At 47.2% G+C, this 72,089-nt stretch overlaps 1 protein-coding gene across 1 annotated transcript; it reads left to right on the top strand.

The window, feature by feature from the left end:
* Positions 1-22,119: 22,119 nt before the first annotated feature.
* LOC137340373 (solute carrier family 2, facilitated glucose transporter member 5-like) lies at positions 22,120-51,409 on the top strand (the record flags this gene model as incomplete). The annotated part of the gene is made up of 12 exons (XM_068002792.1): positions 22,120-22,159; positions 22,796-22,902; positions 26,368-26,528; positions 27,413-27,537; positions 29,172-29,317; positions 30,634-30,766; positions 32,132-32,325; positions 33,726-33,836; positions 41,957-42,058; positions 45,941-46,010; positions 49,622-49,749; positions 51,158-51,409. Coding segments are annotated over 12 exons (1,569 nt in total), but the record flags the coding sequence as incomplete, so codon positions are not given.
* Between the last annotated feature and the right edge of the window lie 20,680 nt (positions 51,410-72,089).

The following is a 72,089-nucleotide window of genomic DNA, read 5'->3' on the forward strand; positions in this document are numbered from 1 at the left end:
CAGAATGAGAGAGAGTGTATTACACACAGTATAAGAGAGAGGGTGTGTTACACACAGTAAAAGAAAGACAGTGTGTTACACACATTATCAGAGAGAGTGTGTGTTACACACAGAATAAGAGAGAGAGTGTATTACACACAGTATAAGAGAGAGGGTGTGTTACACACAGTAAAAGAAAGACAGTGTGTTACACACATTATCAGAGAGAGTGTGTGTTACACACAGAATAAGAGAGAGAGTGTGTTACACGCATTATCCGAGAGAGAGTTTGTTGCACACAGAATAAGAGAGTGTGTTACACACAGAATAAGAAAGAGTGTGAGTTACACACAGTATAAGAGAGAGTGTGTTGCACACAGTATAAGAGAGAGAGTGCATTACACACAGTACAAGAGAGTGAGTGCATGACACACAGTATAATTGAGAGAGTGTGTTACACTCAGTATAAGAGAGAGAGTGTGTTACACACAGTAAAAGAGATAGAGTGTGTTACACACAGTATGACAGAGTGTGTTACACACATAATAAGAGAGAGAGTGTATTACACACATTATCAGAGAGAGTATGTGTTGCACACAGAATAAGAGAGAGTGTGTTGCACACAGAATAAGAGAGAGAGTGTGTTACACACATTATCAGAGAGAGAGTTTGTTACACACAGAATAAGAGAGAGAGTGTGTTACACACAGGAGAAGAGAAAGAGTGTGTTACAAACAGTATAAGAGGGAGAGTGTATTACTCACAGTATAAGAGAGTGTGTGTTACACACAGAATAAGAGAGAGAGTGTGTTACACACAGAATAAGAGAGAGTGTGTTACACGCATTATCCGAGAGAGAGTTTGTTGCACACAGGATAGAGAGAGAGTGTGTTACAAACAGAATCAGAGAGAGAGTGTGAAATACGAAGAATAAGATAGAATGTCTACTACACACAGTATAAGAGAGAGAGTGTGTTACACACAGAAAAAGAGAGAGAGTGTGTTACACACAGGAGAAGAGAGAGTGTATTACAAACAGTATAAGAGAGAGAGTGTATTACTCACAGTATGAGAGAGAGTGTATTACACATATCATTAGAGAGAGAATGTGTTACACACAGAATAAGAGAGTGTCTTACACACATTATATGAGAGAGTGTTTGTTGCAAACAGAATAAGAGAGAGAGTGTGTTACACGCAGAATAAGAGAGAGAGTGTGTTACACACAGAATAAGAAAGAGTGTGAGTTACACACAGAATAAGAGAGAGAGTGTGTTACACGCAGAATAAGAAAGAGTGTGAGTTACACACAGAATAAGAGAGAGAGTGTGTTGCACACAGAATAAGAGAGAGAGTGTGTTTTGCACAGAATAAGAGAGAGAGTGTGTTACACACAAAATAAGAGTGTGAGTTACACACAGGATGAGAGAGAGAGTGTGTTACACACAGAATAAGAGAGAGTGTATTGCACACATTATAAACGAGAGAGTACGTTACACACAGAATAAGAGACAGAGTGTGTTACACACAGTATAAGAGAGAGTGTGTTGCACACAGTATAAGAGAGAGTGTGTTGCACACAGTATAAGAGAGAGAGTGCATTACACACAGTATAAGAGAGAGAGTGTGTTACACACAGTATAAGAGAGAGTGTGTAACACACAGAATAAGAGAGAGAGTGTGTTACACACAGAATAAGAAAGCGTGTGAGTTACACACAGAATAATAGAGAGTGTGTTACACACAGTATAAGAAAGAGAGTGTGTTGCACACAGAATAAGAGAGAGAGTGTGTTTTGCACAGAATAAGAGAGAGAGTGTGTTTTGCACAGAATAAGAGAGAGATTGTTTTGCACACAGAATAAGAGAGAGAGTGTGTTTTGCACAGAATAAGAGAGAGAGTGTGTTGCACACAAAGTAAGAGTGTGAGTTACACACAGGATAAGAGAGAGAGTGTGTTACACACAGAATAAGAGAGAGAGTGTGTTACACACAGTAAAAGAGATAGAATGTGTTACACACATTATAAACCAGAGAGTGTGTTACACACAGTATAAGAGATAGAGTGTGTTACACACAGTATGAGAGAGAGTGTATTACACACAGTATAAGAGAGAGAGTGTGTTACACACAGAATAAGGGTGAGAGAGTGTTACACACAGTATAAGAGAGAGAGTGTGTTACACACAGAATAAGGGTGAGAGAGTGTTACACACAGTATAAGAGAGAGAGTGTGTTACACATGGTGTGAGAGAGAACGGTATTGCACACAGAATAAGAGAGAGTGAGTTACACACAGAATAAGGGAGAGAGTGTGTTACACACAGCATAAGAGAAAGTGCATTACACACAGTACAAGAGAGACAGTGTATTACACACAGTGTGAGAGAGAGTGTGTTGCACACAGTAAATGAGAGAGAGTGTGACACACAATATAAGAGAGTGTGTTACACACAGAATAAGGGAGAGAGAGTGTTACACACAGTATAAGAGAGAGAGTGTGTTACACACAGTGTGAGAGAGAGCGTGTTTTACACACAGAATAAGAGAGAGAGAGTGTTACACACAGTGTGAGAGAGAACGTGTTTTACACACAGAATAAGAGAGAGAGTGTATTGCACACAGTATAAGAGAGCGAGTGTGTTGCACAGAGAATAAGAGAGAGAGTGTGTTACACACAGGATAGAGAGAGCGTATTACACACAGTATAAGAGAGAGCGTATTACACACAGTATAAGAGAGAGTGTATTGCAAACAGTATAAGGGAGAGAGTGTGTTGCACACAGTATAAGAGAGAGTGTGTTACACACAGTTTCAGAGAGAGTGTATTACACACAGAATAAGAGAGTGTGTTGCACACAGTATAAGAGAGAGAGTGTATTACACACAATATAAGAGAGAGAGTGTGTTACACACAGTTTAAGAGAGAGAGTGCATTACACACAGAATAAGAGAGAATTATTATTGCACACAGTATAAGAGAGAGAGTGTATAACACACAGTATAAGAGAGAGTGAGTTACAGACAGAATATGAGAGTGTGTTACACACAGAATAAGAGAGAGGGTGTGTTAAACACAGAATCAGAGAGAGATTGTATTACACACATTATCAGAGAGTGTGTTACACACAGAATAAGTGAGAGTGTGTTACACACAGAATAACAGAGAGAGTGTGTTACACACAGTATAAGAGAGAGAGTGTATTACACGCAGAGTAAGAGAGAGAGTTATTTACACACAGAATAAGAGATTGTATTACACAGAGAATAGGAGAGAGAGTGTATTACACACAGTATAAGAGAGAGAGTGTATTACACACATTATAAGAACATAAGAACATAAGAAATAGGAGCAGGAGTAGGCCAATCGGCCCCTCGAGCCTGCTCTGCCATTCAATAAGATCATGGCTGATCTGATCCTAACCTCAAATCTAAATTCATGTCCAATTTCCTGCCCGCTCCCCGTAACCCCTAATTCCCTTTACTTCTCGGAAACTGTCGATTTCTGTTTTAAATTTATTTAATGATGTAGCTTCCACAGCTTCCTGGGGCAGCAAATTCCACAGACCTACTACCCTCTGAGTGAAGAAGTTTCTCCTCATCTCAGTTTTGAAAGAGCAGCCCCTTATTCTAAGATTATGCCCCCTAGTTCTAGTTTCACCCATCCTTGGGAACATCCTTACCGCATCCACCCGATCAAGCCCCTTCACAATCTTATATGTTTCAATAAGATCGCCTCTCATTCTTCTGAACTCCAATGAGTAGAGTCCCAATCTACTCAACCTCTCCTCATATGTCCGCCCCCTCATCCCTGGGATTAACCGAGTGAACCTTCTTTGTACTGCCTCGAGAGCAAGTATGTCTTTTCTCAAGTCTGGAGACCAAAACTGTATGCAGTATTCCAGGTGCGGTCTCACCAATACCTTATATAACTGCAGCAATACCTCCCTGTTTTTATATTCTATCCCCCTAGCAATAAAAGCCAACATTCCGTTGGCCTTCTTGATCACCTGCTGCACCTGCATACTAACTTTTTGATTTTCTTGCACTAGGACCCCCAGATCCCTTTGTACTGCAGTACTTTCCAGTTTCTCGCCTTTAAGATAATAACTTGCTCTCTGATTTTTCCTGCCAAAGTGCATAACCTCACATTATAAACGAGAGAGTGTGTTACACACAGTATAAGAGATAGAGCGTATTACACACGGTATAAGAGAGAGTTTATTACACACAGTATAAGAGAGTGTATTACACACATTATCACAGAGAGAGTGTGTTACACACAGAATGAGAGAGAGTGTGTTACACACAGAATAAGAGAGAGATTGTATTACACACATTATCAGAGAGAGAGTGTGTTACACACAGAATAAGAGAGAGTGCGTTACACACAGAATAAGAGAGAGAATGTTTTACACACAGAACAAAATAGAGAGTGTGTTACGCACAGTATAAGAGAGTGTATTACACACATTATCACAGAGAGAGTGTGTTACACACAGAATGAGAGAGAGTGTGTTACACACAGAATAAGAGAGAGATTGTATTACACACATTATCAGAGAGAGAGTGTGTTACACACAGAATAAGAGAGAGTGCGTTACACACAGAATAAGAGAGAGAATGTTTTACACACAGAACAAAATAGAGAGTGTGTTACGCACAGTATAAGAGAGTGTTTTACACACAGTATAAGAGAGAGAGTGTATTACACACAGTATAAGAGATGATGTGGAGATGCCGGTGATGGACTGGGGTTGACAATTGTAAACAATTTTACAACACCAAGTTATAGTCCAACGATTTTATTTGAAATCTACAAGCTTTCGGAGGCTTCCTCCTTTTACCTGAGGAAGGAGGAAGCCTCCGAAAGCTTGTAGATTTCAAATAAAATCGTTGGACTATAACTTGGTGTTGTAAAATTGTTTGCAACAGTATAAGAGAGAGAGTGTATTACACACAGAAAAAGAGAGAGAGTGTTGCACACAGAGTAAGAGAGAGTGTGTTACACACAGTATAAGAGAGAGAGTGTGTTACACACAGTATAAAAGAGAGAGTGTGTTACGCACAGTATAAGAGAGAGTGTTTGTTACACACAGAATAAGAGAGTGTATTACACACAGAATAAGAGAGAGAGTGAGTTGCACACAGTTTTAGAGAGAGTCTTTTACACGCAGTATAAGATAGAGTGTGTTACACACATTATAAGAGAGAGAGTGTGTTCCACACAGTGCAAAAGAGAGAGTGTGTTTCACACAGTATAAGAGAAAGTGTTTGTTACACACAGTATAAGAGAGAGTGTGTTGCACACAGAATAAGAGAGAGAGTGAGTTGCACACAGTTTTAGAGAGAGTGTTTTTTCACACAGTATAAGAGCCTATCCTTGATCGCTGACTATTTTCGCTGCTTGTGCATGAGGTGTTATACGAGGAAGTGTCCTGTTTTGGTCAGATTAGTCAGGCAGTCTTCGGCAGGTATCCACCACAAAATGAGTTAAACGGTTATTCAACTTTATTGAAGTGTTTTCCAATTGTTGTCCTTTGCTCAACACAATGACAATCGATAGTTAATTCAGTGCAAAGTCATGGTTGTTTCACTTGCCCAATACAAGGTCAGGCCATATATGATACCGAGCTATTCCAGCTCCACCTCCAACAGAGACGGTGCTCCTTCAAAAAATATTTCCTTGAATTGAGACCGTCCTTTCCTAATGCTAAGTAACGGCTTGAGTGACATCTGCTGCAGCCCTTTAAACTGCCTGTGCAGCTCAGCCCAGCAATGTGACAAAGCCCCAGACTGTGTGCGAACCATTTTCTCTCCATCTCTTTTCCTGAACAGTCAGATTTAACATGACTTCAGGGATGGTTACCCGGAGGGAGAAGAAGCCTCTCTATCTTTCGGATCATTTGACCTCCTGTGCTTAATGTTGCTTTTCCTTGTGCCCCTGGGGTAAATCTACATAATGTGAGTTTATTTTTGCAGCTCACTGCCGTGACCCGAAAGGACCAACTCAAAAGCCCAAACCACCTAAACTCTAAAAAAATCCCAAATTACAGTTTACATAGAAACATAAAAACATAGAAAATAGGAGCAGGAGTAGGCCATTCGGCCCTTCGAGCCTGCTCCGCCATTCAATATGATCATGGCTGATCCTCTCTCTCAATACCATATTCCCGCTCTCTCCCCATACCCCTTGATGCCTTTTGTGTCTAGAAATCTATCTCGCTCCTTATATATATTCAGTGACTTGGCCTCCACAGCCTTCTGTGGTAGAGAATTCCATAGGTTCACCACCCTCTGAGTGAAGAAATTTCTCCTCATCTCAGACGTAAATGTCCTACTCCGTATCCTGAGACTGTGACCCCTTGTTCTGGACCCCCCAGCCAGGGGAAACATCCTCCCTGCATCCAGTCTGTCTAGCCCTGGCAGAATTTTATATGTTTCAATGATTCTTCTAAACTCGTGTGAATACAGGCCGAGTCGACCCAATCTCTCCTCATACGACAGTCCTGCCATCCCGGGAATCAGTCTGGTGAACCTTCGTTGCACTCCCTCTATGGCAAGTATATCCTTTCTTAGGTAAGGAGACCAAAACTGCACACAATACTCCAGGTGTAGTCTCATCAAGGCCCTGTATAACTGCAGTAAGACATCCTTGCTCCTGTACTCAAATCCTCTTGCTATGAAGGCCAACATACCATTTGCCTTCCTGACTGCTTGCTGCACCTGCATGTTTACTTTCAGTGACTGGTGTACAAGGACATCCATGTGTGTAATGCTATGCAAACTACTAAAGGGAATCACCCACCCAAGTACTTATAGTAACATAGGAACAGGAGGAGGCCATTCAGCCCCTCGAGCCTGTTCCACCATTCAATTAGATCACGGCTGATCTGTAACTTAAACTCCATTTACCTGCCTTGGTTCCATAACCCTTAATACCCTCACCCAACAAAAATTTATCCATCTCAGTTTTGATATTTTCAATTGTATTGTGTTTTTAATTAATCCCAGAAAGTAAAGGAACGAAAAGTTTTGTAGAAACCTCAGGTTTTCCATTATCGAGATCAATTTCAGCAGCGAAGCAAAACAGGGCTGGTTTTGAGACTAATTAGGTGGAGCAGGATTAATGAAGCTTTTGGACTAAAAGTGGAAGGGTTAGCTGAAATAAATAGCGAGAAAATAATATCAGAGGAGAAAGAGAACGAATAAGATAAAAACACAGCTTGTAGGAGAGGCAAGAGCTATCACAGAATTAAATGAGAAAACCAGGAGAAAGAATAAGGGTTAATGGTGTAAAATATTGCAGTCAGGATTGAGTGGTGTGTGTGTGTGTGAATACACAAAGCACTCGAAACAAAATTGGAGAGTTAGAAGCATTAATAACTATGCAGGGATATGATATCATAGTTGTAATGGAGATATAGCTCAGGATTGGACAAGACTGGGAACTTAATATTCCTGATATTTTCAAGAGAGATAGGGAGGGGGAAAGGGACGTGATAAGACTAGTGAAAGGTTCTATTACTGCGTTAGAATAGAAGGATGGCCTGCAGAGTGTGTTGAGACAGAATCCATGTGGATAGAGTTAGAAATAGGAAGGGTAAAGGTACAATTCTCAATGTGCAAACAGTGGCGATTAGATAGAGGGGAAGATCTGCCGAGAGTTCAGAGAGATACACAAGATTGGCCCAACCAGTCTATGCCGGTGTTTATGCTCCACACGAGCCATCTCCCACCTTACTTCATCTCCCCCTATCAGCATATCCTTCTATTCCTTTCTCCCTCATGTGTTTATCTAGCTTCCCCTTAAATGTATCTATAATATTTGCCTCAACTACTCCTTGTGGGAGCGAGTTCCACATTCTCACCACTCTCTGGGTAAAGAAGTTTCTCCTGAATTCCCTATTGGATTTATTATTGACGATCTTATATTTATAACTCCTAGTTTTGGACTCTCCCACAAGTGGAAACATCTTCTCTACGTCTATCCTATTAGGTGACCCCTCAGCCTTCTCTTTTCTATAGAAAAGAGCCCCAGCCTTTCCCTAGCCACCGACTCCATCTCTCTCCCTGGCCACTGTCTGAGGTTGAACCAGTTCGTTCACAACCATGGCGTCCTATTTGACCCTGAGATGAGTTTCCGACTCTATATCCGCTCCATCACCAAGACCGCCTACTTCCACCTCCGTAACATCGCCCGTCTCCACCCCTGCCTCAGCTCATCTGCTGCTGAAACCCTCATCCGTGCCTTTATTACCTCCAGATTTGACTATTCCAATGCTCTCCTGGCCGGCCTCCCATCTTGCACTCTCCAAATACCTGAGCTCATCCAAAGCTCTGCTGCCCCATATCCTAACTCACACCAAGTCCCGTTCACCCATCACCCCCTGTGCTCACTGACCTACATTGGCTCCCGGTCCGGGAACGCCTCGATTTTAAAATTTTTATCCTTGTTTTCAAATCCCTCCATGGCCCTCGCCCCTCCCTATCTCTGTAACCTCCTCCAGCCCTACAACTCTCCGAGATTTCTGCGCTCCTCCAATTCTTGCCTCCTGCTCATCCCCGATTTTAATCGCTCCACCATTGGCGGCCGTGCCTTCAGCTGCCTGGGTCCTAAGCTCTGGAATTCCCTCCCTAAACCTCTCCACCTCTCTCTCCTCCTTTAAAACGCTCCTTAAAACCTACCTCTTTGATTAAACTTTTGGTCATTTGTCCTACTATCTCCTTATGTGGCTCGGTCTCAAATTTTGTATGATAATCGTTCCTGTGAAATACCTTGGGACGTTTAACTACGTTAAAGGCACTATATAAATGCACGCTGTTGTTGTTGTTGTTGTTGTTGTTGTTGTTGTTGTTGTTGTGCTTATAACTTCTCAGTTCTGGTATCATCCTTGTGAATCTTTTTGCACCTTCTCCAGTGTCTCTCTATCCTTTTTGTAATATAGAGACCAGAATGGTTCACAATACTCCAAGTGTGGTCTAACCAAAGTTCTATACAAATTTAACATAACTTCTCTGCTTTTCAATTCTATTCTTCTTCAGATGGACCCCAGTGCTTGGTTTGCGTTTTTAATGGCTTTGCTACTTTTAATGATTTGTGTATCCGCACCCCCAGATCCCTTTGCACCTCTACCCCAAAATAGGAGGATTGGACAACTTTAACACTGAAAACCCTGTAGGAAATATTTACATAGGAGAAGGCGTGAAAACATATCGATTTTAATAATATATACTCGTAGATCTCCCAAGGCATTGCTCGTGGTGAGTTGGAGGAGATGCTGTTTTATAAGAATGAGGTGATAACATCAATCAGGGCCACTGATTGGCAGTGGCTGAATCGGTCATTTTTGTTAAATGGTATGCTGGGATTTTTATTGGTGCATTGGGGATTCAGTTTGCCAACTCGATCCATTAGTCTGTGAACCCTGTCATGAAGTGGCGTTCTTTTATATATGTATTTTCCTTTACTATGTATTATGACTTCCCAGTTCAGAAGGTGAGGATACACAGTGAAATGGTTACATCAGTGTACAGGTGGAGGTAGATACCTGGGGCAGAATTTTCCATGGTCCTGTGCCACTGGAGAGGCTTATCAGAATATCACGGTCGCAATGCTCATGATTTTCTGTCCATGAAATGTCAATGGGTGGAAAATCAGTGGCACCGGACCATGAGAAATTCTGGTCCTGATATCGCTCCCTCTCTCAGCTTAATACACTTTCTAAAGTTTATAAAACACTAAACAAAAGCTGGACAGGTGTGTAATCAGCACAGTCTGTCATCTTACTCTCTCTCACTCACTCACAGACACATACACAACCTCTCTGGTTATTTTTAAAACTCAATATAAACTTTAGCTGAACAAAGCTTTAGAATTTTTTCTTTAAAGAATTTTGTACAGAAACTGCCAGAAGCTGAAAATAATTATTCCAGCTGACTGATGTATCCTGGGAATCTGGTCTGACTGCACATGCTCAGACTGCACAATCTGCCTTCAATTTACAGAGTTACAACTCTGGGCAAAAAATATCAACTCCAAGTCCAGGCTTTTGGGAGAGGCTGAGGACTTCAAGCAAAAACTTTAATGGCGGCATTAAAGGATTTTAAAGACAATCCAGTGGATAAATAAAATCGTGTTATTGTGAAATATGTAATTATTTGATTTTTAAAATTTTAATGCTATATTTTGGATATAGAAATTTCAGTTAGTGAGAGATAAAAGATGACATTTTTTAATCAAAGTATTTAAATTGACACATGGGGGAAGGAAATACAGCGTGAGTTACTGGCGTGACAGGCAGTTGTTACAGGTCAGTGCTGTCATTAACATTGGCATTCCCATTAGAGTGCCACCTAGCGGTGTTACAGGGGATCATTACAGGTCCGTCACAGACACATTTTAAGGTTGGAAATCCCATTAGAAATGTTTACATTAAATCTTACAATGCAAAATTGTAACATAGAAAGTTAAGGTTGGTTTGAAAGGGTGCACGCCATGAGCAAGCTTTTTTAATAATAGAAGATAAATTGCTTTAAAGTGTCCCTTTAAATTGACGCAGTACAAATAAATAAATCGGCCACCAACTTGCAGATACTGTCTCAGGACAACTGCAGCCTGTTGCTGCTGTCTGACTGGATCTCACCCGGATTGACTCCGATTTAATTTGCTGTAATTGAGCAATGTGTGGTCAGATGCTCGGGATAATAAGAGGCAGCATTTCCATTCCCTTGAATTAAGTTTGGAGTCTGTGAAGTTTCACACAACAGCTGCAGGAAAGTCTGATGGGCCTCCGGTAAATTAGTTTACCCTCCTTGCTAAAATGCAAAAAAAAAACTCGTTTCAATAAGTTTCCTTATTTTCCTGTCGTGCTGATTCTCCTCATGTGACACATCCTCGCCAACACTCCCAGTGCTCATCTCTGCCTTTCCACCTCCCGTCTCAGTTTAGCTGTCGGTACTGAATGATCTTCCGCAGTGGTTGGAACTGTTGAAACTTCTCGGCTGTGATCATGGTGGAGGAAGCTTATCTCTCCGACGCCAGCAATGGAAAAATCACCGGGGTAAGACGTACCTGGAGAAATAAATCACTTTGTTTGTTCAAATTATATTTTAAATGGAAAAATAGATCTCAAGTTTTTGGACAAATTTGTATCAGATCATTTTGCCTTTACTTTAAAGTTGTTCAATTTATTTTAACAGGGTCAATTTAAAATATAATAACGCTTTGCAAACATAAGAATAGTTAGAGTCGAGTGACAGGCAACTTTTTGCTGTTGTGTGTCGCAACACTTAAGCAGGAAATAGAATCCACTTTCAGAGTCCTAAATTGGCTCACTTTGGTTTTGTCCCACACCAGAGACTTGAGCTCAGAATCCAGGCTGACACTCCAGTGCAGTACTGAGGGAGTGCTGCACTGTCAGATAAGTTCCTATCTGTTTGTTCAGGTGGATGTTACAGATCGCATGATCCTATTCAAAGAACAGCAGAATTTCTCCCCATGTCCTGGGCCAACATTTCTCCCTCAATCAACAGCGCCAAAAAACAGATTAACTGGCTCTTCATCTCACTGCTGCCAATGGGATCTTGCTCTGTGCAAAATGGCTGCTGTGTTTGCCTGCATAACAGTTGCTGCATATTAAACTAACCCATTGTATGATGTGGAGATGCCGGTGATGGACTGGGGTTGACAATTGTAAACAATTTTACAACACCAAGTTATAGTCCAGCAATTTTATTTTAAATTCACAAGCTTTCGGAGGCTTCCTCCTTCGTCAGGTGATTTTCACATCGTTCACCTGACGAAGGAGGAAGCCTCCGAAAGCTTGTGAATTTAAAATAAAATTGCTGGACTATAACTTGGTGTTGTAAAATTGTTTACAACCCATTGTATGTGAAGAGCTTTGAAATGCTTATGAGCGATGGTGATAAGATGCTGTACAAATAAATCTGGTCTCTGTTCACAAACTTTGTTTTTGGTTGTTTCAAATTTTAATTGGGTTCTCCCCTTTGAACAACAAAAATGACTGACCTGTTCGGGGGAGGGACGACTGCCTGCTTTGATAATATTTGCCTGTTATAATTTTTGTGCTGGGTATTTGTTTGGCCTCACCATCCTCAGTAAAAGTATGTTTTTGTTTGCTTTAGATATCTGAGAGAAGGACAGTGTCACAGAAGGAATGTAGCATTCTGGGTTGACTTGTATTGCATGAATGGAATCTTGTTCATTTATATTTCTGTAATGCTGAATTCAACATTAACCAGCAGATATAAAACCAGACTGATTGCCCTAATGTTTGGAATGTTTATTAGTAAATAAAGAGGGGTTCACCGTGCATAATACAAGCATCTTATGGCACTGTGTTCAAATGCTTTCTCTGTGAATACTAAATAGCCAGGCGTTAGCTCTTTCAATGCACCCAGCAGGGGGGCTCAGCTAAACAGACATTAAGCTTCCTCTGGTAATAAAGCAAGGCGGAGGCATTTCAATCAGTCTAGTGACTTTGATGCTTCGTTGTGCCCACCCTGGCCTACCCTCACCAAATAGTCTTAAGCGGCTCATTTTTCCATTGAATTGTTCTTTCTTTCCTTCACTCTTTCTTTGACCTCTCTTTTCTCACCCTTCCCCCCTCGACCCACTCCCCCCTCGACCCACTCCCCCCTCGACCCTTTTATGCCCCCCACTCTCTGACACTAGAATGGGTCGGCAAACCCATGCAGTTGTACCAGGAAAGATGAAAGTTGGTTGGACCCGGAGTCATCAGTAGAGATGCATCTTTGTTACTTTCATGGAATGAAGACTGGTAGGAAATTGATGGATTACACAGTTAAAACTATATTCTGTCTATTGCTGTATTTTATGTAAAATAAACCAATTTTGCTCTACAATTGAGTGTTGTCTCACTGGAGTGCTTTTCAATCAAGTCTCCCATAAGGACAAGAGAACGTACATGGCTGGACTGCAAGACTACTGCAGCCTTTATATACATTAACGATGTTATGTTATGATCCCTGAGTCACACTATTGTTTAACTAAATTCTGGACACTAAAGGTGCGCTCGAGATCATAGGGGACATGGGCTCCATTTACTCAAAGAACCAGAAATGCTGAACCGAGGAGAATACCTGGTGCAGATCTGAAAACCGGTAACAACGAGATTAGTGGAGCTTTATATTCTGCTAAAATTATTTTAGCATTTTCTTTGTTCATTTGACAATGAAATTAATGCTGGGGATTGAAATATTTTACAATTCAACCACCCAATGGCAGCATTAAGTAAATCCAGGTTAGATACAGAGTAAAGCTCCCTCTACACTGTCCCATCAAACACTCCCAGGGCAGGTACAGCACGGGTTAGATACAGAGTAAAGCTCCCTCTACACTGTCCCATCAAACACTCCCAGGGCAGGTACAGCACGGGTTAGATACAGAGTAAAGCTCCCTCTACACCGTCCCATCAAACACTCCCAGGGCAGGTACAGCATGGGTTAGATACAAAGTAAAGCTCCCTCTACACTGTCCCATCAAATACTCCCAGTTAATGACTGTTCTGACCCTGCACTCCCTTGAACTGGGTTGAAACGGTTCCAAGTTCATGTCTCCGAGAGTTCTCTGTCCATCAGTTTGTGTTTCTGGGTTTACCTTTTTCGTATTGAAGGTTTAAGTAGTTGAAAAAGCAGAATGGAGATAGAGTTTTTGTGATGAACACTATTTGCAGTCTGTAAAAGACTAGATAGGTCCTTTCTAAGGATTAAATTTGTGTATAAATGGGAGGGATCAGGAAATGGCAGATGTGTTAAGTGAATTCATCACATCCCGTCAGGCTGGCTGTGGAATCTGAGAACATCTGTGTAGGTCAATAAAGCATCTGTCACACGAGAAAGTGAAAGCAGTAAATGACTACAGGGAAGCTGGACCAGATTGGATACACCCTAGAATCCCTCCCGGAAAGGAGGGAGGTAATAGCTGAAACTCTGATTAATATTTCGTGGAGCCTCGTCACCACCTGAGGGCCAGAGAGCGGCTCATGTAATCACAATATGCAACTAATAGGAGTGAGGCATGAATCTGGAGATTACTGATCAGTTAGTCAAACATCTGTAGTGAGGAGGGTGATGGAGTGAGGCATCAACCTTCCTCTGTCTCTACTTCCTTCTTTTACTGGCAATTCTGCTGGGCTGCAGTTCCTTCCTGCCCAGTAGTACCTCATCATATGGACATTCTTCAAACCTCAGCCTGCAGATGTGAATGTCAACCAGCTATTGAACTGTTCATAGGAACAGGAGTAGGCCATTCAGCCCCTCCAGCCTGTTCCGCCATTCAATTATGAAATATGCGTGTAGCTTTTACATTTCTCAACAACAGCAACGACAACGACTTGCATTTATACGGCGCCTTTAATGCAGTAAAACGACCCAAGGTGCTTCACAGGAACGATTATCAAACACAATTTGACACCGAGCCACATAAGGAGATATTAGGACAGGTGATCAAAAGCTTGGTCAGAGAGGTAGGTTTTAAGGAGCTTCTTAAAGGAGGAGAGAGAGGCGGAGAGGTTTACATAAGAACATAAGAAACAGGAGCAGGAGTAGGCCAATCGGCCCCTCGAGCCTGCTCCGGCATTCAATAAGATCATGGCTGATCTGATCCTAACCTCAAATCTAAATTCATGTCCAATTTCCTGCCTGCTCCCCATAACCCCTAATTCCCTTTACTTCTAGGAAACTGTCGATTTCTGTTTTAAATTTATTTAATGATGTAGCTTCCACAGCTTCCTGGGGCAGCAAATTCCACAGACCTACTACCCTCTGAGTGAAGAAGTTTCTCCTCATCTCAGTTTTGAAAGAGCAGCCCCTTATTCTAAGATTATGCCCCCTAGTTCTAGTTTCACCCATCCTTGGGAACATCCTTACCGCATCCACCCGATCAAGCCCCTTCACAATCTTATATGTTTCAATAAGATCGCCTCTCATTCTTCTGAACTCCAATGAGTAGAGTCCCAATCTACTCAATCTCTCCTCATATGTCCACCCCCTCATCCCCGGGATTAACCGAGTGAACCTTCTTTGTACTGCCTCGAGAGCAAGTATGTCTTTTCTTAAGTATGGAGACCAAAACTGTATGCAGTATTCCAGGTGCAGTCTCACCAATACCTTATATAACTGCAGCAATACCTCCCTGTTTTTATATTCTATCCCCCTAGCAATAAAAGCCAACATTCCGTTGGCCTTCTTGATCACCTGCTGCACCTGCCTACTAACTTTTTGATTTTCTTGCACTAGAACCCCCAGATCCCTTTGTACTGCAGTACTTTCCAGTTTCTCGCCATTAAGATAATAACTTGCTCTCTGATTTTTCCTGCCAAAGTGCATAACCTCACATTTTCCAATATTGTATTGCATCTGCCAAATCTCCGCCCACTCACCCAGCCTGTCTATATCTCCTTGTAGGTTTTTATGTCCTCCTCACTCTCTACTTTCCCTCCCATCTTTGTATCATCTGCAAACTTTGATATGTTACACCCGGTCCCCTCCTCCAAATCGTTAATATAGATTGTAAAGAGTTGGGGACCCAGCACTGACCCCTGCGGAACACCACTGGCTACTGGTTGCCAGTCCGAGAATGAACCATTTATCCCAACTCTCTGCTTCCTGTTAGATAACCAATCCTCCACCCGTGCCAGAATATTACCCCCAATCCAGTGATTCTTTATCTTGAGCAATAATCTTTTATGTGGCACCTTGTCGAATGCCTTCTGGAAGTCTAAATACACTACGTCCACTGGTTCCCCTTTATCCACCCTGTACGTTATGTCCTCAAAGAACTCAAGCAAATTTGTCAGACATGACTTCCCCTTCATAAAGCCATGCTGACTTTGTCCTATTAAATTATGTTTATCCAAATTTTCCGCTACTGTCTCCTTAATAATAGACTCCAAAATTTTACCCACCACAGATGTTAGGCTAACTGGTCTATAATTTCCAGCCTTCTGCCTACTACCCTTTTTAAATAAGGGTGTTACATTGGCAGTTTTCCAATCTGCCGGGACCTTTGCCGAGTCCAGAGAATTTTGGAAAATTATTACCAAAGCATCCACAATCCCTACTGCCACTTCCCTCAAGACCCTAGGATGTAAGCCATCAGGTCCAGGGGATTTATCCGCCTTGAGTCCCATTAATTTACTGAGTACCAATTCCTTAATGATTTTAATCATATTTAGCTCCTCCCCCCCCCCTAGAGCCCCCTATTTGTCCAGTGTTGGGATATTCTTAGTGTCCTCTACCGTAAAGACTGAAACAAAATATTTGTTCAGCATTTTTGCCATCTCCATGTTTCCCACCATTAATTTCCCGGTCTCATCCTCGAAAGGACCTACGTTTGCCTTCGACACCCTTTTTCTTTTTATATTAGGGAGGGAATTCCAGAGCTTAAGGCCCAGGCAGCTGAAGGCACGGCCGCCAATGGTGGAGCGATTAAAATTGGGCTGCAATGAGCCAGAATTTTTTTAAATATTCGTTCATGGGATGTGGGCGTCGCTGGCGAGGCCGGCATTTATTGCCCATCCCTAATTGCCCTTGAGAAGGTGGTGGTGAGCCGCTCTCTTGAACTGCTGCAGTCCGTGTGGTGACGGTTCTCCCACAGTGCTGTTAGGCAGGGTGTTCCAGGATTTTAACCCAGCGACAATGAAGGAACGGCGGGTGGAGGGGAACGTGCAGGTGGTGTTGTTCCCATGTGCCTGCTGCTCTTTCCTTCTAGGTGGTAGAGGTCGCGAGTTTGGGAGGTGCTGTCGAAGAAGCCTTGGCGAGTTGCTGCAGTGCATCCTGTGGATGGTACACACTGCAGCCACAGTGCACCGGTGGTGAAGGGAGTGAATGTTTAGGGTGGTGGATGGGGTGCCAATCAAGCGGGCTGCTTTGTCCTGGATGGTGTCGAGCTTCTTGAGTGTTGTTGGAACTGCACTCATCCAGGCAAGTGGAGAGTATTCCATCACACTCCTGACTTGTGCCTTGTAGATGGTGGAAAGGCTTTGGGGAGTCAGGAGGTGAGTCAAACACCGCAGAATACCCAGCCTCTGACCTGCTCTTGTAGCCACAGTATTTATGAGTTTCTGGTCAATGGTGACCCCCAGGATGTTGATGGTGGGGGATTCGGTGATGGTAATGCCATTGAATGTCAAGGGGAGGTGGTTAGACTCTGTCTTGTTGGAGATGGTCATTGCCTGGCACTTGTCTGGCGCAAATGTTACTTGCCACTTATCAACCCAAGCCTGGATGTTGTCCGGGTCTTGCTGCATGCGGGCTCGGACTGCTTCATTATCTGAGGGGTTGCGAATGGAACTGAACACTGTGCAGTCATCAGCGAACATCCCCATTTCTGACCTTATGATGGAGGGAAGGTCATTGATGAAGCAGCTGAAGATGGTTGGGCCTAGGACACTGCCCTGAGGAACTCCTGCAGCAATGTCCTGGGGCTGAGATGATTGGCCTCCAACAACCACTACCATCTTCCTTTGTGCGAGGTATGACTCCAGCCACTGGAAAGTTTTCCCCTGATTCCCATTGACTTCAATTTTACTAGGGCTCCTTGGTGCCACACTTGGTCAAATGCTGCCTTGATGTCAAGGGCAGTCACTCTAACCTCACCTCTGGAATTCAGCTCTTTTGTCCATGTTTGGACCAAGGCTGTAATGAGGTCTGGAGCTGATTGGTCCTGGCAGAACCCAAACTGAGCATCGGTGAGCAGGTTATTGGTGAGTAAGTGCCGCTTGATAGCACTGTCGTCGACACCTCCCATCACTTTGCTGATGATTGAGAGTGGACTGATGGGGCGGCAATTGGCCGGATTGGATTTGTCCTGCTTTTTGTGGACAGGACATACCTGGGCAATTTTCCACATTGTCGGGTAGATGCCAGTGTTGTAGTTGTACTGGAACAGCTTGGCTAGAGGCGCAGCTAGTTCTGGAACACAAGTCTTCAGCACTACAGCCAGGATGTTGTCGGGGCTCATAGCCTTTGTTGTATCCAGTGCACTCAGCCATTTCTTGATATCATGTGGAGTGAATCGAATTGGCTGAAGACTGGCTTCTGTGATGGTGGGGATATCGGGAGGAGGCCGAGATGGATCATCCACTCGGCACTTCTGGCTGAAGATGGTGACGAATTTGAGGAGCGTGGAGGTCTCGGAGGGTTGGAGGGCTGGAGGAGGTTACAGAGATAGGGAGGAGAGAGGCCATGGAGGGATTGAAAACAAGGATGAGAATTTTAAATTCGAGGCAATCCCAGACTGGGAGCTACTGTAGGTCAGCGAGCACAGGGGTGATGGGTGAACGGGACTTGGTGCGAGTTAGGATACGGGCAACAGAGTTTTGGATGAGCTCAAGTTTATGGAGGGTGGAAGATGGGAGGCCAGTCAGGAGAGCATCGGAATAGTTGAGTCTGGAGCTAGCAAAGGCATGGACGAGGATTTCAGCAGCAGATGAACTGAGGCAGGGGCGGAGACGGGAGATGTTACGGAGGTAGAATTAGGCATTCTTGGTGATGGAGCGGATAAACTACAGAGAACATGAATAATGGGTAATTTAACAATATTTCTGTGGATTGATGTGGATGAAGATGACTCTGGTTCTCAAATCTCTTTGCTTTCCACTGTCTCAGGCTCCTTTTCTCCCTTTTCCCCGAGGTCACCAGTCGATTCTAATTAAGCTGATTCCAGGCAGTAATCAGGTAGTTCTCACCCTGCTGTGGGAGACCAACTTCAGCCTTTCATTGGAGAAAGTAAATGTACACAATTCCCTGCTGCACAACTTCTTTAAACAACATGTTGAACCTGTGGATGAGAGAGAAAGGAATAGAAGGATGTCCTGATAGGGTGAGATGAAGTAGGGAGGGAGGAGGCTCGTGTGGAACATAAACACCAGGATAGACCAGTTGGGACTGTTTCTATGCTGTAAATTCTATGTAATTGTTCTACTCTGGTCTCCTAAAAATAAATTCTTTCATGCGCTAAGCTCTAGAGTTCCCTCCCTAAACCTCTCCACCTCTCTCTCCTCCTTTAAGACGCTCCTTAAAACCTACCTCTTTGACCAAGCTTTTGATCACCTGTCCTAATGTCTCCTTATGTGGCTCGGTGTCATGTGATTTACGCTCCAGTGAGGCGCCTTGGGACTTTTTACGACGTTAAAGGCGCGATATAAATGCAAGTTGTTGACCAGATGAAGCGTGTTGAGATTGGAGGTGCTTTCAAAGGACCCACCCACCATCACGGTGAGTCCGGATTGCATGTATTGGAGTGAGGCCACCAGGGGTCTGTTGTCTGTTGTCACAGCTCCCGTTGAGAAGAGGAGCCTGCGGGGTGGTTGAAGTGAGGACATTTCACCTCTCCCAGATGCAGGTGGGAGTGGATGGTGAAGGACCATCTCTCGCGTGGTCCTGACGCGCATGGCTTCCCTCCGCAGATCCAAACCTTCTGTACGCAACCGGCCAGAGGCTTCCCATTGGGATACCCATTGGCGCCAGTAAATGGGATCTTGGGGGGGGGGGGGGGGAGTGGGCAACAAAATGACCATTAATGGCAACTGGCACAAAGGGGCAGTATTGGCCACTGAATACCTTCTGTTATCACCCTTGAACGGCCTTTTTTAAGGTTTTTTAAGGTTCTGCCCCCTTGTTCTGGACTCCGCCCAAACCAGAGGAAATAGTTTCTCTCCATCTACCCTACCAAATCCTTTAATCATCTTAAACATCTCAATTAGATCACCCCTTAATCTTCGATACTCGAGGGAATACAAGCCCAGTCTCTGCGACCTGGCCTCATAATTTAACCCTTTTAGCCCCGGTATCATTCGGGTGAATCTGCGCTGCGCCCCCTCCAAGGCCAATATATCCTTCCTGAGGGGCGGGGCCCAGAACTGAACGTAGTATTCAGATGGGGTCTAACTTTATATAAACTGTAACATTACTTCCTCCCCTTTGTATTCCAGCTCTCTCGAGATAAAGGCCAACGTTCCATTAGCCGTTTAAATTATTTTTTGTACCCGCCCACTAGCTTTCAGAGACTGCACATGCTGGGAAGGTGTCCTTTAATGTCCTGTGTTCAGGAGTGCCAGGACTTGTGATTCCACATCTGTTGGTCATTTCTGGAGTTGTCCCAGTGCAGAAATACACAGGGACATTTACAAAAAGCTGAACACAGTCACAAAACCAATTCTTTCAGAGAGCTGGCTCAGGCATGATGGGCCGAATGGCCTCCTTCTGTGCTGTATGATTCTATGATTCTATGCATCCTCTGGGACATGGGGAGAGTCCGCTTATACGATCGTAAGCCGGGTCTGCTCTTATATAAACACACACACGCACACACTCTGCCCGATTTAAATTCCAGCCCTCACTCCCCCCCCTGCCCCCTTGTACAGTCCGGTTTTTACCCCTTTCACCCCCAGTGTTTTGAGCTCTCCTGATTGGCTGGGGGGGAGGGCGGATTTTCAATGTCTTGTACGGATTGGGAATGAGTTTTGTGAATGAGTGGATGTGTCACTAACACCAGGACTCTAAAACTAGACAGACTTTGTATTCTCATTGATCACCTTCCAGCTCGAGATTGAAACTTTCTCTTTCTCTTTCTGCCCCTGTTTGTTTCTTCTTGTTGTTCTTTGTCAATCTGTCTCTCTTTTTTACACCTTCATTCTTTCTCTTTTTCACTTGTGTCTTTTTTTCTTTCGTTTTCTCCATCACTCACGGTCTCTCCCCATTTCTCACTCTTACTGCGTCTGTCTCTCACTCTGTCTCTTTATTTCTCTCTCTCTCTCTCTCTCTCTCTCTTCCCCCCCTCCATTTTTCTGTGTGTTACTCTTTCTCTCACTCTCTTCCTCTCTCTCTCTCACTCCCTATTTCTCTCTCTTTCTGTATGTGTGTCCCTCTTTCTCTGTCTCCCTCCCTAGTTCTCTCTTTCTGTCTCTCTCTCTCTTTCTCTCACTGTTTCACTCCCTTTTTCTCTCTCGTTCTGTCTGTCTCTCTCTCTCTCTCCCTGTCTCACTCCCTATTTCTCTCTCTCTCTCTGTCTCACTCTCTCTCTCTCTCTCTGTCTCACTCCCTATTTCTCTCTCCCTGTTTCACTCCTTATTTCTCTCTTTCTGTCCCTATTTCTCTCTCTCTCTCCCTCCCTGTCTCACTCCCTATTTCTCTCTCTCTCTCTCTCTCCCTGTCTCACTCCCTATTTCTCTCTCTCTCTCTCTCTCTCTCTCTCTGTCTCACTCCCTATTTCTCTCTCTCTCTCTGTCTCACTCCCTATTTCTCTCTCTCTCTCTCTCTCTCTCTCACTCCCTATTTCTCTCTCTCTCTCTCTCACTCCCTATTTCTCTCTTTCTGTGTCTCTCTCTCTCCTTCTGTCACTAGCTGCCTCCCTATTTCTCTCTCTCAATGTGTGTCTCGCCTTCTCCCAGTGTCTCACTCCCTCTTTCTCTCTCTTTCTCTCTTTCTCTCTCTCTCTCTTTCTGTCTCTCGCTCTCTGTTTCACTCCCTATTTCTCTCTCTGTCTCTCTGTCTCCCTCTCCAGTTCTCTCTTTCTGTCTGTCTGTCTGTCTGTCTGTGTGTGTGTCTCTCTCTGTCTCCCTCCCTATTTCTCTCCCTCTGTGTGCTTTTCTCTCTCCCCCTCTCTCACTGCCTATGTTTATTTCTCTCTCCCTCCCTCTCCTCCTCCACTGTTTATTTTTCCTCTCCACTCTATCTCCCCCTTCCTCCTGCTTGGAAATTTACTTCACCCAAACCACATGGTATGGGGGCAGTAAAAATGATGTAGCCTGTGTGTGTTTGGTAATAGCTGTTGAGGGATACATTCAGTATAGAATAATGGATAAGTAAAAGGGAGTTACGGACTTTGCTGTTGCACGGTCCAGGGGTTGGGACAGTATCATAAACTACACAATACAGGGTGAATACGTTGTACTTTAGTTCTGTGCTGAGAGTGTACGGGCCCGCTGAGTGTCAGGGAAGGCTGCCTTCTCTGTACAAAGGCTTCCAGCTACCATGAGCTCTTCCCCCATCTCTTGTGCAGACCCCTCTGGGCTCTAACCTGCAATCTCACAGAGTGTTGGTTTTACATCAGTGAACTGCTGTCCGTTTTCTCTTCCCTCCCACCACCCCCCACCCCCTGATCCTGAAAGTGCTGACTCCTCTGCCAGGGCGCAGGCTCCATGGGCAATGGGCTGCCATCCAGCATCTTGCCCCACTGCCCATTCTCCTGGTATTGGCGGGTTATTCGACCTTACGGGACATCGTGACCTCAGGACGTCCCAAAGCACTTTACAGCCAATGATCTACTTTTTGAAGTGTAGTCACCATTGTAATGTAGGGAAACGCGGAAGGCAGTTTGTGCACAGCAAGATCCCACAAGCAGCAGTGAGATAAATGACCAGATAATCTGGGTTTTTTTTTAGCGATGTTGATTGAGGGATAAATATTGGCCCAGGACACCGGGGAGAACTCCCCCTGCTCTTCTTCGAAATAGTGGCCGTGGGATCTTTTACATCCTCCTCGGCTTAACGCCTATATTTCAGATTTTCCAGAAAATTCTGGAAATACACAGTGAGTCTGACAGGAACTGAAAAGAGAAAAGACGGGTTAATGTTTCACTGCTGTTCCTCGGAACCGTAGACAGGGACTGTCTGGATTGAAGGGTCTGCTCTCGAAACTTAAACCTCCCTTTTCTTTTCTCAGACGCTGGCCGGCCTGCTGTGGTGTTTCCAGGACTTTCTGTATTAATGTCAGATTTTCAGCATTTGGCAGTGTTTTGTGTTAACCTTGTTCCCATGTTTTCTCCCTTCTCGCGCAGCACCTGACATGGCCCCTTCTAGCAGTTGCTGCCCTCACCTCCTTCGGCTCCTCCATGCCTTACGGTTACAATCTGGCTGTGGTGAACTCACCGGCAGAGGTAAGATAACATCGTAGGCCTGATCACAGTGTCCTGTCCCAGACCAGGTACAAGGTGGGCTGGAGGGTACAAGGTGGGCTGGAGGGTACAAGTGGTAAACTGGTTAATGTTTTCAGAGACTATAAGAACATAAGAAATAGGAGCAGGAGTAGGCCATCCTGCCCCTCGAGCCTGCTCCCCATTCAATCAGATCATGGCTGATCTTTGACCTCAGCTCCACTTTCCCGCCCGATCCCCAGATCCCTTGATTCCCCTACAGTCCAAAAATCTATCCATCTCGGCCTTGAATATGCTCAACGACTGAGCATCCACAGCCCTCTGGGGTAGAGAATTCCAAAGATTCACAACCCTCTGAGTGAAGAAATTCCTCCTCATCTCAGTCTTAAATGGTCGACCCCTTATCCTGAGACTATGCCCCCTAGTTCTACACTCTCCAGCCGGGGGAAACAACCTCTCAGCATCTACCCTGTCAAGCCCCCTCAGAATCTTATATGTTTCAATGAGATCACCTCTCATTCTTCCAAACTCCAGAGAGTATAGGCCCATTCTACTCAATCTCTCCCCATAGGACAACCCTCTCATCCCAGGAATTAATCTAGTGAATCTTTGTTGCACCGCCTCAAAGGCAAGTATATCCTTCCTTAGATAAGGAGACCAAAACTGTACACAGTACTCCAGGTGAGGTCTCACCAAAGCCCTGTACAATTGTAGTAAGACTTCCTTACTCTTGTACTCCAACCCCCTTGCAATAAAGGCCAACATGCCATTTGCTTTCCTAATTGCCTGCTGTACCTGCATGCTAACTTTCTGTGTTTCTTATACCAGGACATCCAAGTCTCTCTGAACACCAATATTTAATAGTTTCTCACCATTTAAAAAATATTCTTTTTTTCTGTTCTTCTTACTAAAGTGAATAACCTCACATTTCCCCACATTACACTCCATCTGCCACCTTCTTGCCCACTCGCTTATCCTGTCTATATCCCTTTGCAGACTCTGTGTCCTCCTCACAGCTTACTTTCCCACCTAGCTTTGTATCATCAGCAAACTTGGATAATTACACTCGGTCCCTTCATCTAAGTCATTAATATAGATTGTAAATAGCTGAGGCCCAAGCACTGATCCTTGCGGCACCCCACTAGTTACAGCCTGACAACCTGAGAATGACCCGTTTATCCTTACTCTCTGTTTTCTGTCCATTAACCAATCCTCTATCCATGCTAATATATTACCCCCAATCCCATGAGCCCTTATCTTGTGTAACAACCTTATGTGAGGCACCTTATCGAATGCCTTTTGAAAATCCAAATATACGACATCCACTGGTTCCCCTTCATCCACCCTGCTAGTTACATCCTCAAAAATCTCTAATAGATTTGTCAAACATGATTTCCCTTTCATAAAACCATGTTGACTCTGCCTAATCATATTATGATTTTCTAAGTGCCCTGTTACCACTTCCTTAATAATGGATTCCAGCATTTTCCCGATAACTGACGTCAGGCTAACTGGCCTGTAGTTCCCTGTTTCCTCTCTCTAGGTATAAGGTGTGTGCTGTAGGTATAAGTACACGGTGTGCTGGGTGAGTTTCTGGTTAGGGGCCGGACTGAGGGTTGGGTGGGTGCCCGTAAATGGCAGAGGGCAGATGGTGCGTGGGGAATGTGGGTTCCTGACTCACTGAAATCTTGCGACTGTCAGGCCAATGAAGGCAGCTGGTCAAAGGTGTGTAATAGAGGTGGTTTTTAAAAATTAATTCTGGGGATCTGGGCATCGTTGGCGAGGCCGGCATTTATTGCCCGTCGCTAGCTGCCCCTTGAGAAGGTGGTGATGAGCCGCCTTCTTGAACCGCTGCAGTCCGTGTGGTGAAGGTTCTCCCACAGTGCTGTCAGGGAGGGAGTTCCAGGATTTTGACCCAGCGACGATGAAGGAACAATAGATTCTGGAGTTTTGCCTGATTTGGGGCACTGAGAAACTTTGCAGAATCTTCCGTCAAAGCCAAGAAGGCCCAGAGGCTTCATCCCTGAGGTCCACCAGCACATCGTGTACCTGCAGCACACCTTGTACTGAGTTAGCCGGTGTCACCCAGGTGTCCCAGGATAGCGAAGGGACAAGCCAATCAGGGTCCCTGCTGCTTCCCTGTTGCAAACATGAGACTCAATTGTCTCAACAGGAAGTCACAGTCAAAGGGGGCGCAGGTCAAAGAAAGAAAGACTTGCATTTATATAGCACCTCTCACAACGCCCCAAAGTGCTTTACAGCCAATGATGTAGAAGTGTAGTCACTGTTACATTGTGCAAAACGTGGCCAATTTGTGCACAGCAAGATCCCACTAACAGCAAGGTGATAATGACCAGCTCATCTGTTTTTATTTTAATGATGTTGGTTGAGGGATAAATATTGACCAGGACACCAGGGAGAACTCCCCCCTGCTCTTCTTTGAAATAGTGGCCGTGGGATCTTTTACATCCACCTGAGAGGGCAGAGAGGGCCTCAGTTTAACATCCTCACCTGAAAGGCGGCACCTCTGACAGTGCAGCACTCCCTCAGTACCGCACTGGGGAGCGTCAGCCTGGATTTTGTGTTGAAGTCGCTGGAGTGGGGCTTGAAAACACAGCCTTCTGTCTCAGAGACAAGAGTGATACCCACTGAGCCACAGGGCTACAATATATTACCTGTTGGTGCAGCTCCCACTGGGACCATGGGCTCAGTGAATTTATCCGTTAAGTGTTCTCTACGCTCACCTTCATTATCTTCCTTTTCCTACTTCCTCCTCCTGCTGATTGCCAACCAGTGACCCCTGGAAAGGGTAAGATTGGCCTGTGATGCCCTCCAGAGTCGAGTAGCTGGCAAATACTCATTGTGGAGGCTCACGTGAGGAATGGCCTGTTGGGGATGAGATAGGAAGGCAGGTGGCACCAAGGAACTGTACGCAGTGTTCCTGGAAAGAGTGGGTGATATCAGCACACTGGCCTGCTCGAGAAACGGCTGAACGCTAGCGGGAAGGTCGCATTTTTGTTGGGTAAGGGTATCAGGGATAAGGAACCAAGGTGGGTAGGTGGAGCTAAAATACAGATCATCCATTGAATGGTGGAACAGGCTTGAGGGGCTGAATGGCTTCCTTCTTGTTCCCATGTTTCTAAGGCTGCAGGATTGGGGGGAGAGAGACACAACAGGGGGAGGGGGAGTGAGGGGTATGGACGAGGGGCGGGGGAGCAGCATGGACGAGGGGCAGGGGCGATAGGGTACCAGGGGGAGTGGGGCAAGGGGCAGGGGAGGGGGTGAGGGGCAGGGGTGATAGGGTACGGGTTCAGGGGGACGAGGGACGAGGGGCGGGGGGGGGGGGGGCGAGGGGCAGGGGGGAGGGGCAACAAGGCTCAGAACGGGCAGATAAAAGAAGCAGTGAGCTTTTGTCCATCACCTTGAGAATCTCCCGATGCCTGAGACCGTTTGCTTGTTTATCCCCAGTATATTAAAGATTTCTACAACGTCACCATGCTGGAACGATACAACCGGTCGGTGTCGGCCCATCACTTGGTGCTGCTCTATTCCACCACAGTCTCGGTGTTTGCCGTGGGCGGGATGTTTGGCTCGTTGCTTGTCGGGCTGCTTGTGGCACAGTTCGGTCGGTAAGTGGCGACGGTTGTGACAGGCTGGGATTGTGAACGGAGACCCTCACATTAGAGGGGTGAGTTTCCCCACTCGAGAATGGCCCTCCTCCCCCTCCCTCCCCCCTCCCCCCCCTCCCTCCCCCACCCCCCTGCCCACCCCCACAAACAACCTAGAAACTGGCCACTGTCTCGGGGGGGAGATTTATTCAGCACCTTTCCACATCTCCCAGTCCTCCCTAAGAGTGACTTTGCAGTGACAGTTAGACTTTAGGAGTTTAAGGTGATCTAATCGAGGTGTTTAAGATGATTAAAGGATTTGATAGGGTCGATAGAGAGAAACTATTTCCTCTGGTGGGGGGAGTCCAGAACAAGGGGGCAGAACCTTAAAATTAGAGCCAGGCCGTTCAGGGGTGATGTCGGGAAGCACTTCTTCACACAAAGGGGAGTGGGAATCTGGAACTCTCTCCCCCAAAAAGCTGTTGAGGCCGGGGGTCAATTGAAAATTTCAAAACTGAGATTGGTAGATTTTTGTTGGGTGAGGGGATTAAGGGAAATGGAACCAAGGCGGGTAAATGGAGTTAAGGTACTAATTGAATGGTGGAATAAGCTCAAGGGGCTGAATGGCCTCCTTCTGTTCCTATGTTGCTCGGTTATAACGGCCCCCTGTGTGAGGTATTTGGGGAGAGGGACTCCCAGACTCCTGGAGTCATTTCTCTGTATAAATCATCAGCCTCATCACAAAAAAGGGGTAAAATTAAATAAAAATGTGGAGTATTTACTAAAAGAGCAGGGAGGACACACGCCCTCCTGCGCATCGCCCGAGGGGTGTATCTTGAAGTCGGAGAGTTTTACGCTGTCGATGGCCCTGTATCTCACTGACCGTCTCTCTTACCGATCGACAGGAAGGGGACCCTGGTGTACAGCACACTCCTGATGTTCATTGCTGGGCTCCTGATGGGATTCAGCAAAGTGCTGCACTCCCCTGAAATGGTGATCTCCGGACGCTTCCTGACTGGGATTCACTCAGGTACACGGGGGGGCAACAGCAGCTCACTGTCTGTCATCACTGACCTCTCCCGGGATAGCCGTTCGTGAGAGGAGAGAGTGATAGAGAGGAAGACAGAGGGGGCACAGAGAGAGAGAGAGAGAGAGACACACACAGGGGCACAGAGAGAGTGAGACACACACAGGGGCACAGAGAGAGTGATAGAGAGAGGGACACACACACAGGCACAGAGAGAGTGATAGAGAGGGAGACAGAGGGGGCACAGAGAGAGAGAGAGACACACACAGGCACAGAGAGAGAGAGAGAGACACACACACACACAGGGGCACAGAGAGAGTGATAGAGAGAGAGAGACACACACACACACACAGGCACAGAGAGAGAGAGAGACACACACACACACACAGGCACAGAGAGAGAGACACACACACAGGGGCAGAGAGAGAGAGAGAGAGGGAGAGGGAGAGAGAGAGAGAGACACACACACACACAGGCACAGAGAGAGAGAGAGAGAGGGAGAGGGAGAGAGAGAGAGAGACACACACACACACAGGGGCACAGAGAGAGTGATAGAGAGAGAGAGGGACACACACAGGCACAGAGAGAGTGATAGAGAGGGAGACAGAGGGGGCACAGAGAGAGAGAGAGAGAGAGACACACACACAGGGGCACAGAGAGAGTGAGACACACACAGGCACAGAGAGAGAGAGAGAGAGACACACACACAGGGGCACAGAGAGAGTGATAGAGAGGGAGAGGGAGAGAGAGAGAGAGAGAGAGACACACACACAGGGGCACAGAGAGAGTGATAGAGAGAGAGAGTGATAGAGAGGGAGACAGAGGAGGCACAGAGAGAGAGAGACATACACACACACAGGGGCATAGAGAGAGTGATAGAGAGAGAGACACACACACGGGCACAGAGAGAGCGATAGAGAGAGAGAGTGATAGAGAGGAAGACAGAGGGGGCACAGAGAGAGACACACACACACACGGGCATAGAGAGAGTGATAGAGAGAGACACACACACGGGCACAGAGAGAGAGAGTGATAGAGAGGGAGAGAGAGACACACACACACGGGCACAGAGAGAGTGATAGAGAGAGTGATAGAGAGAGTGATAGAGAGAGTGATAGAGAGGGGGCACAGAGAGAGAGAGAGAGAGACACACACACACACAGGGGCACAGAGAGAGTGATAGAGAGAGAAACAGAGGGGGCACAGAGAGAGAAGTACACAGACAGGGACAAATACAGAGAGAAAGAGAGAGAGAAAAAGACAGGGAGGGGCACAAAGTGATAGAGAGACAGACAGACAGAGACATAGGAGGACACAGTGAGAGAGAGAGAGAGACATAGAGGAATAGAGAGAGAGAGAGAGAAGGACAGACAGGGAGGGGCACAGAAAGATAGAGAGAGAGACATAGACAGAGAGGGGCACACATGGAGAGAGAGATAGAGAGGGAGAAGGACAGAGATGGAGAGAGAGATAGAGAGGGAGAAGGACAGAGATGGAGAGAGAGAGAAAGAGAGAATGCAAACAAGCCAACAGACACGTTTTCAGAGAGGGAGGAGGGAGGCAGTACCAGAAAGATTCTGACTTCACCTCTGGACGCAGCTCCTGTCAGTACTTTAACCCACTGTCTCGACCTCTAGGTATTTCACTCAGTGTCGTCCCAATGTACTTGGGGGAAATTGCCCCGAAGAATCTGCGAGGCTTCCTCAGCCTAATCCCCAGTATCTTCATCTGTCTGGGAGTGTTTGCAGCCCAGGTGCTGGGTCTCCGTGAGCTGATGGGGAAGGTAAGCAGGCCTGACTCTGAGGTGAACTTCTGTGTTTCTCCCTAGGGTCTATGCAACATCTTGGTACCAAGAACCAGATAATAAAGACCATGCTGCAGCCAGTCCGGAGCTCGGGAGATCCCTTTAAACCGGTTTGACCATTTCATTGGGCACTGCACCTCCCACTCAGTGCCACTCAGACTGGGGAGCTGGTCCCCGTTAGCAAACTGAGCTTCACTTTTACACAGAGCCCCACAGAGAGTAAACGTGTAGAGCCAGCTCCCTGCATGTACAGGGGAACATAGGCCTGAGATTCTGGGCCCACAAATCTGCCTTCAAAAAGAAAAAGAAAGACTTGCATTTATATAGCGCCTGTCACAACCTCAGGATGTCCCAAAATGCTTCACAGCCAATGAAGTGCTTTTTTTGAAGTGTAGTCACTGTTGTAATGTAGGAAACGAGGCAGCCAATTTGCGGACAGCAAGATCCCACAAACAGCAATGTGATAATGACCAGATCATCTGTTTTTATTGACGTTGGTTTAAGGGATAAACATTGGCCAGGACACTGGGGAGAACTCCCCTGCTGTTCTTCAAAATAATGGCCGTGGGATCTTTTACATCCACCTGAGAGGGCAGGCAAGGCCTCAGTTTAACATCTCATCTGAAAGACGGCACCTGCGACAGTGCAGCGCTCCCTCAGCACTGTACTGGGAGCGTCGGCCTGGATTTTGTGTTCAAGTCCCTGGAATGGGACTCGAACCCACAGCCTTACTGACTCGGAGGACTGGAGTGCTACCATCGAGTCACAGCTGACACACTACAAGAGGGAGTTCTCGCAATGTTAGCGCAGGCAGTTGGTGCACAGGGCCTATTGTCCAGGGTCCAAGCACCAGCACCTGGTGTGTGTCTGATTGTTTGCGCTGGGATATAACAGGTCGATGGTTGTTGAACAGATGAGCTGTTGGCTGCCCATAATCTGGGAACGTGATCAGAAAGTCTGGGAGTTGTGTATCCAGCGCCGTTTGTAAATCCACACAGGATTCAGCGACAAATATTCAACACAACAGCTCGTTCTTTTAATTCGATTATTTTCTTCTCTCTCTTTCTTTCTTTCTCTCTTTCTTGTTCTCTTTTTTCTCTTTCTCTCTCCCTTTTTCTTTATTGATATCTATCTCACTTTTTCTTTCTCTCTCTCTCGTTCTCTCTCACTTTTTCTTTCTCTCTCTCTCGTTCTCTCTCACTTTTTCTTTCTCTCTCTCTTTCTCTCTATCTCTCTTTAGCTTCTCTCTATCTCCCTCTCTCCCATCTTACCTGTGTGCCTGTGCCTGATTGCAGGAGGAGGAGTGGCCTCTCTTCCTGTCTCTGATTGTGGTTCCAGCCCTGGTCGAGCTGCTGTTTCTGCCCTGGTTTCCAGAGAGCCCTCGTTACCTGCTGATTCAGAAAGAGGACATCGCAGCCTCAGTGCAAGGTGTGAACCCTGGGGGGGGGGGGGGAGGGAGGAAGGGGGTGGGGGAAAGAGGAGGGTGGGGGAAGGAGGGAGAGAGGCGAAGGAGGAGGAAGGAGGGAAGGAGAAGGAGGGAGCGAAGGAGCAGCAGGAGGTGGAGCGATGTGTGTACACTGAAAAGGGGGTAAAACATCATTAAAAAGTAGCTGCATGCACACGTTACAAAGCTCGACTCCTCTCTGCTCTCAGTGTGACAGAACCACTCGGCTGTCACACTCTTGGAGAGAAATGCAGAAATAAATTTAGGATATTTAACTTTATTGATTAATTGATTTCTGGCTATGCGACTGTGGGGGGCGTCACTCGGAGGCGGAGTGCTTTACAGTCGCGGTGATGGTGGAAGCTGCTCTGTCTGTGGGGTGTTTGTAGTGTGTAGTGGGGTTAGTACTCTCTCCGTCCCCGTGTGTTGGTGAACAATCGCAGGCAAATAGTGGGCGAGGGTCTTTCACCGTTTGTACCATGAAGGAGACAAGACTGGCGCCCCGGTTTTAACCTAGGCCGTCCGGCGAGGACGGGGCGGGTTGGAGCAGACGCTCGATTTCGCAGTCCGCTGAGTGGCCTGTTTCTCTCTCCCCGGTCTCGGTGCTGGAACAGTCGATGATTTGGCAGCATTTCCTTGCGGCCTTTGGCTGGCGAACGAGAGAAGGAGAAACAAAGAGTTCCAACTCTCGGCCCAGTCAAGGCCCCACCGCTAAGCAGCCTGAGAATGGAGGCCTTAAGGCCTATGGAGCAGCAAGTCTGCTGAGGGTCATAGGTGAAGTGGAGACTGGGCTTATTGGGGTTATGGATGGAGTGGAGGCGGGGCTTATTGGGGTTATGGATGGAGTGGAGGCGGGGCTTATTGGGGTTATGGATGGAGTGGAGGCGGGGCTTATTGGGGTTATGGATGGAGTGGAGGCGGGGCTTATTGGGGTTATGGATGGAGTGGAGGCGGGGCTTATTGGGGTTATGGATGGAGTGGAGGCGGGGCTTATTGGGGTTATGGATGGAGTGGAGGCGGGGCTTATTGGGGTTATGGATGGAGTGGAGGCGGGGCTTATTGGGGTTATGGATGGAGTGGAGGCGGGGCTTATTGGGGTTATGGATGGAGTGGAGGCGGGGCTTATTGGGGTTATGGATGGAGTGGAGGCGGGGCTTATTGCAGGCACTAATGTCGCCCATTAAACTGTGGGGAGACGAACAGTTTGTGCTTCAGATGCTGAGAAAATCTAACTGGCCGCAGAAGGCTCAAAGACTGGGCCACGTACTGCCCAGGGAACAAAGTCAGCTGACGTGTTGAAGGATCACATGGTTTCTCAGTGTTTTAATTCCCCCCCATTCTCCCTCCAGCCCTGACGTGGTATCGGAATAAGTACATCAGCAACGTGCAGGCGGAGATCGAGGAGATGCAGGAGGAGCAGCGGTCCTTGGCCTCCTTGGAAACCATCTCGGTGTGTCAGCTGATCGCCGATCACTCGGTCCGGTGGCAGCTCATCTCCATCATCGTGATCAACATGGGGATGCAACTGTCCGGGATCGACGCGGTACGTGGGGAAGGAAGGAGAGAGGAGCGGGTTTTGCTGATGAGAGGGAGAGGCTGAAAGAAGGACCTTCCATTTATACAGCATCCCTCACAATATCCCAAAGCGCTTTACAGCCAATGACGTACTTTTGAAGTGTGGTCACTGTTGTGACGTAGCAGACGCAGCAGCCAATTTGCGCACAGCAAGATCCCACAAACAGCAATCTGATAATGACCGGGTAATCTGTTTTAGTGATGTTGGTTGAGGAATAAATATTTGCCAGGACACCGGGGAGAACTCCCCTGCTCTTCTTCCAATAGTGTCATGGGATCTTTTACGTCCACCTGAGAGGGCAGACGGAGCCTCGGTTTAATGTCTCATCCGAAGGACGGCACCCTACGGTTTCAACACGGTTTTATGAAAGGAAAATTATGTTTAACAAATCTATTAGAGTTTTTTGAGGATGTAACTAGCAGGGTGGATGAAGGGGAACCAGTGGATGTAGTATATTTGGATTTCCAAAAGACATTCGATAAGGTGCCGCATAAAAGGTTGGTACACAAGGTAAGGGCTCATGGGATTGGGGGTAATATATTAGCATGGATAGAGGGTTGGTTAACGGACAGAAAACAGATAGTAGGGATAAACGGGTCATTCTCAGGTTGGCAGGCTGTGACTAGTGGGGTGCCGCAAGGATCAGTGCTTGGGCCTCAGCTATTTACAATCTATATTAATGACTTAGATGAAGGGACCGAGTGTAATGTATCCAAGTTTGCTGATGATACAAAGCTAGGTGGGAAAGTAAGCTGTGAGGAGGACACAGAGTCTGCAAAGCGATATGGACAGGTTAAGTGAGTGGGCAAGAAGGTGGTAGATGGATTATAATGTGTGGCCATTTAAGACTGAGATGAGGAGGAATTTCTTCACTCAGAGGGTTGTTAAATCTTTGGAATTCTCTACCCCAGAGGGCTGTGGATGCTCAGTCGTTGAGTATATTCAAGACTAAGATCGATAGATTTTTGGACTCTCGGGATCGGGTGGGAAAGTGGAGTTGAGGGTCAGCCATGATCTGATTGAATGGCAGAGTAGGCTCGAGGGGCCATATGGCCTACTCCTACTCCTATTTCTTACTTAGTGCAGCACTCACTCAGTACTGCACTGGGAGCGTCAGCCTGGATTATGGGGCTTAAGTTCCTGGAGTGGGACTTGAGCCCATGACCTTCTGACTCAGAGGTGTGAGTGCTGCCCACTGGGTCACGGCTGACACTAACCATCAATCAGCAACTTCACAGTGTGCCGTTGACAATATCCTAGACTGGGACGCTGCGATGGTTCCCTCAGAGATACCAGTGCTGAGAGTTTCTTCCAAAAATCTATTTTACAAACAGCTCCAGTTACAGAGAGATCTGTTTGCCTTTCAGATCTGGTTCTATACAAACACTATATTTGAAAACTCTGGGATCGCTAAACCGTACATTCAGTATACGACAGTGGGCACTGGTGCCATCGAGGTTCTCGCAGGTCTGATTGGGGTAAGTTACAGTTTATCTCCTCCTGCACTGAGGGTCTTAAGACAAAAAACTGACAACAAGCCAAAGAAGGAGACGTTAGGACAGGAAGCTTGGTCAATGAGGTGGGTTTTAAGGAGCGTCTTAAAGGAGGAGAGAGAGGCAGAGAGGTTTAGGGAGGGAATTCCAGAGCTCAGGGCCCAGGCAGCTAAAGGCACAGCCGCCAATGGTGGAGCGATTAAAATCGGGGATGTGCAAGAGGCCAGAATTGGAGGAACGGAGAGATCTCGGAGGGTTGTAGGGCTGGAGGAGGTTACAGAGATAGGGAGGGGGCGAGGTCATTGAGGGATTTGAAAACAAGGCATTGCTGGACTGGGAGCCAATGAAGGTCAGCGAGCACAGGGGTGATGGGTGAACGGGACTTGATGCGAGTTAGGATACGGGGCAGCAGAGCTTTGGATGAGCTCAAGGTTATGGAGGATGGAAGATGAGAGGCCGGCCAGGAGAGCATTGGAATAGTCGAGTCTAGACTGTAACAAGGGCATGGATGAGGCTTTCAGTAGCAGATGAGCTGAGGCAGGGGCGGAGACGGGTGATGTTGTAAGGTGGAAGTAGGCGGCATCGGTGATGGAGCAGATATGTGGTGGGAAGTTCATCTCGGGTAGGACGCCAAGGTTGCGAACGGTCTAGTTCAGCCTCAGACAGCGGCCAGGAAGGGCGATGGACTCAATTGCTGAATGTACGGCCACCAATGGTGGGGCGAAATGAGTGGAGGATACACAAGAGGCCAGAAATGGTGAAACACAGAGATCTCGGAGGGTTGTAGAGCTGGAGGAGGTTACAGAGATAATTGGGATTCTCAGTTACTTGGTTTAGAGACTCTTAAAGACATTGATTGATTTCCACACGTGTTAAGACTCCCGACTGACAAAAACAATTCCGGTATTTTCTCGTTCACGCTCCTTCTCCAGGTCCAGGCTACGAGGTTCTGCTGTTCACTCTCTGCCTCTCTGAATGCAGCAGGTCAGGGTTGTGAGGGCTGAGATTGGATTAATTTTCTGGACCTTCGCCCCATGACCCATGGGAGCCGAGGACAGATCGGGCAACGCGTTAACCAGTGAGAGCCCGGCTCATACCGTCGGCACCTAACCTGTGGATCTTGCCCGTGGCAACACCAAAACAAACCTGCCGGATTCGCTGAGGCTCTTTTGTTTCTCTCTCTTTCTTTCTTTTTCTCTCTCTATTTTCCCTCTCTCTTTTTTTCTCTTTTTGTTCTCTTTTTTGTCTTTTTCTCTTTCTCTGTTTTTATCCATTTTTTCTTTCTTTTTCACTATTTCTCTCTCTCTGTTTTTCCCCCTCTTTTCTCTTCCTTTTTCTCCCTCTCTCTGTTTTTCTCTTACTTTCTCGCTTTTTCTCTTTTTCTTTCTCATTTCACTCTCTATTTCCCTCTCTTTCTGTTTCTCCCTTTTGCTTTCTCACTCTCTCTTTATTTTTCCCTCTCTCTCCCTCTCACTTTCTCTCTTTCTCTCTCACTTTCTTTCTCTCTCTCTCTCTCTCTTTCCCGCTATCTTTCTCTCGAAGATCTCAGCTGGATTAATTTTCCTTTTGCCATGACCTGCACAATAAGCAGAGGAAGGATGTGGAGGAACTGATGTGAGACGAGAGGATTCTCTGTCTCCCTGAGCATTACTTCACCTAACACTAGAATTTATTCTGTGAGCTGCTCTCAATTTTTTCTAAATGGAGCCTGACCCACGCTATATAACACTGAATAAGATTTTTGACAATTAAAGAGACTAATGCTGGCTTTTTTGGTCCCGGGAGTGAAATTGCTTGGTGCATTTTGCCTTTAATAAACAGAACATTGTGTGGATTTGGGAATGAATTCTCTCTCACCGACTGGACCAAGACTCCAGCCTTGATGCGCTGGCAGTTATAAGACCCTCCCAAGCAGTACGGCAAGAACTTTAACCCCAACTGCACACAGTTACTCAAGTAAACTCGCAGTGCTGTCATCAATATTGGCCCTGGGTGACGGAGCCAATGTTACCCAGTGGAGCTGGAAGGACTGGTTATAAAATTACAGCCATTTATTAAACTGTCCTTCCGCTCTCTTGCTTTCGCATCCTGTTGCTGGAGTTCATTTTGCACGGATGCAAGAAATCTGTTGCAAGGTTCGAGTTATATTCAAGTTATTTACTTGAATGGTGCCAGGGATGAGGGACTTCAGTTGTGTGGAGAGATTGGAACAGCTGGGATTGTTCTCCTTAGAGCAGAGAAGGTTAAGGGGAGATTTGATAGAGGTGTTCAAAATCATGAATGGTTTTGATAGAGTAAATAAGGAGAAACTGTTTCCAGTGGCAGGAGGGTCGATAATTAGAGGGCACAGATTTAAGGTGATTGGCAAAAGAACCAGAGGTGACATGAGGGAAAAAAATGTTGCTTTGATCTGGAATGCACTGCCTGAAAGGGCAGTGGAAACTGGTGAAATAATAACTTTCAAAAGGGGAATTGGATAAATACATGAAGGGGAGAAATTTACAGGGTTATGGGGGAAAGAACAGGGAGTGGGACTAATTGGACAGCTCTTTCAAAGAGCTGGCACAGGCACGATGGGCCGAATGGCCTCCTTCTGTGCTGCAAGATTTGTATCCAGCATCACCAGCCTTACCCAGACTGGGGGAAAGGGGTGAGTAGGGAGCTGCTTTAATCTGATCATCACCGGGAGCATCAAACCTCAATCGTCATGAACACCAGCAGCTAATATTTCTCACCACAGTAACAGGCGATCAGAGGAGCTGAACTCTGACCCAGGAACAGATGGTTCTCACCCCTTGGTAATTCCAGCCCCCATCCCTGGGAAATCTGTTTATATCAACATATAAACCCCCCGAACCCCTCGATTAGATTCCAGTCTGTAACTCACTCCCGGGTATCTGTTATTCTATATATAAACCCCCCAAACCCCTCGATTAGATTCCAGCCTGTAACTCACTCCCGGGTATCTGTTATTCTATATATAAACCCCCCGAACCCCTCGATTAGATTCCAGTCTGTAACTCACTCCCGGGTATCTGTTATTCTATATATAAACCCCTCCAAACCCCTCGATTGGATTCCAGTCTGTAACTCACTCCCGGGTATCTGTTATTCTATACATAAACCCCCCCGAACCCCTCGATTAGATTCCAGCCTGTAACTCACTCACGGGTATCTGTTATTCTATATATAAACACCCCGAACCCCTCGATTAGATTCCAGCCTGTAACTCACTCCCGGGTATCTGTTATTCTATATATAAACCCCCTGAACCCCTCGATTAGATTCCAGTCTGTAACTCACTCCCGGGTATCTGTTATTCTATATATAAACCCCTCCAAACCCCTCGATTAGATTCCAGTCTGTAACTCACTCCCGGGTATCTGTTATTCTATACATAAACCCCCCCGAACCCCTCGATTAGATTCCAGCCTGTAACTCACTCACGGGTATCTGTTATTCTATATATAAACACCCCGAACCCCTCGATTAGATTCCAGCCTGTAACTCACTCCCGGGTATCTGTTATTCGATATATAAACCCCCCAAACCCCTCGATTAGATTACAGCCTGTAACTCAATCCCGGGTATCTGTTATTCTATATATAAACCCCCCGAACCCCTCGATTAGACTCCAGCCTGTAACTCACTCCCGGGTATCTGTTATTCGATATATAAACCCCCCAAACCCCTCGATTAGATTACAGCCTGTAACTCAATCCCGGGTATCTGTTATTCTATATATAAACCCCCCGAACCCCTTGATTAGATTCCAGCCTGTAACTCACTCCCGGGTATCTGTTATTCGATATATAAACCCCCCCGAACCCCTCGATGAGATTCCAGTCTGTAACTCACTCCCGGGTATCTGTTATTCGATATATAAACCCTCCGAACCCCTCGATTAGATTCCAGCCTGTAACACTCCCGGGTATCTGTTATTCTATATATAAACCCCCCGAACCCCTCGATTAGATTCCAGCCTGCAACTCACTCCCAGGTATTCATTTTTCTGAAGAAGTATATTTGCAAGACCCTGATCCTGGTGTGACGCCTCATTAGACGGGAGTGAGAATCAGAGTTAACCTCGTAACACTATGAGGCTGATTCTGTGAATCATGCTTCTTACAGGGATGCACACTGGGAACAAAGTTACTCCTTTTGTGCAAATCACTGCTGTAATCGAAGGCAAGCTAGAAAACCAGCAAAAGATTCCCTACAGCTTCACAAAAACTGACCACTCAAAAACAGCCCTGATCATAAGGCTCGTGACATGTGAAGACAAGGGGCTACACTGAAAGTGCAGTGGGACACGGGGCTTGTTATAACTAAACTGCACCACTTTTATCGGAAGGGAAAATTGCTCAAAAGTGCAGTCTGCAGCATCGGTGGATTTAGAAAGTGCTGAAAGAGTGAGATATATTTTCCAGGGGAGGTAGGAAGAACGGTCCCTGCCAGAAGACTTTGGATTTTTGACACCGTACTCGGTGCACTGTGGGAACCTCTGGTAACTCTGACTTTCAAACAAGAAACCATCATTGACCAGAACGGTTACAGATTTTAAATATAAAAATAAAAATAGTTGTAAGGACTCTTCACATTTCTGCATGAATGTTGACAGCCCTGCTATAGGTGGCATAGGGTAACAAAGAAACTTCTACCTTAACATAAGAACATAAGAAATAGGAGCAGGAGTCGGCCAATCGGCCCCTCGAGCCTGTTCCGCCATTCAATAAGATCATGGCTGATCTGATCCTAACCTCAAATTTAAATTCATGTCCAATTATCTGCCCGCTCCCCGTAACCCCTAATTCCCCTAATTAAGTGTGTGAATGCACTGGAGGGAAGGAACAAATGCTAAGTGAATACATCTGTAGCTCCAACTCTCAGAAACCATTAGCTCATCTTAAACCTTTTGGAAGTGTAGGGGATGATTTTCGCCCTCACTGTTTGGACGGTACACTGTCTTTGCCTGATACAGAACCTGCCCGGATTTGGTTTGAGGACGGATGTGTTTTACCTGTTTCTCATTGGGGATCAGGAAGTGTTTGTACAGAACTTTCCCTCAGGAGATAAAATGTGCCCCGCCCCTGCCCGCCCCCATCCCGCCCCGCCCGCCCCCATCCCGCCCCGCCCGCCCCCATCCCGCCCCGCCCCTCCATCACTGTGATCATGGACCGTTGATGTTCATGGGTCACCCTGGTGAAAGAGGACTAATGAGGTTCAGGAGGGACTCTGTAACTTGACAGGAGGAGGCACAGGAAGAATTTGCCTGGGGGAGGGAAAGAAGCAAAATCATTGCAATTCTACCACCCCTTAATATGGCGATCCACCCCTCCCCCAGTTGCTATGGTAAATGAGATCTGCTATTCTAAACTCACCAACAAAGATAGGTGTGGGTGAGGGAGACCGTTCAGCCCATCTAGCTAATCCTCCCTTAGAAACCTACAATTTCCCATCGCAATTAATGGTTTGCCTCCACCCCCACAACCTCCCCCCACCTCACAATCCCCTCACCCCCCACTCCCACACCAACCCCTGTGGGTAAAGGACGCCCCTTCTTTGTCTTTGCCCAATATGGCGGGGGGGGGCGCCCTTCCTGCCTGCCATTTTGGGGACGTAGGAGGCCGCTTAGCGCCTGAATAAACGAGCGCTACCCGGCCCAATTTCTAGGTCCCGGTTTCTCTGGCTTTTCCCCTTCCTGGGCCTGCGTTCCCTGTTCAGTGAGGTCACTCCTCCTGGGCCTGCGTTCCCTGTTCAGTGAGGTCACACTCCTCCGGCGACACTGTCACTCTCCTGCGACACTGTCACTCTCCTGCGACACTGTCACACTCCTCCGGCGACACTGTCACTCTCCTGCGACACTGTCACTCTCCTGCGACACTGTCACTCTCCTCCGGCGACACTGTCACTCTCCTCCTGCGACACTGTCACTCTCCTCCGGCGACACTGTCACGCTCCTCCGGCGACACTGTCACTCTCCTCCGGCGACACTGTCACTCTCCTGCGACACTGTCACTCTCCTGCGACACTGTCACTCTCCTGCGACACTGTCACTCTCCTCCTGCGACACTGTCACTCTCCTCCGGCGACACTGTCACTCTCCTGCGACACTGTCACTCTCCGGCGACACTGTCACTCTCCACCGGCGACACTGTCACTCTCCTGCGACACTGTCACTCTCCGGCGACACTGTCACTCTCCTGCGACACTGTCACTCTCCTCCGGCGACACTGTCACTCTCCTCCGGCGACACTGTCACGCTCCTCCTGCGACACTGTCACTCTCCTCCGGCGACACTGTCACTCTCCTGCGACACTGTCACTCTCCTCCTGCGACACTGTCACTCTCCTCCGGCGACACTGTCACTCTCCTGCGACACTGTCACTCTCCGGCGACACTGTCACTCTCCACCGGCGACACTGTCACTCTCCTGCGACACTGTCACTCTCCGGCGACACTGTCACTCTCCTGCGACACTGTCACTCTCCTCCGGCGACACTGTCACTCTCCTCCGGCGACACTGTCACGCTCCTCCTGCGACACTGTCACTCTCCTCCGGCGACACTGTCACTCTCCGGCGACACTGTCACTCTCCTCCGGCGACACTGTCACTCTCCTGCGACACTGTCACTCTCCTGCGACACTGTCACACTCCTCCGGCGACACTGTCACTCTCCTGCGACACTGTCACTCTCCTGCGACACTGTCACTCTCCTCCGGCGACACTGTCACTCTCCTCCTGCGACACTGTCACTCTCCTCCGGCGACACTGTCACGCTCCTCCGGCGACACTGTCACTCTCCTCCGGCGACACTGTCACTCTCCTGCGACACTGTCACTCTCCTGCGACACTGTCACTCTCCTGCGACACTGTCACTCTCCTCCTGCGACACTGTCACTCTCCTCCGGCGACACTGTCACTCTCCTGCGACACTGTCACTCTCCGGCGACACTGTCACTCTCCACCGGCGACACTGTCACTCTCCTGCGACACTGTCACTCTCCGGCGACACTGTCACTCTCCTGCGACACTGTCACTCTCCTCCGGCGACACTGTCACTCTCCTCCGGCGACACTGTCACGCTCCTCCTGCGACACTGTCACTCTCCTCCGGCGACACTGTCACTCTCCGGCGACACTGTCACTCTCCTCCGGCGACACTGTCACACTCCTCCTGCGACACTGTCACTCTCCACCGGCGACACTGTCACTCTCCTGCGACACTGTCACTCTCCGGCGACACTGTCACTCTCCTGCGACACTGTCACTCTCCTCCGGCGACACTGTCACTCTCCTCCGGCGACACTGTCACTCTCCTCCTGCGACACTGTCACTCTCCTCCGGCGACACTGTCACGCTCCTCCTGCGACACTGTCACTCTCCTCCGGCGACACTGTCACTCTCCGGCGACACTGTCACTCTCCTCCGACGACACTGTCACTCTCCTGCGACACTGTCACGCTCCTCCGGCGACACTGTCACTCTCCTCCGACGACACTGTCACTCTCCTGCGACACTGTCACGCTCCTCCGGCGACACTGTCACTCTCCTCCGGCGACACTGTCACTCTCCTCCGACAACACTGTCACTCTCCTGCGACACTGTCACTCTCCTCCGGCGACACTGTCACTCTCCTCCGGCGACACTGTCACTCTCCTCCGACGACACTGTCACTCTCCGGCGACACTGTCACTCTCCGGCGACACTGTCACTCTCCGGCGACACTGTCACTCTCCTCCTGCGACACTGTCACTCTCCGGCGACACTGTCACTCTCCGGCGACACTGTCACTCTCCTCCTGCGACACTGTCACTCTCCGGCGACACTGTCACTCTCCGGCGACACTGTCACTCTCCTCCTGCGACACTGTCACTCTCCGGCGACACTGTCACTCTCCGGCGACACTGTCACTCTCCTCCGGCGACACTGTCACTCTCCGGCGACACTGTCACTCTCCGGCGACACTGTCACTCTCCTCCGACGACACTGTCACTCTCCGGCGACACTGTCACTCTCCGGCGACACTGTCACTCTCCGACGACACTGTCACTCTCCTCCGACGACACTGTCTGACTGCGTTTTTGTTCCTCTTTGTGATTCAGAGCTTGACTATCGAAAGAGTGGGAAGACGCCCGCTTCTGATTGGTGGATTCAGCTTCATGGGTTTTTCCTGTGCTGGGATAACGCTCTCATTGGTCTTCCAGGTAATTCCTGCTTCACCCTTGTTTACAGGTTACAATCCATCAGGTGGTTATTTAGCAGAGACGAACAGCTCGCTCCTGAGATCTCAGTTGCTGCTGACACAGCCCACTGCAGCCTTCATCCATGCTCAACAAGAGAGAAAGACTTGCATTTATATAGCGCCTTTCATGACCTCAGGTTGTCCCAAACCACTTCAAAGCCAATGAAGTACTTTCAAAGTGTAGTGGCTGTTGTTATAGAGGCAAACATGGCAGCCAATTCGCACACAGCAAGATCCCACAAACATCATTAGGATAAGTGACCAGTTAATCTGTTTTGGTGATGCTGGTTGAGGGATTAACGTTGGCCAAAATGGTCACAGGTTCATTGTCCGATCTGAGCTGAGCTACTTGGTCTCAGGTCGGGTACCAGTTGGTGCATTACACTCAGCAGCCCGTCGCTGGGAAAGGAGGAGCGAATCAGCAGAGGATGCCGCTGCCAGTTATGATCAAGGCTCGACTGTGATGTCCTTCATGATCCAGTGTCCCACTGATGCTCGCTGCCTAGACTCACGAAAAATCATGGGTGACTATTCCAATGCTCTCCTGGCCGGCCTCCCATCCTCCACCCTCCATAAACTTCAGCTCATCCAAAACTCTGCTGCTCCGTATCCTAACTCACACCAAGTCCCGTTCACCCATCACCCCCCTGTGCTCACTGACCTACATTGGCTCCCGGTCCGGGAACGCCTCGATTTTAAATTCTCATCCTTGTTTTCAAATTCCTCCATGGCCTCGCCCCTCCCTATCTCTGTAACCTCCTCCAGCCCTACAACCCTCCGAGATCTCTGCGCTCCTCCAATTCTGGCTCCTTGCGCATCCCCAATTTTAATCGTTCCACCATTGGCGGCCGTGCCTTCAGCTGCCTAGACCCTAAGCTCTGGAATTCCCTCCCTAAACCTCTCCGCCTCTCTCTCTCTTTTAAGACGCTCCTTAAAACCTACCTCTTTGACCAAGCTTTTGGTCACCTGTCCTAATGTCTCCTTCTTTGGCTCAGCGTCCATTTTTGTCTGATTTACGGTCCTGCGAAGCGCCTTGGGACGTTTTACTACGTTAAATGCATCTTACAGTCGTAGTTGTTATTGAAAAACGGCACGTTGAATTGATGAGCCCAGGGCACAAGTCGAGGAGCGGTGACTATTCTGGAGTTTTGCTCAATTCCCTTTGGGGATCAGGAAGTGTTTATACAGAACTTTCCCTCAGGAGATTTAAGTGTGTGGGGCAGAGCAAAAAGATGAGAAAGGCTTGTATTTATACAGGGGGCTCATCACAGCTGAGAAATTTCCCAAACACTTCACAATGACGGTTCCATTGCCACAATGGTCAGGTCGTTTGTAGGAGTCTGTGAAAGGGGCAGGTTAGATGGGTGGAATGGCCCAGCTCTCACATGAGATGCTATTTGTGTTCTCTGGAAGTGTGGGTTGCCAACCCTCCAGGATTGTCCTGGAGTCTCCAGAAATTGAAGATTAATCTCCAGGGCACTGCTGGGAGCAAAACCCGGGGGAGAAATCATCGGGGCACGAAACAAAATTGTGTCTTTTTCATTGTCTTTGAACACTTCCATTTATTAGTTATAAAAATATTGCAGATGGGGAAAAAAGGCTGTTTCACTAAGAGTCAAGATTAATCCAATTGGGAAACAGAGTCTGTTCCCTTTCCGATTGGTCATGGGAAGGTAGAGTGCCTGGAGGATGGACCAATGGCGGGAGGTCATGTGATGAAACCTCCAGGAACGCACCCTGCCAGAGTTGGCAACCCCGGCGTGGAGGTGATGTCACAAATGTTGATCTGAGGGAAAGAAAACGTGGCTGTGACCCAAGGAGTCCCTGGGTCAGAGGTTATGGGTTCAAGTCCCTCCCGAGTGCAGTGTTGTATCAAGTGTCAGCCGTGGCTCAGTGGCTCGCACTCTCACCTCTGTCAGAAGGTCATGGGTTCAAATCCCACTCCAGAGACTTGAGCAGTTAATCCAGGCCGACATTCCCAGTGCAGTACTGAGGGAGCGCCGCACTGTCGGAGGGTCAGTGCTGAGGGAGCGCCGCACTGTCGGAGGGTCAGTACTGAGGGAGCGCGCACTGTCGGAGGGTCAGTGCTGAGGGAGCGCTGCACTGTCGGAGGGTCAGTACTGAGGGAGTGCTGCACTATCGGAGGGTCAGTGCTGAGGGAGCGCCGCACTGTCGGAGGGTCAGTACTGAGGGAGCGCCGCACTGTCGGAGGGTCAGTGCTGAGGGAGCGCCGCACTGTCGGAGGGTCAGTGCTGAGGGAGCGCCGCACAGTCGGAGGGTCAGTGCTGAGGGAGCGCCGCACTGTCGGAGGCTCAGTGCTGAGGGAGCGCCGCACTGTCGGAGGGTCAGTGCTGAGGGAGCGCCGCACTGTCGGAGGGTCAGTGCTGAGGGAGCGCCGCACTGTCGGAGGGTCAGTGCTGAGGGAGCGCCGCACTGTCGGAGGGTCAGTACTGAGGGAGCGCCGCACTGTCGGAGGGTCAGTGCTGAGGGAGCGCCGCACTGTCGGAGGGTCAGTGCTGAGGGAGCGCCGCACTGTCGGAGGGTCAGTGCTGAGGGAGCGCCGCACTGTCGGAGGGTCAGTGCTGAGGGAGCGCCGCACTGTCGGAGGGTCAGTGCTGAGGGAGTGCTGCACTGTCGGAGGGTCAGTACTGAGGGAGGGCCGCACTGTCGGAGGGTCAGTACTGAGGGAGCGCCGCACTGTCGGAGGGTCAGTACTGAGGGAGCGCCGCACTGTCGGAGGGTCAGTACTGAGGGAGGGCCGCACTGTCGGAGGGTCAGTACTGAGGGAGCGCCGCACTGTCGGAGGGTCAGTGCTGAGGGAGCGCCGCACTGTCGGAGGGTCAGTGCTGAGGGAGCGCCGCACTGTCGGAGGGTCAGTGCTGAGGGAGCGCCGCACTGTCGGAGGGTCAGTACTGAGGGAGCGCCGCACTGTCGGAGGGTCAGTGCTGAGGGAGTGCCGCACTGTCGGAGGGTCAGTACTGAGGGAGCGCCGCACTGTCGGAGGGTCAGTGCTGAGGGAGCGCCGCACTGTCGGAGGGTCAGTGCTGAGGGAGCGCCGCACTGTCGGAGGGTCAGTACTGAGGGAGCGCCGCACTGTCGGAGGGTCAGTACTGAGGGAGCGCCGCACTGTCGGAGGGTCAGTACTGAGGGAGTGCCGCACTGTCGGAGGGTCAGTACTGAGGGAGCGCCGCACTGTCGGAGGGTCAGTGCTGAGGGAGCGCCGCACTGTCGGAGGGTCAGTGCTGAGGGAGTGCCGCACTGTCGGAGGGTCAGTACTGAGGGAGCGCCGCACTGTCGGAGGGTCAGTGCTGAGGGAGCGCCGCACTGTCGGAGGGTCAGTACTGAGGGAGCGCTGCACTGTCGGAGGGTCAGTACTGAGGGAGTGCTGCACTGTTGGAGGGTCAGTACTGAGGGAGTGCTGTGCCGTTTCTCAGATGGGACGTTAAACCGAGGTCCTGTCTCCCCTCTCAGATGGATGTAAAAGGTCCCGTGGCTACTATTCGTAGAAGAGATGGGGAGTTCTCCCTGGTGTCCTGGCCAATATTTATACCACAACTAAAAAACAGATTAACTGATCATTTCATTGCTGTTTGTGGGATCTTGCTGTGCGCAAATTGACTGCCGTGTTTCCCTACATTACAACAGTGACTACACTTCAAAAATACTTCATTGGCTGTAAAGCGCTTTGGGACGTCCTGAGGTTGTGAAAAGCTCTGTATAAATGCAAGTCTTTCTTTTCGTTTTACTCTTGTACAACTTTCATTGCCCATGAATATTTTGCTGTAACACTGAGACACTGATTTACTTTATTCACTCCCTTACACATGTTCTCCTATGATATCAGGTTCCGTGGATGCATTATGCCAGTGTTGCTTGTGTTGTGGGGATTATTGCTGGATTCTGCGTCGGACCAGGTACAGGAAGTACTTCTCTCCATATTGACTTGAGACTTGCCCATCTGCTGCTGAAATTCTCATCCTCTAGACTTGACTATTCCAATGCTCTCCTGGCCGGCCTCCCACCTCGCACCCTTCGTAAACTTCAGTTCATCCAAAACTCTGCTGCCCGTATCCTAACTCGCACCAAGTCCTGTTCACCCATCACCCCCTGTGCTCGCTGACCCACATTGGCTTCCAGTCCAGGAACGACTCAATTATAAAATTCTCATCCTCGTGTTCAAATCCCTCCATGGCCCTCGCCCCTCCCTATCTCTGTAACCTCCTCCGGCCAACAACCTTCTGAGATCTCTGCGCTCCTCCAATTCGTGCCTCTTAAGCATCCTCCGATTTTAATCACTTCACCTTCGTTGACGGTGCCTTCAGCTGCCTAGGCCCTAAGCTCTGGAATTCCCTCCCTAAATTTCTCTACCTCTCTCTCCTCCTTTAAGTAGCTCCTTAAAAGCTACCTCACTCTTGGTCACCTGTCCTAATATCTCTTTATGTGGCTCGGTGGCAAATTCTGTCTGGTGACGCTCCTGTGAAGCGCCTTGGGACGTATCACTACGCTAAGGGTGCTATATAAATGCAAGTTATTGTTGTTTACATACTGTGCCCTCGAGATCCTCTCCCTCCCCTGGGAGGATGCCACACTGGGGGGTGAACACGGTACGGACCACTTACGATAGGGGTGGCATCCCTTTAGGAGAGATGGGGGGAGAAGAGCATAAAGGAACAGGTACAATGGGCCAAATGGCCTCCTTCTGTGCTGTTTCATAAGAAACATAAGAAATAGGAACAGGAGTAGGCCATACGGCCCCTCGAGCCTGCTCCGTCATTCAATCAGATCACAGCTGATTTTCGACCTCAACTCCACTTTCCCGCCCCATCCCCGTATCCCTTTGATTCCCCTAGAGTCCAAAAATCCATCGATCTCAGCCTTGAATATACTCAACGACTGAGCATCCACAGCCCTCTGGGGTAGAGAATTCCAAAGATTCACAACCCACTGAGTGAAGAAATTTTTCCTCATCTTGGTCCTAAATGGCCGACCCCTTATCCTGAGACTATGACCCCTAGTTCTAGACTCTCCAGCCAGGGGAAAAAGCCTCTCAGCATCTACCCTGTAACACCTTCTCAGAATCTTATATGTTTCAATGAGATCACCTCTCATTCTTCTAAACTCCAGAGAGTGTAGACACATTTTACTGCGATCATATTATGAATCATTGGGGGCGAAACTCAACATCGGCCGGAACACAAGACAAAACGGAACGGAAACTCGGGTGACTGATCCAATCTCGCCCATTTTGCACCCCTGCCGTAGACATCCCAAGGTGCTTCACAGGAGCGATTATCAAACAAAATTTGACAATGAGCCACATAAGGAGATATTAGGACAGGTGACCAAAAGCTTGGTCAAAGAGGTAGGTTTTAAGAAGTGTCTTAAAGGTGGAGAGAGAGGAGGAGAGGTTTAGGGAAGGAATTCCAGAGCTTAGGGCCTAGGCAGCTGAAGGCACGGCCGCCAATGGTGGAGCGATTAAAATCGGGGTCCTTCAGTTTAACGTCTCATCCGAAAGACAACACCGCTAATGTATTGGACACAATCCAGGGTACTTTCTAAATGGTAAGAAGTTAAAAACAGTGGATGTTCAAAGGCACTTGGGGGTTCAGGTACATAGATCATTGAAGTGTCATGAATAGGTGCAGAAAATAATCAATAAGGCTAATGGAATGCTGGCCTTTATATCTAGAGGACTAGAGTACAAGGGGGCAGAAGTTATGCTGCAGCTATACAAAACCCTGGTTAGACCACACCTGGAGTACTGTGAGCAGTTCTGGGCACCGCACCTTCGGAAGGACATATTGGCCTTGGGGGGAGTGCAGCGTAGGTTTACTAGAATGATACCCGGACTTCAAGGGTTAAGTTACGAGGTGAGATTACACAAATTGGGGTTGTATTCTCTGGAGTTTCGAAGGTTAAGGGGTGATCTGATCAAAGTTTAAGATATTAAGGGGAACAGATAGGGTGGATAGAGAGAAACTATGTTTTGGTGCTGAAACACGGTAACATGGGGAGGGGTGGGTTGTGGAGGGGAGGGGGGCGGAGGGAGGGAGAGGGGAGAGTATTTAATACCCCAGCACTGACACCCCTGACCTCGATGGGCCCCAAGAAAACTTTACCCTCCCAAATTGTTTTTCAAGTCGAGGTTGGAGAGTGAGATTCAGTAGGAGCACAGTAGGAATGATAAATGTGGGTCTTGGCGTTTTAGGTAGTTGATTTATTGGTAGTGTCCATGAGGAATATATTACATTTACAATACAGAATATATTCAGTGTAATTACATCTTTAATTAGTACTTTTCATGCATCATTGTTTATAAACAATGATGAATATATCTTCTCTTTTATTCTTAATGAACAATGGCGCTCATCTTTGAGTTCGGATCCATTTTATCACATTAAGCTCTGTCATGCCCATTATGCAAAAATAATGCAAATCTGGACTAAATTGTTCCTAAACTCATCCTCTGAGTATTAGATTAGATCTCTATCTACATCCCTATTTAAGTAAATGGGAGAGCAAGCCAAGCATCGCAACGCACTCTGAAGCACGTGACATTTAATTTTTACATTTTCATTCTTCTCTCTCTGTTTCGAGTGGGACGGGTCTGTTGAGCAGACCAGGGAGGGGAGAGAGCAGGGGTCTGGGTCAGGGGGCAGAGGGAATACAAACCGCCTTTCACACACACCCCTCAATATCACCCCCAGCTCCTGACTTTGTAATCCAGGGGGCTTGATACCGGGCAGATATTGGGAGTGGGTGCTTATTGAGAATGTTTGGATCTGGGAATGATGCATATTCTGCACATTTAATCCAGATGTTTCCCACCTTATGGTTGTCGGTCTGAAAGATAAAGTATTTGCAGAAATGAAGAGCATGGGAAGAGTGCTGTTCATTTCTTAAATATCTGTGCAAATGGATCAATGGGACATCGGCACCAATCACTGCTGTTAACTAACTAACTTCTCTCTCTCTCCCTGTCTTCCCCGCCCCACATTCTTGTATGTACTTCTCCCTCTCGTCACATCTGTCTGTGACTCTGCCTCTGGCTTTGTGCATATCTTTTTCTCTGTCTCTCCCTATCTGTGTGGATCATCTGTTTTTCTCTCTCTCTGTCACTGTCTATCACTCTCTCTCTCTCTCACTTTCTACATCACTCACTATGTGTATGTCTCCCTCCCTTTTTCTATCTCCCTCTTTCTCGCCCTCTCCCCTTTTTCGTTCTCTCTTTCTCTTTCTCCCTCTCCCCCTCTCTTGTTCTCTCTCTCTCTTTCTCCAATTATCTCTCTCCCTTTCTCTCTCATCTGCTTTCTTTCCCCCTCCCTCTCTCTCTCTCTTCTCTCTTTCTCTGGCTATCTCTCTCCCTCTTTCTTTCTCTCATTTTCTCTCTGTCTTTCTCCCTCCCTCTTTCTTTATTTGACTATTTCTCTCCTTGTCTCTGTGTTTCTCTCTCTCACTCTCCTCTGTCTCTCTCTGTGATTCTCTCCCTCTCTCCTCCCTCTCTCCCCCGCCTTTGGCGGCACAGCGGGGGTCCCGTTTCTGATGACTGCCGAGCTCTTTACCCAGTCTCACCGTCCCGCTGCTTACATCATCGGAGGGTCCCTCAACTGGCTGTCGAACTTCACAGTGGGTTTCGTCTTCCCATTCCTGCAGGTCAGTGGTGAAACAACATTGAACATTAAATATGAACCCAGAACATGTTATAGATTTGCAAGGATCTTATACCAAAACCACATGATGTATTATTATATAATATATATATACAGGAGTGTTATACCCAGTAACACACGGTGTGTTATTATATAATATATACAGGAGTGTTATACCCAGTAACACACCGTGTGTTATTATATAATATATACAGGAGTGTTATACCCAGTAACACACGGTGTGTTATTATATAATATATACAGGAGTGTTATACCCAGTAACACACCGTGTGTTATTATATAATATATACAGGAGTGTTATACCCAGTAACACACGGTGTGTTATTATATAATATATACAGGAGTGTTATACCCAGTAACACAGGGTGTGTTATTATATAATATATACAGGAGTGTTATACCCAGTAACACACGGTGTGTTATTATATAATATATACAGGAGTGTTATATCCAGTAACACATGGTGTGTTATTATATAATATATACAGGAGTGTTATACCCAGTAACACGCGGTGTGTTATATAATATATACAGGAGTGTTATACCCAGTAACACACGGTGTGTTATTATATAATATATACAGGAGTGTTATACCCAGTAACACACGGTGTGTTATTATATAATATATACAGGAGTGTGAAAGGTGTTATATAAATGCAAGTTCTTTCTTGAAGACTAGAACATTGAGAAATGGGGCTCAGGATGACCCCTCCCCCAAATTAATATTGAAATGAAGCTCACACCTATTTTTGATGCAGGAACCTCCCCCTGAAACAATGGCAGGTGGGCACTAAATTCCCGCCAAAAAAGACTTGAATTTATACGACCTCAGGACGTCCCAAAGCGCTTTACAGCCAATGAAGTACTTTTTGAAGTGTAGTCACTGTTGTAATGTAGGAAACCTGGCAGCCAAATTGTGCACAGCAAGATCCCACAAACAGCAATGTGATAATGACCAGATAATCTGTTTTACTGATGTTGGTTGAGGGATAAATATTATCCAGGACACCGGGGAGAACTCCCCTGTTCTTCTTTGAAATAGTGGCCGTGGGATCTTTTACGTCCACCTGAGGGCAGACGGGGCCTCGGTTTAACGTCTCACCTGAAAGACGGCACCTCCGACAGTGCAGCACTCCCTCAGTACTACACTGGGAGTGTCAGCCTGGATTATGGGCTCAAGTCTCTGTAGTGGGACTCAAACCCACAACCTGCTGACTCAGAGGCGAGGGTGCTGCCATCGATTATCTTCAGGCATTCCCAGGGTAGATGCGCCTCGGCTTGTCGACATTGGGGAGGGGTGGGGGGTTTGGGGAGGCTGTTTCGAGCGCCCCCCCCACCACCGCTGTCTGGAGCGAGCATGCATTTTGTGAACCCTTTCTCTGTTTTCCCAGATGTCTGCTGGAGCTTTCTGCTACCTGGTGTTTTGTGGGATATGCTGGATTGTCGCCGTCTTTGCTTATATCGTCATCCCGGAGACCAAAAATAAAACCTTTATGGAGATCAGCCAGATGTTCTCCTCCAAAAACGCAGCCAGTTGCCGCGTGTCACTGGACGAGGTTCAGCTAAAGAGGTTTAAGGGATACGGGACTTTAGAAAACAATTCTACAGGTCTTGAAAGTTCCAGATCGTTCCAGGAATCTTAATGCCAATGTACGGACGAATAAAGTAGAGGAGATTGGATGGACCATGAGATACCTTCTCCTACGTAGAATTTCCAGCACGGAAACAGGCCATTCGACCCTCCAGGTCTGTGCTGGTGTTTATGCTCCACATGAACCTCCTCCCTCCCTACTTCATCTCACCCTATCACCATATCCTTCTATTCCTTTCTCCCCCATGTGTTTATCCAGCTTCCCCTTAAATGCCTCTACACTATTCGCCTCAACTACTCCTTGTGGTAGCGAGTTCCACATTCTCACCACTCTCTGAGTAAAGAAGTTTCTCCTGAATTCCTTACTGGATTTATTGGTGACTATCTTATATTTATGTTTTATCTTTGTCTGATTTTATATTTTTGATGTAATAATGGTCATCTTATTCCAGCTTCCCACAACCTCTCCCTGGGCCCTCACTGTTTTGATATTGGCCCTCATCTCCTACTCTAACTCATTCTTTCTCAGGACCTCGAAACTATGGATCTCCTCACCACCCTCAGCCTTCCCTTCATCCAGCAATCTACAGGCTTTTTTAAAAGCCACACACGGCCTCACCAAACCATCACCCCTTGCCGCTCTTCAACTTGGGGAGTGGCTGTGGCTCAGTGGGTGGCAGTCTTGCCTCTTAGATTGTGGGTTCAATCCCCACTCCAGAGACAAAATCTAGCCTGACCCTGAGGGAGCACTGCAATTTCAGAGGTGCTGTGTTTCGAATGAGATGTTGAACTGAGGCCCCATCTGCCCCCTCAGGTGGATGTAAACGATCCAACTATTCGGTAGAACAGGGAAGTTCTCCCCGGTGTCTTGGGCCAATATTTATCTCTCAACCAAGATCGCTAAAAAACAGATTATCTGGTCATTTATCTCATTGCTGTTTGTGGGACCTTGTTGTGCACAATTTGGCTGCCATTACAAGAGTGGCTGTAAAGCGCTTTGGGACATCCTGAGGTCGAGAAAGGCACTACATAAATGCAAATCTTTCTTTCTGAATTATGGGGCCTTGGTCTTTCACCTAGGATTTTTCAAAAAATTGCCTTTATATTTTAATTTAAAAATATTTCTCAAGCAAACTTTCCTGTGATTGTCAAGGCCTTGGAGAGGGTACAGAGGAGATTTATTAGAATGGTACCAGGGATGAGGGACTTCAGTTACGTGGAGAGACTGGAGAAGCTGGGGTTGTTCTCCTTAGAGCAGAGAAGGTTAAGAGGGGATTTAATAGAGATGTTCAAAATCATGAAGGTTTTGACAGAGCAGACAGGGAGAAACTGTTTCCAGTGGCAGGAGGGCCGGTAACCAGAGGACACAAATTTAAGATAATTGGCAAAAGAACTAGAGGGGAGATGAAGAGAAAAATTTGCAAGGCTTTGGGGAAAGAGCAAGGGTAGTGGGATTAATTGAATAGCTCTTTCAGAGAGGCGGTACAGGCACGATGGGCCGATTGGCCTCCTACTGTGCTGTAAGAGTCTATGATCACTTCCTTCTTTCCTTTCTTCCCCTCCAATGACAGTGCAGTGGCAGGGATGGAGGGAAAGCTGCCGGAGTCCAAAGCTCTGCCCCTCTCACCACCATGGAGGGAGGCAATAAGCGGGCGGCCGACATCTGTAGCAGTGCAGGGGGACGGAGAACTGCTGGCCGAGTTTAGGGGTGGGGGTGTGACGGGAGGCCTCCCCGACCTAGTCTCCCCAATTCTCCGCCCGTGTTTTGGGCAGTAATAATGAGGAATGAGCTCCCCATATCTCCGTGCCACTTCTCCGTGTGTCCTGAGTGGACAGAAGCACTCTCGTACTGCCCGTTACCGCCTAGCATGGCTAGAGCTGTCCATTCACCCGCCTCTCTTACTGTCACTGTGCAAGGCTTCTTTCAAAGGAGACAGTTTTACCAACGAGGCTTTTTTTAATAAGGAGTCTGAGCATAGGGACCCCTGTCAGTGAGAAAGTGTCATCTCCAAGATCTTGGTTCCTTGATCTGTAATATCACCCATCTCCGCTCCTGTCTCAGCCCATCTGCTGCTGAAACTCTAATCCGTGCCTTTGTCACCTCCAGACTCGACTATTCCAATGCTCTCCTGGCCGGCCTCTCACCTTCCATCCTCCATAAACTTCAGCTCATCCAAAACTCTGCTGCCCGTATCCTAACTCGCACTGAGTCCCGTTCACCCATTATCCCAGTGCTCGCTGACCTACATTGGTTCCCGATCCGGGAACGCCTCGATTTTAAAATTCTTATCCCTGTGTTCAATTCTCTCCATTGACCTTGCCCCTCCCTATCTCTGTAACCCCCTCCATTGCTACAACCCTCTGAGATCTCTACGCTCCTCCAATTCTGGCCTCTTGCACATCCCTGATATCCATCGCTCCACCATTGGCGGCCGTGCCTTCAGCTGCCTAGACTCTAAGCTCTGGAATTCCCTCCCTAAACCTCTCCGCCTCTCTCTCCTCCTTTAAGATGCTTCTTAAAACCTACCTCTTTTCCAAGCTTTTGGTCACCTCTCCTAATATCTCCTTACGTGGCTCGGTGTCAAATTTGTCTTATAACGCTCCTGTGAAGCGCTTTGGGAAGTTTCACTACAATAAAGGTGCTATATAAATGCAAGTTGTTGTTAAAGAGGGACTCTCACTATCAGGAATCCAGGGAACGTGAGTTCAAATCCCACCGTGGGCAATTTGAGAATTTCAATTCAGTTTAAAAAATCCGGAAATAAAGAGCTGGTCTCAGTAAAGGTGACTCTGAAGCTGTTGTAAAAACCCAACTAGTTCACTAATGTCCTTTAGGGACGTAAACCTGCCGTCCTTACCCGATCTGGGCCTATATGTGACTCCAATCCCCACACCAACATGGTTGACTTTTAACTGCCCTCTGAAGTGGCCTAGCAGTTGCCAGGGCAACAAATGATGGACAATAAATGCCACCCCTGTCAGCGATGCCCACAACCTGAGAATGGATTTTAAAAATATCATCAGCAATCACTGTTTAAACAAATGAAAAAAGGGCTCCACAATAAATTATAATTCTTTTGCTGCTTGTATTTGCCCTCCTTTGGTATGTCAGTGGATGCGGTAAGGAGCCATGCAGACCAAGAAAGTCCCAGGATCGATCCCCAGTCTCTGCTGAAATAGCTGGTCACAGCCAAGGTGACAGAATTGTGTGGGAGACATCAACGAACCCAGGAATAAGATGGCGAAGAAAAATCAGCCAGGGTTCTGACTCCTGATCGCTAATCAGCGACCTGGACGAAGACCAGTTTGGGCTAATAGTCCCCCTGACACGGTCTGGTTAGACTCACCTGTGAAGAATGGCCACTCGGGACATATACTAACAGCACCTGTGGATCCCCTAGCCAATCAACAACAACTTGCATTTATATAGCGCCTTTAACGTAGTAAAACGTCCCAAGGTGCTTCAGAGGAGCGATTATCGGACAAAAATTGACACCGAGCCACGTAAGTAGATATTAGGACAGGTGACCAAAAGCTTGGTCAAAGAGGTAGATTTTAAGGAGCATCTTAAAGATAGAGAGAGAAGTGGAGAGGTTTAGGGAGGGAATTCCAGAGCTTAGGGCCTGGGCAGCTGAAGGCCAAAGAAGCCGAGGGTTATCTTTGTTTCCCAGGATTATCCTGGAGTAGTAAGCGGTTTTGGCAGAGGAGCGCTGGACCCGATAGTCTTGATGCGGTCCAGCCACATCCGGCGACAAACGATGGCTAAACCACTTGTGCGCCGTAAAGGTCCAAACCTGCGTCTCTTGGACTTTAGGGGGTGAAGATGGGGGGGCGGTGGGGTGTGTGTACCAAAGGGAGAGACCAGGGTGGGAGAGAGCAGGAAGGGGAATAAATAAAGGGACGGTGTGGAGGGAGATCGGAAAAAAGGAAGGGTGCCGAGTAACGACACTCTGCGAGTGACGAGTGTTGGACTTGCTCTCCGACATTCCGATGGAAGGTGAGAGACAGGCTGTCGGCATGATTCAACTTGCAAGAGGTTCAGGCACTGGTATTTTAGCATAGGTTGCAATCCTAGTCTTTTCCTCCTTTGGGTTCAGGTTTGTGCGCTGTGTCCTATTATATAGGCAGTTGAGTTTAATGGGGATTGAAAGTGAAACTCCATTTAAAGACTCTTTATTTTTTTTTTTTGCTAAGCTAACAGTATATTTATACAGTAAATTAAAAAAATGAATCACAGGAGCTCTCGGGTTCCCAAACCACTCATGTTGTCAGGCCATGTGTTGTCTTCATTTGTATCACCTTAATTTAGTGTTAATTATGTTCCTCATTTGCAGAGAACAAGCATTAGCCCGTCGCCATGGGAATTCACAATGCACAAAACCTTATACCCAGAGACAGCCAGGCCCATTAGTAAACACACAGCGAGGGGAGGGAAGGAAGCAGAAATAACATTAAACAGGTATTTCGGAGCGAGATAATCACATTGTACAACACAGTGGCTTATGGGTAAGACGTGAGGGCTCGTCCGTTCCCCCCCCGTCTCCCCCCGTCTCCCCCGCCCGAGGCAAATCGTCCATCTGTGCCGCGTTGCTAAAGAGTGCGTAGATGAGCAGAGGATGGATAAATGCTGCCAGCGAGCTTTCCTCATTCTCTGCTTTGCTGAATAAAGCTGACTTGACAGATTACGAAACACTGACGACCTCTTCGCCGTCAAACAAAAAAAATTACGATAACATTTTTTGTTTAAAAAACAATCTTATACACCAAGTCGCAACAGTGAGTTTAAGGTTGAAATGTGATTTACTCCCGATTATCTCCTCCCCTCCCAGATAAAAGGACAAAATTGGAAAGGTGAAAAATGTCGGTGTGAACTGAATGAATCATAGAAATTTATGGCACAGAAGGAGGCCATTTGGCCCATTGTGCCTGTACCAGCCGAATGGTTATTTTAACAACAACAACTTGCATTTATATAGCGCCTGTAATATAGTAAAACTAAGGAGCATAAATCAGACAAAAATTGACACTGAGCCACATAAGGAGATATTAGGACAGGAAACTAAAAGCTTGGTCAAAGAAGGAGGTTTTAAGGAGCGTCTTAAAGGAGGAGAGAGAGGCGGAGAGGTTTAGGGAGGGAATTCCAGAGCTTAGGGCCCAGGCAGCTGAAGGCACGGCCGCCAATGGTGGAGCGATGGAAATTGGGGATGCGCAAGAGGCCAGAATTGGAGGAGCGCAGAGATCTCGGAGAGTTGTAGGGTGTGGAGGAGGTTACAGAGATAGGGAGGGGCGAGGCCATGGAGGGATTTGAACACGAGGATGAGAATTTTAAAATCGAGGCGTTCCCACACCAGGAGCCAATGTAGGTCAGTGAGCACAAGTGGTGATGGGTGAACAGGACTTGGTGCGAGTTAGGATGCGGGCAGCAGAGTTTTTAAATAGTGTATACTAGTTTATCAAGGTTTGGGTCAGTGTTTGGGGGTTGACAGTAACGGGGATTGCTTTAGACGCAAGTCATTGTGGCGGATATATTGTAACTCATTCTTCGAAGAGCCCTACACACCTGTCCCTGCCCAGTCTGCTACTCTGTGTATCCTGAGCTCGCCACCACTACATGCCTCTCTCCACCTCCCCCTCTCCTCTCCCTCACACTTTCTTTACCAGCTCCCTTTGGCCTCTATCCAGCTGTCGGTCTCACACTGCCCTCTCTCCAGCTCCCAATCTCATGTTGCCCTCTCTCCATGACTGTGCGGTGTGGTGACAGCACATGGAAGAGTCAGTGTGCGTTAGAATCAAACCATCTCTGTGGGGAGCCACAGTGACCTTTTACCATCGAGCGACTCCTGCTGGAAATACATGTCAGGCCACAACCAGGATCAACAGAGGTTGCTGACAGTCCCAGTGCAGTGCTGAGGGAGTGCTGCACTGTTGGAGGTGCTGTCTTTCAGATGAGATGTTAAACCCCCGTCTGCCCTCTCAGGTAAGAGAAAGAAAGAACTTGCATTTATATAGCGCCTTTCACAACCTCAGGACATCCCAAAGTGCTTTACAACCAATGAAGCACTTTTTTAAGTGTAGTCACTGTTGTAATGTAGGAGACGCAGCAGCCAATTTGCGCACAGCAAGATCCCACAAACAGCAATATGATAATGACCAGACAATCGGTTCTAGTAATGTTAGTTGAAGGATAAATTTTGGCCAGAACACCAGGGAGAACTCCCCTGCTCCCCGCCCCTGCTGGGGTTGTTCTCCTTGGAACAGAGATGGTTGCGAGGAGATTTGATAGAGGTGTTCAAAATCATGAAGGGTCCAGACAGAGTAGATAGAGAGAAACTGTTCCCATTGGCGGAAGGGTCAAGAACCAGAGGACATGGATTTAAGGTGATTGGCAAAAGAACCAAAGGTGACATGGAGAAAAACTTTATACAGCGAGTGGTTAGTATCTGGAATGCACTGCCCGAGGGGGTGGTGGAGGCAGATTCAATCATGGCCTCCAAAAGGGAACTGGATAAGTACTTGAAATGAAAATAATTTCCAGGGCTACGGGGAAAGGGCGGGGGAGTGGGACTAGCTGGATTGCTCTTGCATAGAGCCGGTGCGGACTCGATGGGCCGAATGGCCACCTTCCGTGCTGTAACCTTTCTATGATTCTATGATTCTTCAAAATAATGCCATGGGATCTTTTATGTCCACCTGAGAGGGCAGATGGGGCCTCGGTTTAACGTCACATCAAAAAGAGGGCACCTCTGAGAGTGCAGCACTCCCTCAGTACTGCACTGGGAGTCTCAGCCTAGATTGTGGGCTGAAGTCCCTGGATGGGGCTCAAACTCACAACCTTCCAACTCAGAGATGAGTGCGCTGATACCAAAAGCCCCAATGATACTATTTCAAAGAAGAGGAGCGGAGTTCTGGTCCATATTCATCCCTCAAACAACATCACTAAAACAGATTAACTGATCATTCATCTCATTCTCTGTTTGTGGGACCTTGCTGTGTGTAAATCGTTGTGTTTGTCAATAAAACAGTGACTACACTTCACTGGTTGTGGAAGCTCTTTAGGATGTCCTGAGGATGTGATAGGCTCCTGTATAAATGCAAGATCTTTCTTTCTAACTGTGATGCCTTCCGTGGTGGAATACCTTATTGGGGCCCAAACATGAAGAATGGCCCCTTTAGGGCACGTTACTGGTGGAACTGTACGATCTCAGGGATTGGCAATATTCACCGCCTCTGGGATGTTTGATGCAAAATTGCCATACCACACGTGGCAAATGTAGAAACTGACAGGATTTTTTTTAACAGGGTGGCAGAGGGCGTCACCTTCGGGAGACGAGGCAAGGGGGGAGTAATCAGAAGGGGGAAAATGAAGTTTTCCTTGCTCCCATTGGGGTAAATGAACTGCTGCTGTCAAAGTTCTTTCCTGGGTCCCAGTTGGATAAACCATCAATTATTCAGGAAAAGACCCTTTGGTCCACCCAGCCTGTCTCCCACAATCGTGATACCTTGTGTATCACAATATACACACTCCCCGCCCCACCCGAAACCGTGTGATAGAATCATAGAATCACAGAAAATTTACGGCACAGAAGGAGGCCATTCAGCCCATCGTGTCCGTGCCGGCCAAAAATGAGCCACCCAGCCTAATCCCACTTTCCAGCACTTGGTCCGTAGCCCTGTAGGTTACAGCACTTCAGGTGCACATCCAGGTACTTTCTAAATGAGTTGAGGGTTTCTGCCTCTCCCACCCTCTCAGGCAGTGAGTTCCAGACCCCCATCACCCTCTGGGTGAAAACATTTCTCCTCAGCTCCCCTCTAATCCTTCTATCAGTCACTTTAAATCTATGACCCCTGGTTATTGACCTCTCTGCTAAGGGAAATAGGTCCTCCCTATCCACTCTATCTAGGTCCCTCATAATTTTATACACCTCAATTAAATCTCCCCTCAGCCTCCTCTGTTCCAAAGAAAACAACCCCAGTCTATCCAATCTTTCCTCATAGTTAAAATTCTCCAGTCCTGGCAACATCCTCGTAAATCTCCTCTGTACCCTCTCTAGTGCAATTACATCTTTCCTGTAATGTGGTGACCAGAACTGTACACAGTACTCAAGCTGTGGCCTAACTAGTGTTTTATACAGTTCCAGCACAACCTCCCTGCTTTTATATTCTGTGCCTCAGCTAATAAAGGAAAGCATTCCATATCTTCCACATCTATCTGTCCTGCTACCTTCAGGGATCTGTGGACATGCACTCCAAGGTCCCTCTGTTCCTCTACACCTCTCAGTATTCTCCCATTTATTGTGTATTCCTTTGCCTTGTTTGCCCTCCCCAAATGCATTACCTCACACTTCTCCGGATTGAATTCCATTTGCCACTTTTCTGCCCACCTGACCAGTCCACTGATATCTTCCTGCAGTCTACAGCTTTCCTCCTCACTATCAACCACATGGCCAATTTTTGTATCATCTGCAAACTTCTTAATCATGCCCCCCACATTTAAGTCCAAATCATTAAAAAAAATCACAAAAAGCAGGGGACCTCGTACTGAGCCCTGCAGAACTCCACTGGAAACAGCCTTCCAGTCACAAAAACACCCGTCGACCATTACCATTTGCTTCCTGCCACTGAGCCAATTTTGGATCCAACTTGCCACTCTCCCTTGGATCCCATGGGCTTGTACTTTTTTGACCAGTCTGCCATGGGCTAAAATCCATGTACAGTACATCAAACGCGTTACCCTCATCGATCCTCCTTGTTACCTCCTCAAAAAATTCAATCAAGTTAGTCAGACACAACCTTCCCTTAATAAATCCGTGCTGACTGTCCTTGATTAACCCGTGCCTTTCTAAGTGATGGTTTATCCTGTCCCTCAGAATTGATGCCAATAATTTGCCCACCACCGAGGTTAGACTGACTGGCCTGTAATTACTTGGTCTATCCCTTCCTCCCTTTTTAAACAACATTAGCAGTCCTCCAATCCTCCGGCACCGCACCTGTATCCAGTGAGGATTGGAAAATGATGGTCAGAGCCTGCGCTATTTCCTCCCGTGCTCCTTTTAACAGCCTGGGATACATTTCATCCGGCCCTGGCGATTTATCTACTTTCAAAGATGCTAATCCCCTTAATACTTCCTCTCTCACTGTGTTTATTCCATCCAATATTTCACACTCCTTCTCCTTAACTTCAATCTTTGCATCATCCCCCTCTTTTGTGAAGACAGACCAAAGTATTCATTAAGAACCAAACCCACATCTTCCGCCTCCACACATAGGTTACCTTTTTGGTCTCTAATAGGCCCTACTCTTTCCTCAGTTATCCTCTTGTTCTTTATGTATTTATAAAACATTTTTGGGTTTTCCTTGATTTTACTTGCCAGTATTTTTTCATGCCCTCTCTTTGCTTTCCTAATTTCCTTTTTAATTTCACCCCTGCACTTTCTATACTCCTCTAGGCTTTCTGCAGTATTGAGCTCTTGGTGTCTGACATAAGCTTCCTTTTCTGCCTTATCTTACCCTATATGCTCCTTGACATCCAGGGGGCTCTAGATTTGGCAGACCCACCCTTTTTTCTTTGTGGGAACATTGTGATCTCCTGAGAGAGATGAAAAACCAGATAAAGCCCAGGTCAATCGGGGGAAAATCTGGGAAATTCTTCTCCGACCCCCCCATAGCGATCGAAACTAGTCCAGGAGGTCACTCTGGCCCTGATAATTCTGTGCGTTACATTACCCACCTTTTATACGAGGTGATCTCTGCCCCAGCCAGAAACAGGTCCAGCTCTCGCTTGGAGGATTCAGTGAATCAGCGTCCATCGCATGAGCCGGCAGCCTGTTCCACAGGCCCACTATTCTCTGGGAAAAGAACCACCTCCTGATAGCTAACCCAGATCTGGCCTTACGTTACTTGTAAGTGTGACTCCTGGTTCTCCCTAACCTATTCAGATAAATAATTGGTCCACATAACACAGTCTAGTCCCTTCATTATCTTATAATCATCGATCAAATCACTCCTAAGTCTATGCTGCTCTAAAGTGAAGGGACCCGGCTCTTTGAGCCTATCTAAATGATTTAATAAGGATCTGTCGCCCAAAAGTTACTTTTTATTCTATTTTATTTTCCGGCTGGTTCAGTCTCCTGTTTGCCAGTCCACAATGACCGGCTCTAACATCAACGCTTGGAGATGCAGAAGGAGAGGCTTTCAGGAGTAGAGACTGACTTGTCCGTCCAATCTTCCCTTCCTGCCCTGTGGAATTATCTTGGCCTCTGATCCGCCACATGGAGGGGGGAGGATATCATTGTCACGCTCTGCGGCAGGGTACCGTCGTGTTCTGATGACTGGAGCTGTTGGTTTTGAGTGTTTCAACGCTGAACATAGAATCACTCACCTGCTGCTTTCATACTGTTCCTCCACTTGTTGTGAAACCATGAGTCAGAATCCATCGGTGCACCGTGGCTGCAGTGTGTACCATCTACAGGAGGCAACTCGCCAAGGCTTCTTCGACAGCACCTCCCAAACCCGCCACCTCCACCACCGAGAAGGACAAGGGCAGCAGGTGCATGGAAACATGTGGACAAGGATCTAGAGCACAAAACTACCCTCAATTGGGCACTAAATTGCAATCTCACTCAGAGAGACCACCAGTGCTGGGAATGGTAAAATGTCACAGCAGGGTATTAGAGGGATAAGGCACATTAATGAGGCAGTGTAAAGGGAACCTTCCTCTATATCTAACTGTGTGACACCTGAACTGGGAGTGCTTGAGACTCGGGGCCTGAAATGTAAAGTCTTCCAATCCCCTTCACTGACGTCACTCACCTTTAGGCCCATCAAAAAAGTCAGTATGGAAATGGCATTTGGCCCATCATAGAATCTTACAGCACAGAAGGAGGCCATTCGGCCCATCGTGCCTGTGCCTGCTCTTTGAAAGAGCTATCCAATTAGTACCAATCCCCCTGCTCTGTCCCTTCAAGTATTTATCTAATTCCCTTTTGAAAGTTATTATTGAATCTGCTTCCACCGCCCTTTCAGGCAGCACATTCCAGATCAGAACAACTCACTGCGTAAAAAGATTCTCATCTCCCCCTCTGGTTCTTTTGCCAATCACCTTAAATCTGTGTCCTCTGGTTACCGACCCTCCTGCCACTGGAATCAGTTTCTCCTTATTTACACTATAAAAACCCTTCGTGATTTTGAACAGCTCTATTAAATCTCCCCTTAACTTTCTCTGCTCTAAGGAGAACAACCCCAGTTTCTCCAGTGTCTCCACATGTCTGAAGTCCCTCATCCCTGGCACCATTCTAGTAAATCTCCTCTGCACCCTCTCTAAGGCTTTGACATCCTTCCGAAAGTGCGGTGTCCAGAATTGCCACAATATTCCAGCTGGAATCTAACCAATGTTTTATAAAGATTTAGCATAACTACCTTGTTTTGTAGTCTGTGCCACTATTTATAAAGCCAAGGATCCCATATGCTTTTTAACAGCCTTCTCAATCTGTCCTGCCACCTTCAAAGATTTGTGTACATACACCCCTCTCTGTTCCTTCCCCCCCTTTAAAACTGTATCATCCTGCACCTTCCACAGCCCATGTACACTCTCCCCTATCATGGACTCTACCCCCCCATTTAATCTCCTTCCACACCCCATGTACACTCTCCCCGATCATGGACTCTACCCACCTATTTAATCTCCTCCCACACCCCATGTACACTCTCCCCTATCATGGACTCTCCCCACCCATTTAATCTCCTTCCACACCCCATGTACACTCTCCCCGATCATGGACTCTACCCACCTATTTAATCTCCTCCCACAGCCCATGTACACTCTCCCCTATCATGGACTCTACCCCCCCATTTAATCTCCTCCCACAGATCTAGATTAGACCCCGAGATCAGTGTATCTGTCGGTTTCTATGTTGTAATTTCTATGATAATTCTATGACATACCGCTATGATTCTATGAATCTATGATTCACTCTGTCTATTGCATTCCCTTTGTACTCTCGCTAATTTCCTTGAAAAATTTGATTAACTTAGTCAAGCATGATATGCCCTTTACAAATCTGTGTTGGCTGCCACTGATTAACCCCATACCTTTCTAATTATTCATTAATGTTATCCCCTATTTATGTTCTCTAGCAGTTTTCCTACTGCTAATGTGAGGTTAACTGGTCCACAGTTACTTGTCTTTACATTTTCCCTGTTTTTCATCGCAGATGTAACATTCACCACCCTCTACTCCATTAGTGAAACTCCCTTTGCCAAAGAATCTTGGATTATTATGATAATGCCCGGATGCTGGATGCGTTAGGATGTGCTAAAATGGATGTAAATATGTCAGCCATGGCTCAGTGGGTGGCACTCTCGCCTCTGAGTCAGACGGTCCTGGGTTCGAGCCCCACTCCAGCGACTTCAGCACAAAATCTAGGCCGACACTCCCAGTGCAGTACTGAGGGAGCGCTGCACTGTCGGAGGGTCAGTACTGAGGGAGCGCTGCACTGTCGGAGGGTCAGTACTGAGGGAGCGCTGCACTGTCGGAGGGTCAGTACTGAGGGAGCGCTGCACTGTCGGAGGGTCAGTACTGAGGGAGCGCTGCACTGTCGGAGGGTCAGTACTGAGGGAGCGCTGCACTGTCGGAGGGTCAGTACTGAGGGAGCGCTGCACTGTCGGAGGGTCAGTACTGAGGGAGCGCTGCACTGTCGGAGGGTCAGTACTGAGGGAGCGCTGCACTGTCGGAGGGTCAGTACTGAGGGAGCGCTGCACTGTCGGAGGGTCAGTACTGAGGGAGCGCTGCACTGTCGGAGGGCCAGTACTAAGGGAGTGCTACACTGTCAGAGGGACAGTACTGAGGGAGCTCTACACTGTCGGAAGTGTCGTCTTTCAGATGAGACATTAAACCGAGGCCCCATCTGCTCTCTCAGGTGGATGTAAAAGATTCCACGGCACTGTTTCGAAGAAGAGCAGCAGAGTTCTCCTCAGTATCCTGGACCAACATTTATCCCTCAGGCAACATCAATAAAACAGATTATCTGGTCATTATCATATTGCTGTTTGCGGGATCTTGCTGTACACAAATTGGCTGACATATTTCCTACATTATAATAGTGTCCACACTTTCAAAAAAGTGTTTCATTGGTTGTAAAGCACTTTGGGATGTCCTGAGATTGTGAAAGGCACTATATGAATGCAAGTCTTTCTTTCTTCATCTGAATGGTCACTTGGAGAGCAACTGCAAAAATGCAGCTTAACTAGCTAACCAGCCACTTAACCCATAAACCCAGGACTGTGGGGCCACTCCAACTCTGGGAGGAATGGAGAGAGGTGGGGCACGAGATCTACAGACCTCAGCAGATAGTATAAGGGCAGAGTGCACACTACAAGATGAAGGGACAGGTCAGTGGTCCCCATTGGGTAAAGCGAGAGTGCAAGGCTCATGCAAGGCCTTCACAAAGGAAGTCACGATGATGTCACGTGCCAGGATATGTGTAAAGTATCGGGTGGAGAAAAGTGCCAAACTTCTGGTCACTTGTTCTCATATCTCCTTATGTGACTTGGCGTTAACTTTTGTCTGATTATGCTGCTGTGAAGTTGGGATGTTTTACTAGGTTAAAGGTGCTATATCAATGTAAGTTGTTGATCCGCCAGAACCCCAGGGACAGCAAGTCGAGGCCTCTCAGCAGCTCCCTGTGGCACTCAGCATCACTGTCACTCGAAGCAGTTACCAGCCCAGAGAGACACAAGGGTCTAAACTCAACATCGTTGCACCCGTTCTATGGGCGTAAAACGGGTGTGACAATAACCAATTTAGCAGGGCAGCGTCCCAGGCCCGATCTACACTGGCGTCCGAGCCCCTGCTAAATTGGTCAGGGCCACTTTTTTGGGAGGCAGGGATTTAGTGCAACACAGGGCTTCACGGACACGTAACCTGAATGGTTAGTGTTCCCAAGTGTTCCAGGCACCTTACCTCTATGAAGACTTTCCCAACTTGTGGGGGAGTCCAAAACTAGGGGCCATAAATATAAGATAGACACTAATAAATCCAATAGGAAATTCAGGAGAAACGTCTTTACCCAGAGAGTGGTGAGAATGTGGAACTCACTCCCACAAGGAGTGGTTGAGGTAAATAGTGTAGATACATTTAAGGGGAAGCTGGATAAACACATGAGGGAGAAAGGAATAGAAGGATGGGATTAGGTGAAGAGGGGTGGGAGGAGGCTCGTGTGGAGCATAAACACCAGCATGGACATCTTGGGCCGAATGGCCCGTTTCTGTGCTGCAAAATTCTATGTAATTCTACATAACTGATGCACCATGTGAGTGTGTCCTGGTAATTTAATGGAGTGAGAATCTACAAAGACTGCAAGAAGTCTGATGGCCCTGTGTCTGCAGATATATCACAATCTGTACAAATGTAAACATATCGACCATGTAACCAGGAGAAGTTAATTACAGCCTACGCCACCTAATTCAAAGTTGCTTAATTCAAATTAATTCAATTTTGTGAGACTGAATTCCCACTTTGTCGCGTTATTTATGTTTCATGGATCAAACTGTTGGACGATTCAGTTTTTTAACACAGAAACAATTTGAATTATCAGGAATAAGCTGTGTAAAGGTTTTTTTTCCTGTTGTTTGAAATGAGACGAGGTTATTAGCTGCGTGTTGTGTATCATGGTACATCGCAGGCTCTGTGTGGGGGTAATGTTAACCCAAACCCCACCCTCCTCCCCCGCCCCAAATGGAGAGCAAAATCGGGCGGGGTGAAAACGGGCGAGTGATCCGAACCCGTCAGATTCCCATCGGGGGGAGGGGGAGTTGGGTTAAAACGATCCCCTCTGAAGCTCCGTCCATTAGCTTGAGGTTGACGATAATGGTCAGACTCGGTGCCAGGGAGATTCAGAAGTTTAAAATTCATATCATTTATGAGATATATTCAGGAAACAGTTACTTCAATCTCCGCCTCCACATTATGAAGATCCTGATGCACACTGGGCGTGTTTTCACGGTAGCCCACCAATATCGTAGAGTCTTACAACACAGGAGGAGGCCATTCGGCCCATCGTGCTTGTGCCGACTCTCTGAAAGAGAGTACGCAGGGAAAAATAGAAAGAACTTGTATTTATATAGCGCCTTTCACAACCTCAGGACATCCCAAAGCACTTTACAGCCAATGAAATACTTTTGCAGTGTGGTCTAACGTAGGGTGGAGGAAGGGCAGTGAATTTGCAATTTCAAAGACAAGAAAGCAACATTCAGGAGAGTGACCATAATAGTATAATAGTAGGTACAGCACAGAAGGAGGCCATTCAGCCCATCATGCCTGTGCCGGCTCTTTGAAAGAGTTATCCAATTAGTCCCACTCCCCTGCTCTTTCCCCATATCCCTGCAAACCTTTTCCCTTCAAGTATTTATCCAATTCCCTTTTGAAAGTTGCTATTGAATCTGCTTCCACCGCCCTTTCAGGCCGTGAATTCCAGATCATTAGCATTGATAAAATAGAGAGAAACAAGGTAATGAGTGAGGGAGAGAGGTTAGAGGTGAGAGACAAGAATTTTCCTGTATCCTATTGAGGAATGGGAGTCAGGTGTAAATAAAGTCTCCCCAGATATGGGAGCAGGGTTCAGGTCTGGGACGGACTCGAGCTTTATAAAGAGCTCCTGAGTCAAGAAGTGTTTGGCATAAGAATCGAGCTTCCTAGAGGCACCTTTAACGATAGAGGAGAGGTGAGAATTCAGAGAAAGAAAAGAAGTAACTTGCATCTCGACTAGCCCTCAGGATATCCCCAGAATACTTGACAGACAACTTGCTTTTGAGGCGTGGCCGTTGTTGTTTCGTGGGGAAACGCAGCAGCCAATTTGTGACAGTGAGGCCGAGACTGCCAAAAGGTGAAGAGGGCTCAGGACGGAGCTGCCAAAGGTGTCGAATAAAATTGATGCTCAAACGTCCCAAGGAATGTTATACCAAAAGAAAAATTATTTTTAAAAATGCTCTTCCTCTCAGCCGTGGCTCAGTGGGCAGCACTCTCGTCTCTGAGTCAGAAGGTCATGGGTTCGAGCCCCACTTTACAGACTGGAGCACATAATCCAGGCCGACACTCCCAGTGCAGTACTGAGGGAGTGCTGCACTTTCGGAGGTGCCGTCTTTTGGATAAGACGTTAAACCGAGGCCCCGTCTGCCCTCTCAGGTGGATGTAAAAGATCCCATAGCATTATTTCGAAGAAGAGCAGGGGAGTTAATATTTATCTTTCAACCAACATCACTAAAACAGGTGTGGGATCTTGCTGTGTGCAAATTGGCTGCTGCAATTCCTACATTACAACAGTGACTACACTTCAAAAATACTTCATTGGCTGTAAAGCGCTTTGGGACGTCCTGAGGTTGTGAAAAGCGATGTATAAATGCAAGTCTTTCTTTTTAGGTCTTAGCATCATTGCCTGGTCAAGATGACATCGTTGTGAGCTGCCTCCTAACCTCTTTGCCGATGCTGCTTGGTACCTTACCTTCGAAAACACCTTCCTACACATGCGGGCTGTCCGTCCTGCACCCTCACTGCGTTGAAATCAAGATTCATCTTGCTGTCTTCTACCTTCCTCAGTCTTCCCCCCCTTCCACTAATCTTCAGGCCGTGTCCCGTGTTTGACCTCCTGGTCCGTGTTGATATGGTTGACTTTAGCTGGGAAAGCAGTTACGATTTCTTTTAATTCGTTCATGGGATGTGGGCGTCGCTGGCGAGGCCGGCATTTATTGCCCATCCCTAATTGCCCTCGAGAAGGTGGTGGTGAGCCGCCTTCTTGAACCGCTGCAGTCCGTGTGGTGACGGTTCTCCCACAGTGCTGTTAGGAAGGGAGTTCCAGGATTTTGACCCAGCGACGATGAAGGAACGGCCGATATATTTCCAAGTCGGGATGGTGTGTGACTTGGAGGGGAACGTGCAGGTGGTGTTGTTCCCATGTGCCTGCTGCCCTTGTCCTTCTAGGTGGTAGAGGTCACGGGTTTGGGAGGTGCCTCAGTGTGCCAGGATGAGGGGAGCTGGTGTTCCCGCTCCTGATCACTGCCCGATGATCCTTGCTGAAAGTTGAGTGCGGGCTGACACAGGTGCAATCAGACTGTGACCTCTCTAGAACCACACTTGGAGAATGGCCACCTGGATATATACATAAAAAGGGAAAAGGTTTGCAGGGCTATGGGGAAAGAGCAGGGGAGTGGGACTAATTGGATAACTCTTTCAAAGAGCCGGCACAGGCATGATGGGCTGAATGGCCTCCTTCTGTGCTGTACCTACTATTATACTATTATGGTCACTCTCCTGAATGTTGCTTTCTTGTCTTTGAAATTGCAAATTCACTGCCCTTCCTCCACCCTACGTTAGACCACACTGCAAAAGTATTTCATTGGCTGTAAAGTGCTTTGGGATGTCCTGAGGTTGTGAAAGGCGCTATATAAATACAAGTTCTTTCTATTTTTCCCTGCGTACTCTCTGTTTCAAAATCAAGACTTTATCGCACCGTCTCCAACCCAAACTCTGCCTTCCCAGAATCATCAAACCGTGGAGGGCCTCACCTCCTTCAGCCATTCCCACTCCTCCAACACTTTTTGGGGCCTATAAACCCAGGCTTGGCATCCAGTGCTTCCTGATTTACCCCAATTCTTTTACCCCTTTCAACCTTGGTGCTGCCCTGCAGTGCACTCTGGGCCTCGACCCTTCACCTTTGGTTCCTCAATTTGAAACAAAAATTCTGTGGAGGTGTTGAACAACAGTTTCAGTAAAAAAAAAACCAAATAGCGCAGTCGGGCGGCTATTAATAAGCAAAACAAATAAAACCCCGAGTAAAAGATTAAGCCCCTATCGAGTGTTACAGCTGTTATCTCGTTCAGTCTGTTCAATGGATCTCCTGCACTTGGAGCTCGGAGAGTCTGTGAGCGTGCCTCCTTGGAGTAGGCCGGATAAGTAGGGCAGCTCGCTGATGGCTGTATATATTTTACCCTGAATTGCTGTTCTTGAGGGGATTAAATGCCTTTCAGCGGTCACAGTAAGTCAGTGTGCCTCTCTTCCATAACCGAAAACTGGAGCCTGAGTCATCCTCCTCCCTTTCACGTGCCCTTGCTCTGATGAATTATTTCCTTCTTCTCTCTCTCACTCTCTCTCTCTCTCTGTCTGTTTTACCCTATCATCCCACCTTGGCATTTGTAATCAGGATGGAAACATTCGCTGGTAATGAATGACACTTTCTCTTAACGTACAAGAATTTTTTTTTTTTTAAAAACACACACACACATTTTAATTAATGGCAACAGATTTTCTTCTCATAAGGCCCTTAATGTGCACTTATTGCTGTCTTCTCCCTGTAGTTTTAGAAATATTATGTTGACTGATATATTCTGTCCTTGCTGCTCCCTTGATGGGACCAGCTGTCAAACCCAGCCTGATGACATTAACAGAGAGAGAATCAGATGACAAATTCCAGTTATCAACGAACGAGGCCAGTGACAAATCGGATTTCGGCTCGCGAGAAGCCCCATTACACTGTAATAAAAAAAGATGGATGATCTCTCTGTCGGGGCCCTGGTTAATGCGATTTCAGCGGTCTCACTGGGTTCCAATTAAGCCAGAACAGAGGGAGAGAGCTGGAAAAACAGCAAGGCAAGCTGCACTAATTGTGTCTGCACAGCCAAAGGCACAATCCCCTCCCCTCAGCTGTTCCTCTCTCTGTTGTTCTCTCTATACAGAGTGTTACAGCAATAAAAAAAGATTCCTAGTAATCAACCCAGTCCACAGGAAAATCTGTTGAATAATTGATAAAATTAGCTAAATCTGCGGTTACACAAATAATGCAATCCCTTCGCTTCAATTGTGTTTATTGAGACGTCTCTCATCTGTCTCCCGTTCCTTCACTGTGTACCTGCCTGTCCGACCAGTCTTACATCACTCTCTTCCTGCTAGGTCCTTCCTCAGTTAGTCTATCCCCACACCCATCTTTCTGCCCATCTCTCTACAGGCCTCTCGATCGACCTACCATAAATCTCTGAGTATAATATGCACTTTTTCTCAAAAAGAACACCAGAAGTAAAGGGGTGCATATTATTCAGGGAGACTAAAATGCATCTGCAAAACTCACATTTGCAGCCCAAAGTGGGAGGAGGTGTCTTGTTATTCACCGAGCGATATACTAGAAGATTTACGGTATTTACCTGTCTATCATTCTGTCTGTCTCCCACTCTATCTGTTTATCCAGTTATCTATCTATCTGTCTGTCTGTCTGTCTATCTGTCTATCTATCTATCTGAGTATAACACAGGGATATGCACATTACGGATTGAATTAGGTTCTGGGTCCACTGTAAGGTGTTGCTTTACTTATGTTCCATGCGTGGCTTCTCTTAGATGAAAGTTTTGTGTCATTGGGGTTGGTCATTTTGGAAGTCTCGAAACCAAACTGCTGTTTGAAGAGTGTGTCTGAATATATGTAATAATATAAAGTGTGTGTGGGTGAGCAATTCCTGCTCATTACATTACACTTCCAGCGTCACATTCTTTTAAAATTCATTCTCGGGATGTGGGCATCGTTGGCAAGGCCGGCATTTATTGCCCATTCCTAGTTGCCCCTGTTGGAATTTGATACAACTGAGTGGCCACTTCAGAGGTCAACCATATTGAAGAAGTATTTGGTAGAATACCGGACCTATAAATATCCCTAAAGGGTAAGAGCCCTACTTGTGTAATTAAACAACTTTGGTCAACAAAAGAGGTGAGAGATAGTATAAAATGAAAAGGAAGAGCTCACACAGATGCAAAGAACGGTGGAGATCCCACGGACCGGGAGAGATGTAAAGAACAGCAAGGGAATACAACGAAAGTGGTAAGAGCCGTAAAAAGGGAATACGAGAAAAAGCTCGCGAGGGATATCAAGGACAACACTAAACATTTTTATAAATATACTGAGGGACAGAGGGTGGCTGAGAGTATTGTGGGCCCCATATAGACAGACGCAGGTGATACTGGAATTGAAAATAAGGAAATGTCAGACTTGTTAAATACTTTGTATGGGTCTTCACAGCAGAGGAAGAGGATAAAGTCCCAGAGATAGGAGAAAAGCCAAAAATAAATCAAGGGGAGAAACTTACTAGATTTAATATAAATTTTTAAAACGGTAATGGAGAAAATAATGAGACTGAAGATAGACAAATCTCCAGGACCTGATGGTTTCCTCCCCAGGGTTTTAAAGGAAGTAGGGGAGGAAATTGCAGATGCTTTAGTCATGATCTTCCAAAATTCTCTTGATGCAGGAATTGACCCCTTGGATTGGAAAATTGCCAATGTCACTCAATTATTTAAGAAGGGTCCGAGACAGAAACCAGGAAATTACAGGCCTATTAATCTAATGTCAGTTGTGGGGAAGTTACTAGAATCTGTCATTAGGCATAGAGTGACTAAGCACGTGAGCAAATATGAACTGATCAGGGAGAGCCAGCAATGATTTGTAACGGGCAAGTCTTGTCCAACTAACCTATTTGAATTTTTTGAAAAGGTCACTAATGTGGTAGATAAGGGAGTATCGATGGATGTTATTTATATGGACTGCCAGCAGGCATTCGATAAGGTTCCACACAAGAGACTGTTAGCAAAGATGAAAGTGAATGGTATTGGTGGCAACCTATTGACACGGGTAGGGAATTGGTTAGGAGGAAAGAGACAGAGAGTAGGGATAATGGTTGTACACTCATATTGACAGGATGTGACTA

This window comes from Heptranchias perlo, chromosome 21, assembly GCF_035084215.1.
Source record: "Heptranchias perlo isolate sHepPer1 chromosome 21, sHepPer1.hap1, whole genome shotgun sequence".
Lineage (NCBI taxonomy): Eukaryota > Metazoa > Chordata > Chondrichthyes > Hexanchiformes > Hexanchidae > Heptranchias > Heptranchias perlo.